Raw genomic sequence first — 68051 nt, 5'->3', positions numbered from 1 at the left:
AATGTCAAAATTCTATTGGTTCTTACCATTCCTAGGAAACAACTTTTTTTTTTATTTGAACTATTTTATATATATATATATATATATATATATATATATATAATATATATATATATATATATATATGTAAGATGAGTATCATTACAGAACTGTAAAAATTATTTAAGAACTTGAAGTAACACTTGAAAACTAACGTTTTTTATAAAAGTTTTTGTATTTTAATGTTCTTTGAGATTAGTTTTATCATTTTTTATATCTATATCTACAATTACAATTTTGAAAATTAGTTTTTATACATATCAATTTTTTGTTCGACACCTATGTAAATTTGTTAGTACATAAATTTACATATATGTAAACTTGTAATTAATATATGTAATCAAAAAATTTGTTTGGTTGCTAAGTGCTCTTAAGAGTTCTTAACTTTTTTAGAGTTTTTAAATGATACCAACACGGGAAACCAACTCATGGTGTGGGTCTGACTTTAATCCCAGGAGTTTGATATCCGATTATGTAAGGCCCTGTTACCGGTGCCTCACGTTGGACGTTGGATTTACTCATAAACACAGTTCTAAATATCAGAGTTAATTAAAACTTTACGCGGAATATAAAACTTTCAATAAACATTACATATCAAATCATAAACATGTCTTAAAACATTCTTCTTGTTTTTCAAATTCAAAACATAACTTATAAAACATAGCAGATCTTCAGATGCCAGGCTTTTATTCTTCTGCCATATGTCCCGCTCACGCCAGCTGTCGCATTCTACTCACCTGCGTGCATACTAAAAGTCAGCTACGCTGAGTGAGTTCTAGTTAATCATACACCATACAATACATTCAATTACCTTCAATCATGCATCCGAAGATACATAATAATTACTTTACTAATTTACTTTTATTTCATACTTCCATACATACGTACATACTTTATTACTTTCATACTTTATATTTACTATCCATTCTATCTTAGATATTATTAGGGTCCGATCCCTTCCTTTTCTATCTCAGATATTATTAGGATCTGATCCCTCTTTCCTTTGTCTATCTCAGATATTATTAGGGTCTGATCCCTTTTTACTTCTCTATCTAAGATATTATTAGGGTCTGATCCCTTTCTTCTCTATCTCATATATTATTAGAGTCTGATCCCTTACTTCTTCTCCTTCGTACATACTGTCTTTTCATACCCGTAACATACATATACTTTCTTTAATTATTACATACTAATATGTTGTACAATATACATATTTATATCGTACACTTCATCTTTCATATTCATACCTCCCTTGTCAATACGTGCAATATCCGAAGATCGTTCACCGTACCGACAAGCTTTCCTTCACATACATAGCATAATATCTATCGCATAAATCATACATGGCATACACTTACCATTTAAGGTAAGTGTATTAACTATCACATCGAGTATGCACACAACCCCGAAAACATAACAAGGAAATGGGGCTAGAAACTCACCTGGATTCTGTTGCGCTCGCCGTTTATTGTAATTCCCTTTCTTAACTGGGCTCGGCTAACTGTTAAATATATATATGTTAATTAACCGTCTAACTGATTAAGTTGGTATTCTAGTTAGCCATCATATTTCTAAGTTGGGCTTGTTATACTGGATATTGGGCTCGCATGAGGTGGGCTTAGTTGTTTTATGTCCAATGGGTCACCATCTGGGCCCAACTGTTTAGGCCCAACCAAGCTCTAGACTGGTCAGCGAGAACTCTGGCAGAAAACCCATGGTTTACCGAGAACCTTGGTTTGACCGAAAACCCATATTTTCGGCCGAGAACTCTCCTTGGCCGAGATCTCAGGTTGACCGAGAACCATGTGGTTGACCACAGGATTCTCAGTTTGGCCGAGAACCCTCAGGTCCCAATATTTCCAGTTCATTTTCCTATCCTAATCATCTTTACTCATCACTGTTAACCATTTTATGGTTTTATAACCAGAATTTCAACTACCCTTCAACTGTTTTGCATCCGCCATTATGACAATATCTAGATCTAATTCGTTTTAGGCATAAAGTTTGGACCTTTATAAGTTTAAAACGTTCTAGGCTAGATCTAGGGTTCACTTGATGAACCGTTCATAACCTTAAGCTTGCAAACGTCCATTTTAGTCATCAACTTTGCAACTTTATGAAATATCTAGACCCGATCTACTCTAGGGTTAAGCTTCATGGCAAAACGTTCATAAAAATGTAACCTTTAAGCGTAAAGTACATACCTTTATATGGTTAGTAGGTTACGGCTAGCTTGTTATGAAGTATTGACCTTGTATCTAGCTTGTATCCCGAAGAACTATCAATAAAGGTTTGATTTTTGATCTCGGTTCCTTGTTCTTGCTTGCGGCTGAAAAGGAAGGGTTGTGTGTCTGTTTTGGAGGTGTAAAATGGATAAGATGGATGGAAATGGAAAGATTTAGGGTTTAAGGGGTATTTATACTCCCTTAAGCCCATGGACATAAGGCCCATCTTTCCTTTTTAGTCCATGATTAATTATCTTTAATTAACCTCCTTATCTTTCCCTTTTTACCATTTTACTATTCATCTATCTACTCAAGTAACTTTTTCCATTATAAGAAATAATATGTAAAATAATCTTATTTGAAAATTTGGGATGTTACAAGTCTTCCCTTCTTAAAGTGGTTTCGTCCCCAAAATCTAACTATTACATAAACAGATTAGGGTAAAACTTGCGCATCTCTTCCTCGACTTCCCAAGTGGCATCCGATCCCATGCGTTGATTCCATATCACTTTTACCAAAGGTATAACCTTATGACGAAGTTGTGTTGGGTCCATATTTGGTGGTTTGTACTTAGTTATGTGTTTATTGGGTTTAGTGTTGGGCTATGTATGTTAACCGAGATCACTAAGGGATCTCGGTGGGCTTTGGGCTTTACTTTGGGCCTGATTGTTAGCTTCCCTATATATAAAGAATACATATATAGGGTTTAGGGTTGCCAGTTGAGTTCATAGAAGTATTGAATCAGTTGTAGCCACCATCTAGAGAGCATAAGATTCTGTGTGAATCGGTTTATGTATATGACGATTGATAATATAATCGTATGCATTGAAACCATATTACGTGTTTGTCATATTCATATTGTTCATCATTGTTCTTGAATCACCACGTTAACTAGATTCCGCATATTTGATGTGTGTTGGTTGATATCATATTGTAGTGATCCAGATTCGGGACTTACAATTGGTATCAGAGCCTTTGACGAATTCAGGCTCGTTATTGTGATATCAACGGATTCAAGAATAGTTTTTCCGGTGGTATTTGCATTTTTCCGGCGAGTGTATGATCGGAGAAGAAGACTGCTACTGGTTTAGTCATATATTACGTTATCTTTGGAAACAATTTAAATCCCACCAAAATAGGGATTTAGTTGTTACCAAATAAGCTGGACAAACAAGAGTTTTCTGCCAAAAATCAGGGATTTCGGCCAAAACTCAAGAAACTGATTAAATAATCATAGTTCTCGGTCAACCTTAGTGGATTTCGGTCAACATTTGTGGTTCTCGGTCAACTTTTGAGGTTCTCGGTCAGTGTTCTCGGTGAAAGGAGTTCTCAGTTGACTTTTGAGGTTCTCGTTCAGTGTTCTCGGTCAAAGGAGTTTTCGGTTGACCTTTGTTGTTCTCGGCCAAAGTGGGTTTTCTGTCTACCTTAGTTCTCGGTCAAGGAGTAAAAAAACAAAAAAGAAAAATTTCTTGAACGAAATTTTTCCAGAATAATCCTTATTAGTAAAAATCCATCCTTGAAAATTTTGGCAAAAACATTTTTTTTCGGGTGATTTTCGGTGAAATTTTTGCGGGAAATTCGGAAAAATTTGTCTTGAACAAAATTTTTCCTAGACACTTCTCTTGACTGGGACATTCTTCTTGAGAATTTTGGTGATCATATTTTTTCGAGCAATTTTGGCGGGAAAATCAGTTTAATCTGATTAATTACTCAATGGATTATTCACAACTCGTTTTTAAACCATGTTCCTTAAATTGTGGTAAGAAAATAGAAATGTATAAACTTCATAATGACAGTCTAAGTAGAGATACGGAAAGAATAAAATCAGAGAGTTTCAAACTTAAGAAAAATGAAAAGGGATTTTTAGACAAAATTGAATCTCTTAACAAGGACATTAAGAAACTTAAGTCTGATTTTAGCATAAAGAGCTGTCACCATCTAGATGCCAAACAAGAAATTGCTGAGTTAACTGCAAAACTGGAAGCCTCCAAGTTAGAGATCTTGAATCTAACTAGTAAGTTTGAAAAGGCTGAACTTGATTTTAAAAAATTCGATGGTTCCAGTAAAGTAGTTAACTCGATGATTGAAAACCAATTGTGGTGGAAGGAAAATGAAGGTGAGGGAATAGGATACAGTCAAGTTTCCCCACCTTACAACCACAATTATGTCCCTACCCCTGTCACCAAAGATCAGGAGAAAAAGATAAAGAACATGAAGTATGGTAAACAGTTTCAATCTGAAACTGTTGGATCAGGATCACTAGAGGAAATCAAGCCTATTTTTAAATGCGTGAACAATTTTGATGCTTCTACTTCATGTGCAGATATAGTAAATGATGTTGTTTCTGATAGTAAAGGGGTTCAGGCTAGTGGCAATGAACCTCATTCTAACGTGCCATCAAACTCAGATGACACCACAACTCAAAATTGTACTAATAATAATACATAGAGTTGTGGCAACAAAGGGACGACACGTAAGAAATCAGCACAACAAGGACAGTCTCGTCCTCATAGATCCTACGGATCTCCATGTGTTGATAAATCATCGGGTTCTACTTATATCAAGAGGCAAACATGTTACCACTGTGGCACGCCAGGACATATAGCCAGAAATTGTGTCCATCGTCTACATGTTTCTTACTACAAGCAAAATCAGATAGCTGTGCCAAGGGGCAAGAAGAATGGAAAAACCTTTCATAAAAAGAAATCCCAACATGAGGCTAGTGCTTACGTTGGCATTAGATGAAGGATGAAAGCGTGTTTCGTCTGCGGGAACGACGGGCATTTGGCAAAGGAGTGTCACTACCAGCCTGTTAATAGACAAGCTCTTCAGGTGAAAGGTAATAGGTTTCAACCAAATCCAGTGGTTAAACAAAATGCTTATTTTAGAAAACCACGAGTATCTGTACAACGGGTCACAGATACTTAAGGATTCAAAGCTAATATGACAGGTTCGCATTCAAATGATTTATAAACTGTTAAAAGAAAAATAAATTTTTAGAAATCAAATAGTGTTGAGAGTTCAAAGAGTTCGAATTCGAATTGCTCCACTCTGTTCCATCAAGTTTCACTAAACCTAGACAGACTTGGAAACTTAAAACTCAGCAACTAAAATCTGTCATAACAAACGATTCTGTTAAAGATGGGAATGATATGAGTTGGAAAGAGGTCACATATGTTGATGCTCAAGGAAACTCCAAGACATTTATGACTTGGGTTCCTATGTCCAACTAATCCCGCTATGCGTGTAGGAACAACCACAAACTCTTTGTTTTTTATATGGGTTGTTCCAAGCACATGATAGGGCAAATATCCATTGTTTTTAAATCTTTAAACCTTAAAATGGATTATTTGTTGCCTGGACGGGAATTTTATGGTGATAGAACGTTTTTGATCTGCTCTCTAAGTGTGTAGGAACAAATCAGGGAATACATTGCATATTAAAAGGTTTGTTCCAGACATTCAACTCGCAAGGATGCAGAATCTCAACACAAGCTTATTCCTAGGGGGAGATTCTCTAAGTGTGTAGGAAAAATGATGTCTTGAATATAAAAGGTAATCGTATCACTTTGGTATGAAAGATTGATCAATCAAAAAGATTTTAAAATTTTAAATTTTTATAAAAAATACAGATATATGTTCACGTATAGTTTTTCAAGTATAGTTTTTATTTTGTTTTATTTAAAAAGGAGAAAATGACTTGAACATACATGAGAAATGATAGCACATCAGTTAGCTGACTGTCACACTTCACTTTTTTATTAAATACTTCGTTTCGACGATTGAGTCTTTTTTAGGTTAAATTTGTACATAAAAGTTTTCCTTTCAGTCAAAGTTTTTGCACAAATTTAGGGGGAGAAAATTAAAAAAAATTCAAAAAAAGTGTGTGTGCGTTTTATAAAATAAAAAAAATTTATCTATGTCTTTCAAACTTCACTCTCGCTTAAAATTATGTCGGCTGCTCAAGTTTGAAGAACATATACTTGTATATGTTTGGTCCGGTGATCTACTCGTAGATTCATAGGATAGCCATTTATCTAAAGACTGAAAGCATCTGGGCCGATTGTGATGTGTTTTCGTGTTTTAAATTCTTTCACTTAAAATTATGTCGGTAATTTCAAGTTGGAGGGACCCGTATTTTCATATGTGTTTGGTCCTGTTAACCACTAGTGGTCATACGGGATAGCCATTATCTGAAAACTGAAGAGTGACCGGGGTGACTGAGTTCTTAACATGTGTGTCTTCTGTAACTTTCTGGGAAGTGATATTATTATTTAGTTAACAGCTTTTTGGAAGCTTCAAAATATTTTCAAATGAGAATTGATCCAACCTTTGGAAAATGATAGATAAATCGTTTTTGTGTGCCTAACGAATGAAGTTATTAAGCTTAAGAGGCTCTAGAACAGTCATTGATATTGTATGGTAGCTTTCCATGATGCGTAAAAGTTGAAGTGATATAAACTAAATTTGCTAAACTTAATGTGAAGAGTCATTTTGAAGACATGTGCATGTCTCCAGATACATCTCTCCGAATGATAGGCAGAAAAGCAATTACCCAGTCATACACGAGCCCGTTAGTGTCTTGATCACCAAAAATATTGTGTTATTATGTTTATTATTATAAAAAAAGGGAAAAGATGAAAAAAAATGAGAAAAAAAGGGGAAAAGATAAAAAAAAAAGGAAAGATGAATATATATATATATATATATATATATATATATAATATAATATAAAAATTTAATTGATTGAGTTTACTTCATTCTTTTAAAGCTATTAAAGCTATTAATTTTATTTTAAAGACAAGGCTTAAAGGGTCAAACTAGAACTGCAGAGATGGGGGCACACAAGTAAGTCCTGTCATGTCTCGAATGAAAGGCTTGTCAGTTTACTGGCACTAAGTCCAACGTTCAACCTTAAAGCCTAAATTTGCTTTCGTATAAAATCTTTTGATCAAACACTAGGGGGTTGGAGTCAAATTGGGGTGATCTTGGGAAAGCCAAATACGCTTTGAGAAGAGATAGGAGGCATCACAGGTCCATGGGTGATGTCTATCTAAGCTTTATGCCGAACTGAACCCTAATCATATCACTGATGCAATGAAAATCATGCTAAGTATGTTATACCTGCTATCAACCTGTCTCTTTATGTTATAATAACGCTGAACATGAATCTTTGTGACAGCCTCTTAAACGATATGATTCCATGTTCGGATCTTTTCATAAATGGCGGGATTTTTTGCTTAAAAAACTGAAATTTGATCCCAATTTTTGCTAAATTACAAGAAGACCGGATGATTAAATTTGTTTTATTTGTTGTTTTTGGTCTTATCTTTCATTTATTTTATTTTTACTTCTTGATTACTCTTGTCGAAACAAATGTGTTAAGAAATCGTTTTAAAAATTGCATTCAGCTAATGAAATCTGATATTGGTTATTGTGTTATAGTTGGTTTAGCTGGTATGATCTCATTTCAAGTTTTTTCAAGAAAATTAAAAAAAAAACAGAAAAACATAAAAATTACAAAAATATGTCTGTCTTATTTTGTTTTATTTAAATTGTTTTCAAAAATATTTTGGTTGATCTTTCTATCAAAGTTGATTGTTCCTTCAAGACTGATTTCTTGCAACGGAAGCATATGAAGTATCTGAGATTCAAATTGGATGATGCTATCAAAAAGGGGGAGATGGTAGAATATTGGATGCAGATGCTGAAGTTGCTGATCATGTTCAAGGGGAGATGGTAGAGTATTGGATGCAGATGCTGAAGTTGCTGATCATTGAAGTTGCTGATTATGTTCTAGTAAAGATTCTGAAGATCTTGAAAGCATTAGTCTAAGGGCAAGATTTTTGGGTCATAATTTGGTTCGACTGACGCATATCAAAAGGCCACGACATGATCAAGACTAAAGTGATGTAAACGAAGACGAGTTAAAGAATTGCATTGGCGGAATACCGAAATCCTTATGGATTTCGGTTAGGCTAGTCTGAAGTGAAATAAACAAGAACGAAGCTACAAACCAAGGGGGGGATTGTTGGGTCCATATTTGGTGGTTTGTACTTAGTTATGTGTTTATTGGGTTTAGTATTGGGCTATGTATGTAAACCGAGATCACTAAGGGATCTCGGTGGGCTTTACTTTGGGCCTGATTGTTAGCTTCCCTATATATAAAGAATACATGTATATGGTTTAGGGTTGCCAGTTGAGTTCATAGAAGTATTGAATCAGTTGTAGCCACTATCTAGAGAGCATAAGATTCTGTGTGAATCGGTTTATGTATTTGACGATTGATAATATAATCGTATGCATTGAAACCATATTACGTGTTTGTCATATTCATACTGTTCATCGTTGTTCTTGAATCACCACGTTAACTAGATTCCGCATATTTGATGTGTGTTGGTTGATATCATATTGTGGTGATCCAGATTCGGGACTTAAAAGTTGCTTTTCCTTGCGATCAACAATCTCTATGGGCTGCTCAATGTAGTTCAGTTGCTCATCAACCTCGATTTCCATCAATGGCACGTGAGACGTGTCATCAGCTAGACATTTCCTCAAGTGAGAAACATGGAAGGTTGAATGAATTCCCTCAAACTCATTAGGTAAATCCAGCTTGTAGGCCACCTCACCAACGCGGTCTATAATCTTAAACGGTCCAATATACCTCGGACTCAACTTTCCCCTCTTTCTAAAGCGAATGATCCCCTTCAAAGGCTAGACCTTGAGCATCACATTTTCACCAACGTTTAACTCGATCGGTCGTCACCGCTTATCAGCATACGACTTCTGCCTGTCTTGAGCAGCTTTCATTCTGGCCTTAACTGATCAAACTTTGAAGATGTCTCTTGAACCACTTCTAGACTTCCCATTTCTTTCTGGCCAATCTCTCCCCAACACACGGGAGTCCTACATTGTCTTCCATAAAGCATCTCAAATGGTGGCATACCAATACTTGAATGGTAACTGTTGTTGAGAACTCTGCCAGATGCAGGTGATCATCCCAACTTCCACCAAAGTCTAGAACACAAGCACGTAGCATATCCTCAAGGGTTTGGATTGTCCTTTCAGACTGCCCATCGGTTTGAGGATGATACGCCGTACTGATGTTTAATCTTGTTCCCATAGCTTCATGGAACTTCTTCCAGAACCTCGAAGTAAACCGTGTATCTCTATTAGACACGATCAATAATGGTACACCGTGCTTAGACACAACCTCTTTTATGAACAAGCTTGCTAACGTTTCTGACGAGATAGCCTCTCGTTTAGGCAGAAAGTGAGCACTCTTGGTTAAACGGTCCACAATCACCCAAACGGTATCATGATGCTTAGCTGTACGAGGTAGCTTAGTTATGAAATCCATGGTGATGTGTTCCCATTTCCATTCAGGTATCTCTAGCGGTTGCATCTTCCCATAAGGCTTTTGATGTTCGGCTTTGACTTGTAAGCAAGTTAAGCACTTACTAACATAATCCACTACATCGTTTTTCATTCCTGGCCACCAGTAGTCTCTTTTCAAATCTTGGTACATTTTCGTAGCTCCTGGATGAATCGAATATCTTGACTTATGAGCTTCATCTAAGACTCGACCTCTGAGATCTCCATGGTGTGGGATCCACATACGGTCAAACCTGGTCTTAACACCATGAGTGTTTTCCATTAGCTCATCTTGTTGGCCCTAAACTCTTTCTTTCTTTACTAACTTCTCGTCCACTAACACCTCTAACTGCACTTTGATGATTTCTTCAAAAAGACTTGAATTCATAATAAGCTGGTATGACTTCACTGTTGCAAGGACTTCCTCATTCTTACGGCTTAGCGCGTCAGCGACCACATTAGCTTTGCCAGGGTAGTACTTAATATCGCAGTCGTAATCCTTTATCAATCCTAACCACCTTCTCTGCCTCATGTTCAATTCTTTCTGCTTGAAGAAGTACTTTAAACTCTTATGATCTGTGTAGATGGTACACTTAGTACCATACAGGTAATGTCTCCAAATCTTAAGAGCGTATACTACTGCTGCTAGCTCCAAATCATGCGTCAGGTAAGTACTCTCATGGACTTTCAACTGTCTAGATGCGTAAGCTATCACCTTTCCTCGTTGCATCAACACGCAACCTAACCCACGATGCGAAGCATCAGTACAAACAACCAAATCCTCGTCACCATCGGGTAAAGCAAGGATTGGAGCTTGTGTGAGTCTCTTCTTTAATTCTTGAAAAGCTTCTTCTTGGAACTTTCTCCAACTGAATACTATCGTCTTTCGGGTCATACCGGTCAACAGTGCGGCTATCTTGGAGAAACCTTCGATGAATCTCCTATAGTAGCCAGCTAACCCTAGGAAGCTTCGTATGTCAGTCGGATTCTGTGGAGTCTTCCAATTTGTTATCGCTTCAATCTTTGCGGAGTCCACCATAATCCCTTCCGGATTAATCACGTGTCCTGGGAATTGCACTTCTCGCAACCAGAACGCGCACTTCGAAAATTTAGCATACAATTTCTCCTTCTTCATAGTCTCCAATACCTCCCTCAAATGATCGGCATGATCAGTCTCATTCCTTGAATAAATCAATATGTCATCAATAAAGACGATTACCGATTTATCCAACATAGGTAGACATACCCTATTCATCATGTCCATAAATGTTGCGGGAGCATTCTTTAGACCGAATGACATCACGAGGAACTCGTAGTGTCCATACCGAGTCCGAAACGCTGTTTTAGGGATGTCTGCCTCTTTCACTTTCAGCTGATGATAGCCTGATCTGAGATCTATCCGTGAGAACCAACTTGAACCTTGCAGTTGGTCAAGCAGATCATCAATCATTGGCAAAGGATATCTATTCTTTACCGTAAGCTTATTCAACTCACGATAGTCTATGCACATTCTCATACTTCCATCCTTCTTCTTCACAAATAACACTGGTGCGCCCCACGGGGAAAAACTTGGTCTAATGAAACCTTTGTCGAGGAGTTCTTGCAGTTGAGACATCAATTCTTTCATCTCAGACGGCGCTAAACGGTAAGGTGCTTTCGCGACGGGTTGGGCTCCTGGTACTAAATCTGTTTGGAATTCTATCTCTCGCTCCGGTGGCAACCCTGGAAGATACTCTGGGAAAACTTCTGGGTAGTCATACACGATAGGAACGTCTTTCATTTCTTTCGTCTCGGCCATAGCGTTGACAACATACGCCAGGTAGGCACCGCACCCTCGCCTTAACAGTCCCTCGGCTTTTATCATCGAAATGTCGTTAAGCCCAGAACTTTCCTTATCACCATAAACCGTCACCGCTCTACCATCCAAGGACTTTAACCTTATTATCCTACTCTTATACACTATCTGAGCATCGTACTCAGATAACCAATCCATTCCCAAAACCACATCGAACCCTCCTAAGGTCATTACGTATAAGGTAACAGGGAACTCATGTTCCTTTAATTCTATCTTACAGTCCTTAACCATTTTCATTATTTTAACCGAAGTGTCACTAGCGGTTTCTACTATAAAAGTTTCAGACACTCGGCAACATTTCATTTTTGATAATTTACTAAATGGTGTAGCTACGAAACTTTTGTTCGCACCCGAATCAAATAATACAGAAACGGATATACCGTTTACTAGAAACGTACATGTGACAACATCTGGAATCTGCTTGGCTTGTTCCTGGGTTAACATGTATGCTCTGGTCCTTGGCCTAGTCTGATCACCATCATTCTTCCCACTCCCTCCGGCACCACCATCAGTGCATTCCTTAGCAAAATGTCCTGGCTTACCGCACTTGTAACATGCGGATTTTGCAGTACAATCGGGAGCATAATGCCCCACCTTTCCACACTTATAACAGGCATTCGATCCCAGCCTGCATTCACCACCATGAGCCTTACCACACTTATAACAAACATCTGATCCTTTACTCCACTTACACTCTCCCCCATGCATCTTTCCGCACGTCTTGCATGATCTTTTCTCCCACACTTTTTGTTTCTTATCATTTGAGTTACACAACTGAGTACCGGGTCATTTAACAGGATCAACCCAATTCTTATCCTTCTTTTCTTCTCCCACCACAACGTCATCTGCAACCAGGTCCTCATAAACCATCTCTGTGAGTTCGACCGCAGAGTCAAAGGTAGCAGGTTTACTCGTCCTGACTAGCATGCGGATTTTTTGTGGCAATCCTCTCACATAACACTTGATTCTCTTTGCCTCAGTGTTGACCATATCAGGTACCAACCTAGACATTCGGTTGAACTCGGTGGTATACTCACGATGTGTCATCGTTCCAGCTTTCAAGTTCAGGAATTTCATCTCCGCCCTCTCAACCTCGGCGTTAGCACAAAACTTCTTCATCACTAACTCATTTAGATCCTCCCACTTCATAGCCTTGATCTCCTCTTGACTCTTCCTTTGCTCAACTGATTCCCACCAGTACATCGCCTCATCACCAAAGGATTGGGTGGCGTAACCGACAGCTTGGTTAGGGCGACACTCGCTGATTTGGATAATTTTATCCATAGCGGTTATCGCTGATTCGGATAATATGTTGTACAATATACATATTTATATCGTACACATTCATCTTTCTTATTCATACCTCCCTTGTCAATACTTTCAATATCTGAAGATCCTTCACGTACCGACAAGCTATCCTTCACATACATAACATAATATCTATCGCACAAATCATACATGGCATACACTTACCATTTAAGGTAAGTGTATTAACTATCACATCGAGTATGCACACAGCCCCGAAAACATAACAAGGAAATGGGGCTAGAAACTCACTTGGATTCTGTTGCGCTCGCCGTTTATTTTAATTCCTTTCTTTAACTGGGCTCGGCTAACTGTTAAATATATATATGTTAATTAACCGTCTAACTGATTAAGTTGGTATTCTAGTTAGCCATCATATTTCTAAGTTGGGCTTGTTATACTGGATATTGGGCTCGCATGAGGTGGGCTTAGTTGTTTTATGTCCAATGGTCACCATCTGGGCTGTTTATGCCCAACCAAGCTCAGACTGATCAGCCGAGAACTCTGGCAGAAAACCCATGGTTGACCGAGAACCTTGGTTTGATCGAAAACCCATATTTTTGGCCGAGATCTCAGGTTGACGGAGAACCATGTGGTTGACCACGGATTCTCAGTTTGGCCGAGAACCCTCAGGTCCAATATTTCCAGTTCATTTTCCTATCCTAATCATCTTTACTCATCACTGTTAACCATTTTATGGTTTATAACCAGAATTTCAACTACCCTTCAACTGTTTTGCATCCGCCATTATGACAATATCTAGATCTAATTCGTTTTAGGCATAAAGTTTGGACCTTTATAAGTTTAAAACGTTCTAGGCTAGATCTAGGGTTCACTTGATGAACCGTTCATAACCTTAAGCTTGCAAACGTCCATTTTAGTCATCAAGTTTGCAACTTTATGAAACATCTAGACCCGATCTACTCTAGGGTTAAGCTTCATGGCAAACGTTCATAAAAATGTAACCTTTAAGCGTAAAGTACATACCTTTATATGGTTAGTAGGTTACGACTAGCTTATTCTGAAGTATTGACCTTGTATCTAGCTTGTATCCCGAAGAACTATCAATAAAGTTTTGATTTTTGATCTCGGTTCCTTGTTCTTGCTTGTGGCCGAAAAGGAAGGGTTGTGTGTGTTTTTTGGAGGTGTAAAATGGATAAGATGGATGGAAATGAAAAGATTTAGGGTTTAACGGGTATTTATACTCCCTTAATGTCACACCCCCATCTTAGGCCTAGGAGTATGACCAATAGTTGGTACCACAATTGTAAATAAATCAGAGTTACGTTTGTAAGCGGAAGTCTTATAAAACTTTAAGGATCAAAATGTAATATTCATATATATATATATGTCAAAAGACGAGATTATAAATATACCCGTTTAAGTTGTTAACAAAACATTACTTGTTATATTTACAAACCACCTATTAAGTGTTTTACAAAAACAAATCTGAGCCATCGGATTAAAGTGTAGCACTTCGATATTCCAAGTGCTAATCTTGTTCACCTGCAAAATGTAAGAAAATAGGTCAGCAACGAATGCTGGTGAACACGCTGACGCAAAATATTTTCTTTTACTTTATTACCCCTCGAGACTACGCCTGCCTCGGCCAACATGGCTAGGGAATAACAAAGTTAAATAACACATTATAAACATGAGCCTCTACTCTAGGTCACCTCAGCAAACACCACAGCGTTCGACTTAGTTAAGTACCCATAAATATACACAACGGCCTTACTCCCTGCAGGAGAGCGTCCTACGACCAAGGGTGGTGCGATGTGCCCATTCTTCGCGTAGTACCACCTATGTAAGGATCCAAACACACGTATACCACAGCCTGAGGGCTAGGTTCATACCCATATTTATAATGGTTTTATGAACACATAGTTCCTTGTAAACAAATTTCATATAACAAGTTGACTCATTTTAAAACAAGTTTAAAAGTTTGGGGGCGTATTCACCTTATCTCTTTAGGATCGGCTTCACTCACCGTCCAAGGGTCTTTCCCTTCTTTATCTCGCACCTATAGTACGAGTATAAATATTTGTTAGTCGGATACACGATCCGGCTTAAGACCTTTAGTCTTATTTTATATCTCAACCTCGATGAACCTTTAGTTCAGTTTCTTTTACTTGAAAACATTTAGTTTAAAAGTAAATTATAAACCTTTAGTTTATATTAAAAACCCGACGTTTCTTATTCTCCAAGAAACGTATTCTTTTATTACTTAAGAATACTCATTATTCATTAAATAATATTTTTCATAACAAAGAACATACATATATACTTACACACATATATACGTATTTATATTCAATATCTTATCTTTCATTCATTTCTTTGTTATGTTTATTTCTCTTTTATCGAGGTATCGAGTATAACCTCGAATTAAGGCTTAATCATTTAATATAATATTATATTGAATTGTCGTTACGCCTAACCTTTATTGGCGTAATGGAAACCCTACGAAATCGAGCAGCACTCCGATGCCGCTTCGCCTCTTGATCAATTCTTTTCTCGACACGAAAATCGATGAACGCCAATCTTCAACACATGATGGCATGTACTTCGAGAACAAACACCATTCTAGGTATGTATGTGGGTGGAGGGTTGCACGCACTTCGAGGAAACGTTGATACACAAACGAAGGAATCAGGGTACGCAAATCGAGGTGGATTGAGGGTCGGGTTTATAATACTTAGAGAGATGTTAGAGAGAGAAAGCAAAGCTAAGTTTTGGTGTGTGAAATGGAGAACCCAAACCTTGCTATTTATAGACATCAAATTGGGTCCCATCGCGGTACGCGACTGTCACACCCCAACCTACGGCGGAAATGCCGGGGCGAATTGATTGCTCACAGCTTTTCAAAGGTTACTATCATGCACAATATAAGTCTGAATATCTATTTATTAATTTCAAACAAGTATTCATGTACATCAAAGTTATAAATAAACAATTACATTAAACATCCAAAATTAAGTTCTTGTATCTTTTCTCTAACATGCATCCTAAGTTGCTTCAAACAATCTTAATAATCACATCACACGATAACCTGCATATGCGTTGATAATAATATAGTTTGTCAACACAAGGTTGAGAGAGCAACACGCCAGTTTAAATGTACATACAATATATAACAAAAATATGTAGTTGCAACAAGTCATATGAGAATAACAAATTAACCAAATGAGCAAGTATAACTGAGATGTCGAGAAGCACAAAGGCTAACGACTGGCGTATGATCATACTAGACTGAGATTATGTTGGAACTCTCCAAATGCGGAAGCATACAAAGAAAATAAGCACATAAACAAGTAAGGTGTAAGTTGTTAACACATAAGACAGTAGTTGCAGTTTTGAGTATAAGTATAAATGAGAAATATTTTACGCATATGTCCCCAAAATGTGAAAAAAGAAGTAAAATAGGGGAATGTGGTACTCACCTCAAAGACGAACATGAGTGATTAAGAGAATAAGAATGCGGGAAAAGTCATACGCGAACGTTAAAGCCTATGAGAAAACAAGAGTAACGAATACACTTAAGTAAAGATTTGTTATTGACAGTAATTAAACAATATAATAATTTAGTATTATATATCAAGATTTATTATTTAAAACAATTATTTTCACTTGTAAAAACATAATTTAAAAATATTAATTTACTTGATTTATATATTCATTAAAACATTAGTTTTAAGTTACAATATTCTTTACGTGTATAATATATATATATATATATATATATATATATATAAGTGAACGAAAACAAGAGTTAAACGAGTACTTACAAAGTCGGTTTTAATTAAAATAAACTATATTAATTATTGTCATTATTAATATAAGTGTTAAATAATTAAAAAAAGTAAAACAAATAATTTTCCTAAAAAAACGGAGTGCAGGGGATCGAACCCGCGACCTCTGCCCCCATAGTCATGCGTGTTAACCAGCTGGGCTATCCAGCCAAGCGAGAATAAGTTCCAGCTTGGTTTTTATATAGACAGTCAGTTATGAACGAATTATGATTAACAACCCTAACTTCCTGATTTGATTAATCCGTGTGTAATAATCAACAAGATCTTAGGGATTTTTATCAGTACAACATCGCGATCAAAACCATGTATTCAATTACCTCATATGATGATCGGAAGATGGTTAATTGATTCAAACAGTTGTCGGCGCCGGAGAACATGAACGATGATATAAACAGTTATTATAACCCAATTGGATAAGAGTTTAACGTCGGCTAGGGTCTGCGTATCATATATGCCAAGTTAATTGCGTTTATAACAAGGTTTGCTTGAAGAACAAGTCCAAATTAGGGCCGGCGAGTTATTATACGAAATACGAATCATGATTGATTGATTAACCATAATTATGGTGTCGGTTGGCCGTAAATAAGATTTATAATACGTTTGTATATTCAATTTCCAAAGTAGTTGCGAGAATTGAGGTTCAAGAAAACCCAATTGAATCGGGTAAGGAATTAGGGTTTGGATTTGGGGCTGGATCTTGGGTTACCCAGATCATGTAAACGGGTTATAACAAAATTGCAGTTTAGTCCCTTGGGGTTTAAGGTGGAAACAAACTTGGGTAAGAGTTTAAGTTTGGGTTGATTTGCATATAAATCAAAGTAGTTATATTGATATTAATTAAATATGACAAATAATATTAATAAAATAATATTAACTTGAATAACGCGATACGTTTATCGCTACGACGTGTCGGGACACGTGGCGACCGGTGTGCCACGTGTGGACACGTGGCATACCAGGTGTCTCGCTGTCAGAAACCCCATCGCGGTACGCGAGGGGTCTATATGTTGAGCCATCGCGTAGCGCGATAGGTCATAAAATCAGAATTTTCATTTTTAAACCCTCAACTTTGGTATTTGACCATTTTAGTCCCTATACTTTGGAAAGTTTACATTTTGAACTCGAAATTTCACGATGTTACATCCTCCCCACCTTGAAACAAATCTCGTCCTCGAGATTGCTTTACAAGAACAAGTGGGTGGTATTTCTTTCTCATTTCTGATTCAAGTTCCCATGTATATTCGGGCCCTCTACGCGAGTCCCATTTTACTTTAACAATTTTCAACGTTCTTTTCTTTAATTTATTTGTTTTCGAATCTTCAATTTGAATTGGACGTTCTACAAATTTTAAGTTCTCATTTATTTCAACGTATTTTAATGGCATAGCTAACGATTCATCGGTCAAACACTTACACAAATTCGAAACATGGAATACATCATGTATCCCTTGCATTTCCTCAGGTAGTCGCGATCGATATGCAACAGTGCCGATTCGTTCAAGTACCTCAAAAGGTCAAATGAATCGAAGACTTAGTTTTCCTTTCTTACTGAAGCGAACTACGCCTTTCCAAGGCGAGACTTTCAACAAGACTTTGTCACCAACATTAAATCCTAACGGCTTACGACGGACATCGGCGTAACTCTTTTGGCGATCACGTGCCGTCTTAAGTCGTTCTCGGATTTGAAGAATCTTATCGGTGGTTTCTTGGACTATCTCGGGTCCAGATAATTGATTGTCTCCGGTTTCAGACCAACACACGGGCGTTCTACACTTTCTTCCACATAACGCCTCAAATGGTGCGGTTTAAATACTTGCGTGATAGCTATTATTGTACGAAAATTCCATTAGGGGTAAGTGGTCATCCCAACTTCCACCTAAGTCGATCACACAAGCTCGGAGCATGTCTTCCAATGTTTGTATCTTTCTTTCGCTCTGCCGATCGGTTTGTGGATGATAGGCGGTGCTAAGGTTAAGCTTTGTACCGAGAGCTTGTTGGAAGCTTTTCCAGAAGTGAGACGTAAAACGACTGTCTCGATCAGAAATTATGGACAGCGGTACTCCATGTAAAGCAACGATGGTGTTTACATAGATACGCGCTAATCTATCCATAGAGTACGACTCACTAATGGGTATGAAGTGTGCGGATTTCGTGAGACGATCCACAATTACCCATATTGCATTGTGTTGTCGAGTCGTTTTCGGGAGTTTGGTAATGAAATCCATAGTAATTAACTTCCACTTCCATACGGGAAGCTCGGGTTGCTGGAGTAATCTCGAAGGCTTTGGTTTTCAGCCTTGACTTTCAAACAAGTTAAACATTTCGCAACATGCGAAGCGACATCCCTTTTCATTCCATTCCACCAATAGTTGGCTTTAAGATTGTGGTACATTTTATCGCTCCCGGGATGCATCATGTATTTCGACTTATGAGATTCGTTCAAAATTTTCTCACGCAAACCCCCAATGATTGGTACCCAAATCCTATTGCCAAGTCTAAGGATACCATCGTCACCTTTGACTAGCGAGTCAATGGTGCCATTACGTTTTTCATCAGAGATATGGTTTTCGTTAATCGCTTGTGTTTGCGCGGATTTGATTTGTTCAAAGAGATCGATTTGGAGTTCTAGACGCAATGCTCGAACCCTTTTGGGCTTCTCATGTTCTTTGCGACTTAAGGCATCGGCCACAACGTTGGCTTTGCCTTCGTGGTAAACAATTTCACAATCGTAGTCATTGAGCATTTCCATCCATCGCCGTTGGCGCATGTTAAGCTCTTTTTGATCAAAAATGTGTTTCAAGCTTTTGTGATCAGCGTACACGGTAAATCTTACTCCATAGAGATAGTGCCTCCATATCTTAAGTGCAAAGATATGGCGCCTAACTCTAGATCGTGAGTTGTATAATTCTTTTCGTGTACTTTGATTTGGCGAGAGGCGTAAGAGATTACCTTTTTGCGTTGCATTAGGACACATCCCAAACCAGAATTGGACGCGTCACTAAAGACCACAAAATCCTCAACACCTTCTGGCAAAGCCAAGATAGGTGTTTGGGTGAGCTTTTGTTTAAGTATATCAAACGCCTCTTGTTGCTTCGTTCCCCATTCATACTTGATGTTCTTTCGAGTTAAAGAGGTTAGGGGAACAGCGATTCGGGAAAAGTTTTCGATGAATCTACGGTAATAACCAGCCAAACCTAAGAAACTTCGGATCTCGGTTGGCAATTTTGGAATCTCCCACTTAGAGATAGCTTCAATCTTAGCGGGATCGACTTGAATACCGTTGACGTTGATGATGTGACCAAGAAATTGCACTTCGTGCAACCAGAACTCGCATTTCGAGAGCTTGGCGTACAACTTCTCGGTTCTAAGAATTTTAAGCAGAGTTCGGAGGTGGACTTCATGATCAGCCTTTGACTTAGAATAAATAAGTATGTCGTCGATAAATACGATAACAAATTTATCCAAGTAAGGCTTGCAAATGCATTCATCATGTCCATGAACGCGGCCGGAGTATTAGTGAGTCCAAACAACGTAACCGTGAACTCATAATGTCCATACCTTGTTCGAAACGCGGTCTTTGGAATATCCTCAGATTGAACTTTAAGTTGGTGATAGCCGGAACGAAGATCGATTTTAGAAAAGAAGCTAGCACCTTGAAGTTGGTCGAAAAGATCATCGATACGAGGGAGTGGATAACGGTTCTTGATTGTGACTTTGTTTAAAGCACGATAATCGATGCACATCCTCATGGAACCATCCTTCTTCTTGACAAACAAAATTGGCGCTCCCCAAGGCGACGAACTCGGTTGAATGAAACCTTTCTCCAGTAGCTCATCAAGTTGTTTCTTTAACTCCTTCATTTCGGTTGGCGCTAAGCGATATGGAGCTTTGGCGATCAGAGCGGTACCGGGAATAAGATCGATCCTAAACTCTACTTCACGATCAGGAGGGATTCCGGGAAGTTCGTCAAGAAAGACATCAGAAAATTCAGAGACTATAGGCACGTCCTTTATCTCATTAGACTTTGACTCTTCAATGATGTAGGCCATGAATGCTAAGCATCCTTGATTTAAACACTTGTTAGCCCTAATCATGGAAATTATGCTAACTTGGCCCGCGTCTTTGTCCCCTTCAATTCGAATCGTTCGTTTATTGGGGGCTTGAAGTTCAATGGTTTGGCTATTGTAGATAATACGGGCATGGTTATCGGATAACCAATCCATACCAAGTACAATATCAAAACCAGCCAGACTCATAGGCAACAAACAAATCGGTAGAATATAACCAGCTAAAAGAATTTTTCCGTTTTCAAGGGCTTCGGAGATCTTAACGATTTCACCGCTATCAATCTCGACGCTTAGAGTTTTATCTAATTTTGTTAATGGTTCGTTTAATAGACTACAAAAACTATAATCTATAAAACTTAGATTGGCACCCGAATCAAATAAAACTCTAGCATAGGTGTCGTTGACTAGAAACGTACCGGTGATGGTTCCCGACAAGTCAGCGGCCTTCTTTGTGTCGAGTACGAAGACTCGAGCGTTTCCTTTCTTATCCTTGCCACTTCCACCCGCACCACCAGCAGCGGGTTTGTTCTTTGGGCACTCGAAACTCAAATGGCCCATCTCCTTGCAATTATAGCAAGTCATCTTCTTCTTCCAGCAATCAGCGGCCACATGACCCGTATGGTTGCATGACTCACACACTTTGGGAGGAGGAGCAAAGTTGCATCGGCCTTTGTGGTATCTTCTACAAGTCTTGCAAAGCGTTGCATTTGAATTGAAGCGACTTTGGTTTGTGCCCTTGCCTTTGTAGTTGGTGCTTCCTCCAATTCTCCCTTGAGTTGTTGTCGTTGAAACCTTCTTGTCCTCCTCCTTATTGCGGACCATGCCGCCCATCAAATAACCAGCCAACTCCGTTGCAGAGTCAGCGGTTTGAGGTAAATGAGACCTTACCATGTCGCGGATTTCTCGTGGCAATCCCTAAATATTTTGAATGACTTTGCTGGACTCAGGGTTAACCAGCTGGGGAACAAGGCGGCAGTACTCATGGAACTTGGTATTGTACTCTCGGAGATTTGTCCCTACGACCTTAAGATTAAGAAATTTTGTTTGGATCTGGTCGGTTTCATGCATAGGACAAAATTTTGCCATCAACAAGGCTTTGAATTCACTCCAACTTAAGCCATACATCACATCTCTCCCTTTGCTCATCAACAGAGCATTCCACCACTCATGCGCCTCACTTTTAAACATTAAGGCGGAGTACTGTATCTTCTCTTCATCAGAACACTTACTTGTAATCATGATTGTCTACATTTCTTCAAGCCATCTCACAGTCGTGATGGCTCCTTTATCACCATGGAACTCTTTCGGTGCATAGTACTTGAAGTCCTTAAACGAACACCCACTAATTTTGAGTTTCTTGAACTCACGTCAAACTTCACCATCGGCGTTAGACTCATGCACACTTTCCTCGACTCGAGATGGTTTAGGACGGGATTTTTCAGATTTTCGAGAGGGATGAACGGATTGAGAATTTCTAGATTGTCTAGAGTGAGTTCTATTCATGGACTCTTCCCTAACCGCATCTTTTATCATATTTTGAATTTTATTTATATATTTATCGGGAATTTCTTCCTCTCTCTCATTCTCGGGTTTTTCCCTTTGTCTTTCATATCTTTCTCTTTTCGTGCGTTTTCAATATTATTACTTTGTTCAGACATTTTTTATATATCTTTTTATATCTGAAATTTTAACAACATTTCGTTTATTAAACACACACTTTGTTATACATATATATATATATATATATATCACAATATATATATATATATATATTATAATACAAATATATATATCGTTCCAACGATATATATATATATATATTATCCTATCATTACATGAGAACATTTTAGACGTTCTTTATTATACAACATATAACACATAGGATTATTATACACATATCTTCACATTTCACTTCTCCTCACCATCTTCAGTCTTTCAAGAACTTTTTCACTACCCTTGTTAACTTGTTGCATTTGTGGAGAAGTTTCTCTCCCATTTTCTTCTTCTTCTTTCCTTCCTCATCAACCTTCTTTCTCCAGTCGTCGGTTTCGTGTAAAGCACGATCCATATGCTCTTCATATGACTGCGGAACTACGTTGGGGTGGCATATTATGGAGGTGGGTCGCGGTAGCCCAGTGTCACCATCTTGTAGTGATTCCCCGGTTCAGGATACAAAACGTAGGTCTGGTCAGATGTAAGGTAGAGGTATGTCTTGGCAGCCATGTTTTGCTCACGAATTTCATCACCTTGCTCTTGAATTGAAGGAATCCTTCCTTGAAATAGCGGGAAACTTGACGAAGCTTGGTTCCTTAGTTGTTCCGGATATTGAACATACGGATCGACGGAACCGTAGCTTGGGTTTTGGGAAGTGAGTGATCCATCTATTGAGCTTGATATCTCGTTGGGGTTTCCAGGATGCTCTTCTTCCAGTTCTTCCTCATTTTCTTCCTCAAGGTCCTCCTCTTCATCGGGGTCCTCTTCTTCTTTGGGATCCTCCTCTTCTTCGGGGTCCTCTTCTTCTTCCGGTTCATCTTCCTCCATAGGTTGTGTAGTTTCGTTCTCCATTGGGGCATCTTGAAACTTTCGTAGGGCATTATCACCCTCATCTTGGGCTTGCGGGACGGCCCTTCGCCATTGTTAGGTTGTGAGTTAACTTCATTCATGGTGGAACTTCCAGTAAACCACCTTCGTGGGTCAGAGTGGCATTGCATCCTGTCGGAGGATGGGGTTTGTGGTTCTTTCTTTATGGGTTGGTTTGAAAGGAAGGCATAGGATGGGTGTGCATTTGGAAAATATCCTGTGGGGTAGTACTGCGGCTCTTGTGATAGTTGATAAGTAGGAATCTCCGGAGGGATGGTACGTCGGTATTTCATAGGGTTGATACATAGGTATGGTTGATGGATGGTAGCTTGAGTGTCTTGGTGGTTCGACTCTTGGTTTTGGTGGACTTTCGGGAACATCTATCGGGTAGTGTCTACTTCTGGGGTAGTACACAGGTTTTGACAAGTCATGTTCCACATCTTGGTCAAAATATGCCTCGTAGTATCCATCACTCATGTTATCCTCGGGATAAGGTTCAACAATTCCAGCCTAAATAGCTTTGCGTATAAAGTTTGCAATATGCGCCTTGAATGACATCTACATTTTAGGTGTTTTAAAATGTGGAGGGAAAGAAAAGGTTACCAGCTTATCTTATCCTTAATACACATAAACAATTATTTCCTATACTTGGATCGAAGCTTGGGTATTGTTTTATGATACTCAATTCGCTAAGATCGATGGCTCTAATACCAACCTGTCACACCCCCATCTTAGGCCTAGGAGTATGACCAATAGTTGGTACCACAATTGTAAATAAATCAGAGTTACGTTTGTAAACGGAAGTCTTATAGAACTTTAAGGATCAAAATGTAATATTCGTATATATATGTCAAAAGACGAGATTATAAATATACCTGTTTAAGTTGTTAACAAAACATTACTTGTTATATTTACAAACCACCTATTAAGTGTTTTACAAAAACAAATCCGAGCCATCGGATTAAAGTGTAGCACTTCGATATTCCAAGTGCTAATCTTGTTCACCTGCAAAATGTAAGAAAATAGGTCAGCAACGAATGCTGGTGAACACGCTGACGTAAAATATTTTCTTTTACTTTATTACCCCTCGAGACTACGCCTGCCTCGGCCAACATGGCTAGTGAATAACAAAGTTAAATAACACATTATAAACATGAGCCTCTACTCTAGGTCACCTCAGCAAACACCGCAGTGTTCGACTTAGTTAAGTACCCGTAAATATACATAACGGTCGTACTCTTTGCAGGAGAGCGTCCTACGACCAAGGGTGGTGCGATGTGCTCATTCATCGCGTAGTATCACATATGTAAGGATCCAAACACACGTATACCACAGCCTGAGGGCTAGGTTCATACCCTTATTTATAATGGTTTTAGGAACACATAGTTCCTTGTAAACAAATTTCATATAACAAGTTGACTCATTTTAAAACAAGTTAAAAGTTTGGGAGTGTATTCACCTTATCTCTTTAGGATCGGCTTCACTCACCGTCCAAGGGTCTTTCCCTTCTTTATCTCGCACCTATAGTACGAGTATAAATATTTGTTAGTCGGATACACGATCCGGCTTAAGACCTTTAGTCTTATTTTATATCTCAACCTCGATGAACCTTTAGTTCATTTTCTTTTACTTGAAAACCTTTAGTTTAAAAGTAAATTATAAACCTGTAGTTTATATTAAAAACCCGACGTTTCTTCTTCTCCAATAAACGCATTCTTTTATTACTTAAGAATACTCATTATTCATTAAATAATATTTTTCATAACAAAGAACATACATGTATACTTACACACATATATACGTATTTATATTCAATATCTTATCTTTCATTCATTTTTTTGTTATGTTTATTTCTCTTTTATCGAGGTATCGAGTATAACCTCGACTTAAGGCTTAAGCCTTTAATATAATATTATATTGAATTTGTCGTTACGCCTAACCTTTATTGGCGTAATGGACACCCTACGAAATCGAGCAGCACTCCGATGCCGCTTCGCCTCTTGATCAATTCTTTTCTCGACACGCAAATCGATGAACGCCAATCTTCAACACATGACGGCATGTACTTCGAGAACAAACACCATTCTTGGTATGTATGTGCTTGAAGGGTGGCACGCACTTCAAGGAAACGTTGATACACAAACGAAGGAATCGGGGTACGCAAATCGAGGTGGATCTAGGGTCGGGTTTATAATACTTAGAGAGATGTTAGAGAGAGAAAGCAAAGCTGAGTTTTGGTGTGTGAAATGGAGAACCCGGACCTTGCTATTTATAGACATCAAATTGGGTCCCATCGCGGTACGCGACGGGGTCTTTGGTACCCGTCGCGTAGCGCGACGTAGCTTAGATGACGCAGACTGTAGGTCTGCCACGTGTTGACACGTGGCGGACGTCGTGCCACGTGTGGCCACGTGTCAGGACACGTGGCGACTGGTGTGCCACGTGTGGACACGTGGCACACCACGTGTCTCGCTGTCAGACACCACATCGCGGTACGCGATGGGTCTCTCTGTTGAGCCATCGCGTAGCGCGATAGGTCATAAAATCAGAATTTTCATTTTTAAACCCTCAACTTTGGAATTTGGCCATTTTAGTCCCTATACTTTGGAAAGTTTACATTTTGAACTCGAAATTTTCACGATGTTACACTTAAGCCCATGGACCTAAGACACATCTTTCCTTTTTAGTCCATGATTAATTATCTTTAATTAACCTCCTTATCTTTCCCTTTTTACCATTTTACTATTCATCTATCTACTCAAGTAACTTTTTCCATTATAAGAAATAATATGTAAAATATTCTTATTTGAAAATTTGGGATGTTACAGATTAACTATATTCTGACGGGTATTTAAATTTCAAGAACTTCATTTAGAGCTAAGACGATGCAAGTGACTATGACGGGTATTTAATTTCAAGACTATGAATTCCAATAAACCCGCCAATATCGAATTAAATTTTTTTTTAACAACAAAGAAGTTTGCATAACATAACAAATAAACTCCGGTAGGAAGCTGGAGATGAACACAACATAATACAAAGAAAATATAAAAGTTGGCTAGAGCCTCACATACCAGCACACCTAAAAGTCATCAAAATAAAATAACTACAGCCCTTAGAGAACCTTAAGCTAAAATACAAGATAAAGGTGAACTAATCCAATCCTGCCAAACAATCTCTATATGAAGAGACCTGAATTTGATCCATCCAAAAAGATTTGTCATAATTTTCTCCACAACGAACTGGGTGGACTTGCAGCTATTGTTGAAAATTCGAGAATTTCGCCATTTCCAAATGAACCAAATAGTTGAGAATATAATCGAGCCCAAGATTCTTTTGCCCAAACTGTAGCCCGGTTCTTTCGCCACCTCTAAAAGATTATCAAAAGAATCCAAACCCGTCAAATCCCAATGACACCAAATCGATATCGCTCTCCAAATCTCTTTAGTTAACGAACACTCGAAAAAGACATGTATTGAAGTTTCAGCCGATGACTGACACAACGAGCAAGCCGACTAAACCGAGTACAACCCTCTAGCTACCAAATTAACAGCAACTGGAATCCTGTTTTGCAAAAGTCTCCAAATAAAGCAATTTATCTTTATGGGGATCCAAGACTCCCAATTGCAAATAATCAAACCATCACCATAAATATGATCAGCCGAGAACCTTCTCAAGCTTTGAACCGAAAATATGCCACGAGAATCACCAATCCATCTCCAGCCATCTTCTTTACCATAATGAAAAGAAAACAAAACCACCATCTCCTTCAAGTCTTCAACATCAACCAAATTTTCAGGTGAAAGGTTCACTTTGGACCAAGCCCAAACAACATCAGTCGCTCCTGGTTCGATAAAAACCACCCTATCACTAATAAGGCAACCTTTATTCGCCTCTAATTTATACAGTTCAGGGAACACATCTTTCAACGAGAATCTGCATAACCAAACATCAAGCCAGAATCTTGTGTAATTCCCTTTCCCCACTTCCTTAACAAATAACTATTTTAAATTGATACCTAAATCAGAAAAATGTGTATCAATTTTGGATATGTTCTTTCAGGGCCCTTTGATTGATTGTTTAGCCATCTTGCCATCTGCATGCAATCGTTTTCTCTAAATTAATTATTCATATATACCCCACACAACTATTGATCCCACAAGGGTACGTTGTGATCAAAAGGACCCCATCTCGACAAAAGACCAACTTTTGGACGAGAACTGTAACAAGAATTCTATACTCAAATTAATAAAACGAATAGTTAATTTTTCTCTATATTGTTTTGTCTTTACTCCCTCTATATCATCTGTTCTGTACTTCTATATCGACTTCATAATCTTTTTACAAAAACAAGCGGTGGATACGTTTTCTTAACTCACCAGACTCCCAGGCTACAAATGAAACACGTATCAACTTGTTGGTGTATAAAAACTCCCACGTACATATGTTACAATTACAAAACATATATCCTTAAACCCTTGACACCTCAAAAATGGCAATTATCATCATCTTCAACATATGTATTACACTCCTACTAACTCTTCGCATCAAGAGTGAATTAATCACTCTCCTAAAATATTATTCGTCCCGGTATGATCAATTTCAAGAAGATAATATGTTTTTGGTTGATCTTCCGATCATTCGGTTCCACGATCTTCAAAACCATCGGCAGAGATCTGCGGACCGGATGTGTTTCATATGTTCCAAAGACTATAATAGTGATGACGTGGTCTGTCAGCTGAGTCGGTGTGGTGATGTGTTTCACTCCGCCTGTGTGGGAAAACTGCTTCATCATAAACAGACTTCGTGTCCGTATTGTCGAACTCCGGTGTTTTCGGGCCTTTTGCAGGCGCCTATTAAGAGTTTTTGATAGGTTTAGAGTACGTAGTATGTTATTGTTGGAGACACTGATCGATATAACTCCACTTTTATTAACGGAGTTGTATTTGTATCTCAAATGTTGCAAACAAATAACTAATCAAAAAATGTTTTGAGAAGCAATAGATAGTCTATGCATGCATCATGTCAAGAACAAAATGCTGTTTACCAGTTAAGTATTATTAACTGTGAGTAGTGGTTTATATACACGACAGACTGATTTCAGTCACACACACACTTATAAAGGAATTTTAGAAATATGAAACTTACATATAGATGGGATATATAGTAGATAAAGATTAACATTCACAAAGCCTAAGTGCACTAGAGAAGATCAAGCAAATATTGCTCTTTGTTTTTTATTATATAAGAATCATTAAATAATTTGGGAGAAAAAAGTACGAACTTTTAAGTAAACGGACTTTTATTGTGTTTACAATTAAATTTTTAAATGAGTTTATTGAGTAAGGGACTTATGATTTGGATTGTGTAAATTTCTTTGTTAATAAAAATTGGTTTGTATGAATTGGATTTAAACATTAAGAATATATATAACTTTTGTATAAAAATTTCCCATCCATAAATTTTCTTAATTACCTGGGTAATCGGATTGGGAGCATTCCCCATCGTCGCTCAAAGCCGTCTCTGTATCCGATAAAGAGGGGTTGTATATACGTATTTAGAAGCTTGCTTGGGTTAACAAATGCCTTTAGTTAGGAAACACATGTCATAAAAACGGGTTAACATATATAGCCATATACGATTGAATCGTACATGATTTCAATAAGCCATGACACATGTTATAACCGCATTAACATATATAACCATACGATTCAACCACATACATAATCTCATATATATAAGTTAACCGTATGCTTTAACCATCCTATAGACTGCAATCTATATATAGAACATCTACATTGGTAGTGTGTAGGGGATATGTTGTGTGTATACGAATGTATGATATATTTGTATAGATGTTAACTTTTTTTATATTAATTATGAAGAAGGTATAATACAGTTATATTTTCTTCAAAAATACCAATATAAAATATTTTTTTAATCTTAATATAATTGGATTTTCTCCAATTCTATCAGCCATTCATTTTGGGACCCTTAAATAGAATGTCTATATATATAAATTCCATGATAATCATACACGTCATTTGATTAGTGTTTGTATCTTTGAAGATCTTTGACTACTACACGGTGAAACCTCCGCCTCTCATACAAAAAGTAACACACTACCACTAGTACATTCCGATATAAAACAAAATTGCATTATTATGTCCGTTATATCGATAAGTAGACCACCCAAAAAAAATAAAAAATTGTGTAGAGTTTGTGACAAGATGGAACCAAAATATGGGAATGTAGCCCATATAGAAACTTGTGAAGAAGACAAACATAATTTAATGGGATATTTTGGGTCAACAAATCCTCGAGGTTGTCTAAGATATATTATTTCTGTGAGATCACCGTGTGTATTCTGAAAATCAAGTTGGCGAATCAGCCATTGGTGTTTGATAGTCAAATATAAGACCACCTGAATTGCTGTTGATTTAATCACCCCAAAACCAATCAGGCCGCCTAGCTAGTTATTCTACCCCAATGATCGAGCGTCACATGTCAAGAATGTTTATGACGTGTGTATATTATCTTCAAGTAGTCAAAATTTTTCTTTATTTTTCCAGTTCTATCAGCCATTCATTTGGAAACCCTTACTAGAAGGTTGAGAAATTTATGTTCCATGCTAATCACACACGTGTCGTGAACTTGATTAATGTTTGTATAGTAAATATAACTGAATGATCTTTGACTAGTATACCGGAAGCAGACCTACGCCTCACATACAAAATACATACAGTACATACAAATAATTACAAGAAATCAAAATATTATTAACTACTAGATGTTGACTAAATTGCCAAACTGTATTGATCGACTGGGAAAAAAAACAAAGAATGGAGATGCGGGGTATCAATCCCCGTACCTCTCGCATGCTAAGCGAACGCTCTACCATCTGAGCTACATCCCGGTTTGTTTAGTTGCTTTGGTAACCCTTAATATGTCTAATAGTTGCTAAAATGTGGAGATTAAAATGAGTAGCAACTACATTGACTGATTGACACAAATTAATAAATTATTTTATATGTATGATAAAATAAATTTGTGTTCATGTGAGTCGGTTTTGAGCTCAAATCGAAACAAAACCGAACTTCCAGTTTTTCGGTTTTTTATTTTACTTATGGTCGGTTTTTGTTTTTGCATTTGAGCCCGAATAAAAATTGGTGAGGAATAGTGAAATAGGCTTGAAACTATTAGGAAAAAATGTATTTGCTAACTGCTTGTTAATAAACTAGAGCTTAAAACTTATGGCCTGAAATACAAGTTGAGCATAAATCCCATAACCAATATTTACACAAGTTCAGGATGGTATTAAAATGTTATTTTCGGATTTAGGAAATAAGAAAAAAACGAACCATTGGTTACTAGTTTGGATCAATTTGTTCGGTTTGTTTTGTCACGTATATCGGTTTCGGTTAATTGGTTTGCTCCTCGCAATTATATATTACATTCCTACATTAAATAACACATGTTAGCTCATAATTCCAAGTTCCAACATTTCTAAAATCACACTAAAACCTTCTTGCAGATAATTAAAGTTAATGACTTGATAAATATAAAATATAATCGGTTTGCATACAACTCATAACATATTAAGTTGATACTAAACAATTAATTAACATATTACATTCTGGCTCATGTTCCTGACTCAGCTTCCAAATTATGCAATAATCACTTTAATCCTCTTCTTCCATAAGTGATTGAAGAAGCGTGGTGCAACCCGACAAGATCTCATCCTTCATGAACCCCATAGCATTGGCAAAACGTGTGTCTGATGCAATGCCATTGTAGCTTGTGAGCACCACACGGGCCCTATCACGACCAGGGTCAGCCGTCATGCAGTCACCCATCGGGCTGCTGACTAGGATGACATCACACGTTTCATCCCCGTGATCCTCGTTGACTAGAATGTGGTATGTTCCTGTCGAGTCGGTTGTTCCCTCCATGGAGTAAAGTACCTTTTGTTCTTTGTCCTTGCATTCAACCCTAACCTTAGCACCTACAATGCAGCAATCAGCGGGAGTTAATTATCGCATTTTTATAACACGCGGTTTGGAATGAACAACTGAATAAGCAACCTTAAAATGCTTTGTTTGAACAATTTGAATAAATTCTTACGTGCCATCTACAAGATGTTTCAATCACTGAATTGTCTTGAAAGATGGTACACCATTCATAAGCCCGGCTAGGATATCCTATGGTACAAAAGGATGTAACCGAGAAAAACACTCAAGAGTTCCTAGCCACCAACATCATTCGCAAAAGCCTCAATTTTTCCGTTGTCGTAGGTTTTGTAGAGAATAATAAAGACTGGCAATACATTGTTATGGAGTGTATGGACTACCATCGATTGAAAGAAACCATGAGGAAAACAAGTTTCTACTTCCTTTGATCAAAGAATTATTGGATGAGTTAAGTAAAGGCTACGGTATTCTCCGATCTCAACCTAAGTTCCGACTATCACTAGGTTCGGATGTGCCCCCAAAAACATTCAAAAAACGGTCTTCCAGGACCTAATGATAGCTGGAGCAAAAGTTGAGTTCGGGGAGCACCTTTGTCCCCTCAACTCGTCCAACAATTCTTCAACTAAAGAAAAAGAAAACCAGTTTTTCACCGTTGCTTGGTTCAGTCTATGGCAATCCATATACACTCGTCGCTGACCGTCTTTTCTTATTCACCAAAATTATAACAACGTATACCGCTAAAACTGTTACTAATGATGGTGGTTGCGAAGACCTCCTGGGTGGTGTTGCCATTTACGTCCTTTTGCACCCTAGCATACTGGTTTTTGAGTGGCGTACCATAGTCAGGGGCGGACCCACATAGTGTGGATCGGGGTCCCGGGACACCAATGTTTTTTAAAAATTTATTAGAAGCGGTATATTAAATTTTTTGAGGACCCCATAAGATTTAATACTTGGAACCCATACTATTAATGTTGATGTGGTCTGGTGGAAAGTCCCTTGTTTTATCTTTGAAAGGTCATGGGTTCAAGTCTTACAAGGCTTAGTTTTTGATTTTTTGTGTTAATTTTTAGTGTTAATCAATCATTTGATTGCTAATGTTGCAATGATAACTTTGGAAACATTCAAACACCTCTAAAATACATATCATTGTTTTCAACTTTATGCATGGTTTTCTTTAGAAACATTCAAACACTTTAAAATATCAGTTTTATTTTTCACTAGTTTAAGTTAACGGTTTTCAACACATGCTTATGAAAGGGTGGATCTAGGTTCTATCTCAAAAATGTTTAAGAAAGGGAAAACAAAGTGTTTATGTGTCAACCCGACCCATTTTGACCCGTTCAGGTAGTGATGATTGAAAAGAAAGTTTTATTATGATATTGTTTTTTATTATGTTCTCCTCGACCCGACCTGAACGACCGACCCGGAAAATTTGAACACCGAAAATATGGGACCCCATTGGCAAAAAATCCTGGGTCCGCCACTGACCATAGTGGTTATTATTATTATTATTATCAAGTTTAACGAGGCCTAAGCAGGATCTAGATCTTAAAATCCATAATATTATCCAACAATTTGGTAACACTCTTACTCAAAGTTTCAGATCTACAAAGAACTAAACATAATACAGCTTCATTCACACAGATCTACTAATTTTGTTAACAAAACTACCAAAAAAACATATATAAAAATGTATATATATATATATATATATAAGTGTGTGGCAAAAGTAGAAGAAAGATTGAAGGTTACGTTGAATGTAAGTGGTGGCGGAGGTTTCGAAACCGGCACGGCAAGTATCGCAGTACACTTTGCCTTGTAAACGGAACGGACGGGACATCGGACGGCCGGCGATAATCAACGCCGGAAGTAGCACGCATAGTGCTAACATAAATATTATTCTGGCCATTGTTGTGTGTTTTGCGTGTGAGTGAGACAGAGAGAAAACCCAAGTGAGAGGTGATGAAGAAAAGGATATGTGTGATAAAAGATTTGAATAAAGTAATGGGTTTTGAAGATTGGTCCTTACACTTTTTGTAAGTTTACAATTTAGCAAACATTCGATTTTACTAAACCGGGCTATCAACGACTCGCTGCATGATTTAGGGGGTGATTCCCTCAATCTATTCTTTTTTTTCTGGTTGTGGTTTCCATTTGTTCATTTATGCTTTCATTTGCTCGTTTGAAAAGTAGCGTGTGTGTTTTTACTAACCAGGCTAGCAGCGGTTGGTGAGATTTAATTTTCACTAAACGGGGGCTATCAGAGACTCGTGGGATGATTAAGGAAGCGACTTCTTCATTCTGGTCTTCTTTTACTCGTAGTTGTGGTCTCCATTCGTTCGTTTGAGCTTCCATTTGTTCGTTTTAAAAGAGTCGCTTCTGTTTTCACTTAATGCGACTAACAGAGACTGGTGGGCTTTTTTTTTTCACTGAACAAGGTTATCAAAGACTCATGAGATGATTAAGGAGGAGAGTCCATCATTCAAGTATTCTTTTACTCATTATGGTATTGGTAACCATTTGTTCGTTTGGGCTTATATTTATTCGTTTGAAAAGTGTCGCTTCTGTTTTTCACTGAATGAGGCTAGTGGTGACTCGTGGTCTTTTGTTTTCACAAAAACGAGCTATCAGTGACTCGTTGAATGATTAAAGGGGTGATTGTATCAATATATTCTTCTTTTTCCACTTATGGTTTCATATGTTTGTTTGTTCTTGATTTCATTATCCAGGGTTAGCATCGGCTGGTGGGATTTAATTTTCACTAAGGGGCCTATCAAAGACTCGTGGGATGATTAAGGAGACGATTCACTCATTCTATTCTTCTTTTACTCTTTGTGGTCTCCATTCGTCGTTTAAGTTTCCATTTGTTCGTTTAAAAAGAGTCGCCCATGTTTTCATTGAACGTTTCTAACAGCGACTTGTGGGATTTTGTTTTCACTAACCGACCAAAAAGGATTCGTGGGATGATTAAGGAGGCAAGTCCATCATTCTAGTATTCTTTTACTCATTTTGGTAACCATTTGTTCGCTTGAAAAGTGTTGTTTCTGTTTTCACATAATGGGGCTAGCTATGACTCATGGGCTTTTGTTTTCATTAAACCGGGCTATAAGTGACTCGTGATATGATTAAGGAGGCGAGTCCTACATTCTGTGTTGTGGTCTCAATTCGTTCGTTTGAGCTTCCATTTGTTAGTTTATAAAGAGCCGCTTATATTTTTACTGAACGCGACTAACTAGGGATGGGCAAATTCGGGACTGGTAGCGGTTGGTACCGGTACCGGTCCCGAAATCGATACCGATTTGGTACCGTCGGTACCGAATCGGTACCAACGTTTTGAGTTTCGGTACCGGTACGGTACGGGACCGGTATTTCCCGAAATTTTACCTTAAATACCGGTACCGAACCGAATATTTCGTTACCGGTACCGGTACCAAGAATCCGCAATTTTCGGGACCGGGACCGGTCGGTACCGGTACGGTCCCGATCTCATCCCTACGACTAACAGCGACTGGTGGGCTTTTGTTTTCACTGAGCGGGGCTAAAAAGGACTCGTGGGATGCTTAAGGAGGCGAGTGCGTCATTCTAGTATTCTTTTACTCATTTTGGTAACCATTTGTTCGTTTGGTTTTACATTTGTTCGTTTGAAAAGTGTCGCTTTTGTTTTCACATAATGGGGTTAGCAACGGCTCATGTGCTTTTGTTTTCACTAAACCGGGCTATCAGGTAGCATTTGGTATGCATGAATGAATGACAGAATGGAATGACCCATTGTGAGGGAATGAAAAATAGTGTGTTTGGTTGACCAAAGGAATGGAATGGCCTATTACCTAGTCCATTCCATTCCCTCTAAAATACCCCAATTTCATTCCATCCATACCCCATGTTTTTTTTCATTCCATTCCCTCATTCACCTTGCATAATCTCCACCACCCTCCCAACAACACCACCACCCAACATCAACACCCACCGCCGCCACTGGCACCAACCACCACCATCGCCGTCCACCTCCGCCACCAACCATCGCCATCGGTGGCAGCCACTCAGCACCGCCACCACCATCGCCATCCACCGCCGCCACCAACCATCGCCATCGGTGGCAGCCACTCAGCACCGCCAGCCGCCCGCCGTATATATCAACCATCACCCCACCATCACACATGCCGCCCACCGTCACCGTTGCCCACCACCGCCGCCACTGCCACCAATCACCACCATCGGCGTCCTCCGCCACCACCACCCACCTCCACAAACCATTGCCATCAGTGCCAGCCACCCACCACCTCCAGCCACCCGCCGCATCCATCAATCCTCGCCCCACCGTCATCGCTGCCCACCACCACCTCCACTGTTACCCGCCACCACCACCTCCACCGTTACCGCCACCGCTCCCACCACCACCACCACTCACTACCATTTTAATTTTATTTATTAATTTTTATTTTTTTCTTACCTACCAACAAATACAAAGTAATGATTCTTTTCATTCCCATGTGGTAACCAAACAGTTCATTGGAATGGCAATAACCCATTCCATTCCTTTGTACATTCCATTACCACGTCCATTCCATTACCCCATAACAAACAGACTCTCAGTGATTCGTGGGATGATTAAAGAGGCGAGTCCTTCATCCTAGTCTTCATTTACTCGAAGTGGTCTCTATTCGTTCGTTTGAGCTTTCATTTGTTCGTTTAAAAAAGTCGCTTATGTTTTCACTGAACACAGCTAACAACGACTGGTGGACTTTTCTTTTTCATTGAACAGGGCTAATAAGGATCTGCGGGATAATTAAGGAGACGAGTCCATCATTCTAGTATTCTTTTATTCATTGTGGTAACCCTTTGTTCGTTTGGGCTTACATTTGTTCGTTTGAAAAGTGTCAATTTTGTTTTCATTGAATGGGGCTAGCAGCGACCCGTGGGCCTTTGTTTTCACTAAACCGGCCTATCAATGACTCAAGGGATGATTAAGGAGGCGAGTCTTTCATTTTACTCTTCTTTTACTCATTGTGGTAACCATCTGTTCGTTTAGGCTTACATTTATTCGTTTGAAAAGTGTCGCTTATGTTTTCACTGAATGCGGATACCTGCGACTGGTGGTTTTTTTTCATTGAATGGGGCTATCAAGGACCCAAGAGATGATTAAGGAGACGAGTTCATAATTCTGGTCTTGTTTTACTCTTTTACTCATTGTAGTAACCATTTGTTCGTTTAGGCTTACATTTGTTTGTTTGAAAAGAGTTTTTTCTGTTTTCTCTAAACGGGGCTAGCGGCGACTGGTGGACCTCTCTTTTCACTAAGCGGGGCTGTAAGTTTGTCTAGATGCACTAAACCATCAAAACAAATTTGTCAAACAATTAAACTGATAAGTTAAATTTGTGTTTATAAAAGCTTCGTTGGCAGTTCAACCTAAAACTTTCTTACAGTAAATACAAGATCAGAAAAGTGTTATATGATATACTATATAAATTTTGTTAGTAATCATGACTTGGTAACGAATTAACAAAGAAAAATTAACAAATACATATGTCTAGAGGGAACATGGGCCTTTTTATTAGATGTTTAAAAGTATTTTTATTAGATGATATATGTAATATGTCTATAATTTCACTGGTCAAATGCTTAAATATTAGTATACTATTAATATTTTTTTCAAACATAATACGTTTATTATAACTTTTTCTTCCTTGTATAGTATTCAACTAAAAGTTGAAGTTGTTCTTAGGTAACCTGAACATATAGAAATTGGAATTGGAATTGGAATTGGAATTGGAATTGGAATTGGAATTGGAATTGGAATTGGAATTGGAATTGGAATTGGAATTGGAATTGGAATTGGAATGATTAACTGTGATATTGTAGTTAAAGAGGGTTACTTTAGTACATAGTGGAAAATAGGAGATCCAAATGTGAAATCTGTCAAGCCACTGTCGTCAAAGGGAAATGAACATGCTATTGTCAGTGTCGGTGAACAAAATACAAAAACACATATTGGGCCCTTCAATCATGCATCTGATTCTAAATAAATAGAAATATACCACGAAAATAATTAGTTTTAAGAAAAAAAATATGTTCATATTTAGGTCTTCGAGAATCTTAAAACTGAAGCCCGGACCGGTATAAAAGGTAGAGGGTGCAAATGAGCCGGGCTGGCTGTTCGTGAGCTATTTGAGATTGACTCATTAAAAAACTCGATCAAGTCGAGATTAATCGAGTTCGAGCCCGAGCTCGAGCCTAAAGATAAGCTCGTTTAATAAACGAGCTCAAACTTCACTTATCGAGCTCGAGCCGGCCCGCGAGTCTAAACGAGCCTATTGTTTATATAACTTTTTAAAAACTTATATTTAATAATTATTAAACAATATATATATATATATATATATAATGTTAGGAAAAACATAAATAAAAATAACTAAATAATATATATAGAGTTAAGCTCTTGTGGTGTGGTGTCACAACGATTGTCAAGTGACAGTCGACGGTATAGTTTTTCCGGGGGAACACCCAAGCCAAACTCTGAAGCCAATGTGTGCCCGGTTAAGACAACATAGTCTGACCATAGTAAGGTATCGAGGCTCCCCAAATTTGAAGAGTGTTGTAACCTAAATATAAGAAAGTCGTTGTTCTAAAAAATAATAATAATATATATTATTTTATACATAAAATCATAATAAAAATATATAGAAACAATTATAATTATATAAAAATAATTGCTAAATAGTAAACGAGCCGAGCCCGAGTTCAAAATCCACTTACGAGCCAAGCTCAAGCTTTGAAAATAGAGTTTGAATTAAGCCCAGCTTGAGCTCTGTGTAATTTAAACAAACTTAGCTCGGGTTTAACTCCGCTTGTTTGCACCTCTAATAAAAAGTGGCCCGCAAAAGGGGTTCACACAAAACAGGGAGTTTTTTCTTGTTAAAAAAAACAATGCCACTCGGCCGGTCCTAGCAATTGAACTTGGACATTTGGTTTCATAGTCAAACATTCTTTTTTTCCATTGTAGCATATGGCTATTTTGTATGCTTTTATTTTAAAATAATTCTATATATCATTATATATTTTTTTTAGCAAATATGGCTCTCCGGGAGAACTGGACCTTGTGCAGTTGCTCGCCCCGCATATGGTCCGGGCTGGCCTTGCTTGTACGGATTTAATTTCATCCATTAAGTTTTTTTTTATTTACATTCATCTTAGCTAAAATCATATGTGAAATACTATTTATGTATCATTTTTTTGATCATGTGTCATCATTAAACATATCTTCAAACAAAAAAATGTAAAACATACTCGGTAGTATCCGTTTCATTCGTGATTCACTGAAAAACATATAGAGAGACTGTTATGCATACGTGGTAACAGGTAAATAATATTGAAGTTTACCAAAAGTAAACGCTTATAAGCATGTGTATTGCACTCAGTACAAGATAATATCCATCCTTAATCTTCAATAAGGTTTGCACTGTAAAAGATAGTCATGGTATCTTATATCTAATTTGATTACAACTACATGGAAACACTTTAATTTTGTTACTTATGAAAATTGATCATCTAAATTATATAACCCAATCCATGATGTCAATTCTTGAAGTGTCCATTATTGATCTTGAAAATTACATGCAATGGTTCCTTCTTGTACATTGCAATATCCATCTCCTCATCCATGTTAATCTCCATGGGGTTTATGTTACCTGGAATGTACCAATCAAAGTTGAAGATCAAAGAAGCAACCGTCAGAAGAATCAACTTAGAAGCCATTGTTTCTCCAGGACACATTCTTCTTCCTGACCCAAATGGTAGGTACCCAAAGTCATTCCCTTTGTAACTCACATTTGATCCGATAAATCTTTCGGGTTTGAATTTCAAAGGATCGTCCCAGATCTTAGGATCACGATTGATCGCCCAAACATTAACTAATATTTGAATATCTTTTGGAATGGTGTATCCCATTACCTCACATGTTTCAATAGCTTTACGTGGTATTAGAAGCGGTCCTGCAGGGTGTAGTCTCAGTGTTTCCTTAAAGCAAGCTTCTAAGTAAGGAAGACGAACAAGATCCGACTCTTTTACTACATTCCCGCTTATTTGTTTCATGACTTCGTCCCTAACCTTTTGCATGGCTGCTTTGTTTTTGAGAAGCTCAGCAACGAACCATTCTATTGTTAAACTTGTAGTTTCAGTTCCCGCTGCAAATAACTCCTGAAATTAAACAAATGGAAAGATTTTGATACAAAGTTAATCTAAGAGTTAGCAAACTTCTACTTAGACTAATTGAATAGAGGAAAACATAGTAGAAAAGGCCAATCATAAAAATAGCACTAATTGGGCTACGAGTGGAGTTATGGGGCCTATAAGCAGTGCACGAAGGGCCAAGATAAGCCAGATCATGTTTCAAATGGCCATAAGCGGTTTGTACTGGCTGTCAGACCTGAATTTTATCAAATAAAGACTCTGATTAAAACACGAGAGTTTTCCACCAAATTTAGCATTTTCAAAATCTATTATCTAGTGTACAACACATAAATCTCTGATCAACTTAATTTAGGCGTGTATTTATGTCCACAATTTGATTATTATAAGTTATTATCAATTTCAAAGATTTATCAACACATATCAAATTTATAAATCCTACATTAGAGACTAATTTAATATTTAGGCATTCTTTATAAATCTTTTATAATTTCATGCTTCCACTCTCTAATCTGAAAAGGATACAAACTTATAAACCTAAACAACTACAAATTAAAAGGTTTAGAGAAGAAAGAGTGAAACCTCCATTAAAGCATTGATCTGTTGATTCGAAAACCCTTTTTCGATCAAGATATCAACGAAATCTTTTGAACTAGAACCGAAATCGCCCCGGCTTCGTTTCTTTTGGATACTATCTTCCCAAACAGATCCTAGGTCATGTTCTATAATATGCATAACCTGTTTATACCAATCCTGTAAATCCCATGGACCCAATATTGGAAACATGTCTGGTAACTGCGGCTGTGCAATCATCATAACAAGTCTTCTTACAGCATCCATGACTCCGCTACCTATACCATTTCCTTCATAGTCTACTAAATCGATTGATAACGATGCATTACCTAAAATGTTCATTGCGGTTACAAACATAACGTCTTTTATGACTATATCTTCACCTTCTTTTGAAGCTAAATACTTAACCATCTCTATCACCTTTTCCTCTCTCATTGTTGCATTAGATTCCAATGCTTTGCCTGAAAGGGGTGAATAAAAAACTGATTAACCAAATCAAAACCAAGAAAACCAAAAGGACCAAACCCAATAACTAACCAATTCAAATTAAAAACTGACAGTTCGATTTTTCTCTTTGAAAACCGAAAATTACAATTTGGTTTCAGTTTATTCCCGTTCCAAAACCAAACCATACCGCACCAAACAAACACAAATTATAAAACCGAACATGCTTGAATGTTTGTTAATGGATTTATGATCCAAACTCATTATTTTGGGTCAAAAGTTTTATGCTCAAATTCATTATTAGATGGATTAAAACTTTAGACCAAATAAGGTTTTAGACACAAATTCATTATTTTGTATCTGTTTTTTCTAGGTCCAAATATTGTAAGCCCGAAGTTAAAACCGAAAATCATCCCATAACGGTGACCTTAGTTTAATCCCAAAACCGACTCAAACAGACCTATGCATACCCCTACCTGATAGAAGTTCCGTCTTATAGATATTACGTAAAAACCTCCAGTTATCATCGCATTCTGACGTGAAAACCAGATTCATATTGTGAACAGTTGGTTTCTTGTCTTGAAGTAGTCGTGACACATCTCGACCCGAAAGAACATCATCATGAGTTCTAAGAATCTCTGAAGCTGCAGCTGATGATGACGCCACAACAAGGACTCGTTGACCAATTCGAAGTGAAATGAGTGGTCCGTACAGTTCGGACATCTTGCAAAGATGAACATGAGTATTCTTTCTTCCGATTTGGAAAATGTTTCCGATGATTGGCCATGGATATGGACCTGGTGGAAGAGGAGGATAATATTTTGAAGAAATGCGATTAATAATCATTCGGATAAAGATGAACATTAGAGGCCATGGAATTAAGAGAATGATAATCTCTCTAGTTGTAATTGTTTCCAGATTCATTGTAAGTTAGCAACAATGAGATCGAAAATGGTACTTGTTTATATATTATTATTATTGTATGTTTGTTTGTTGTGGATCGTGATGAATATAAAATGGAAGCTTGAACCATAAATTGAGGAAGAGTATCATGCAACCTTTTTACTATATTGTTTTTGAACTTCAATACTGATTTAACGTATAATATAATATCAATATCCTATCATCGGATTGGTGACTATTATCGAATCTGTATAATTTTTATCTAGCAACACAACTAGCATATCGAGTAAAAACCACAAATAACTAGCTATTAGTGAGAAAAATTTTATCTAGCATGAACGTATAAAATAAGCATCCAAAAAATAACAAGTTGATTTCAACCCGATATTGACCAGGTTTAAGTTTCTATCAAGGTTTTCTAAAGGTCAAACTTAACGTACATTTTTCCAATGTTTTAAAAACCGATATTATATTTGTACCGGATTAGGCTTAAAATGGTACAACCAGGTAAACCGGGTTATACCAGGATGTTCAACCGGTTGAATAGTTTACCTTATAATTTCCTAAAGATGTAACTTCAATCCAAAAATAACTCAAATCTAAATGATTCCTATAACAAAAAAATAATCCAAAAGTTAATGCATATTAAAAATAATGCAAAAGCACTCAATTTTTAAAAAATAGTTCTAAAGTTTACACGTTTGAATGTTAATTGCTGGGTTAAAAGTAATTTTGAAAAAATAGGGGCCGCAGATATCAAAAACATTTTGGGCTTAAAACCGCTTTGTCGGTAAAAACCGGTATTTTAGACAAAAAAACGCCGTTACGATGTTCTAGTAAACCGGTCAAAAATACTGGACTCAAAATACCGACATACTGTACGAAATCTGGTTTAACCGACCGGTTTAAACCAGTTTTTAAAACACTACATTTTTCTACTTGTCATACCCTGCCATGCCTCCTATAAATCAAATCTTGTCATTTTTTATCATTTGAAGTTTTTTTAAACAGTTTTCTTTTTTTGAAAAAAAAAAGATTTAAAAATACTTTATTTAAACTAAATAAATGTTTTTATTAAAACTAAATAAAAATGTTACAAATTATGTAATTAGTTAATAAATTCTTTATTTGTAAGAAAATGATATTAAAAAGAAAGGTTGTGAGACCAAACCATTCTTATAAAATCATATTCTTGCGAATAAAGAATTTAATTACTTAATTTGTGAGGAATTCATAAACCGGTTTCCTTGGTAAGTTTCCTTGGTAATTCATAGAACGTGGTATTTATGAAAGTAGCTTACTAAAGAAACATGTTACGAAGTTATTGAATATTATTTTGGTATATTATGAAAGTAGCTTATTGAATAGTCTTTTGGTATATTTATTCTTGAGATCGTCTAATATTTATTAATTCATTGCACAATCAAAGGTGGTCAAAGGTTCGATCTAGAAGTTGACCAATTCTCGTGAGGATTGCTGTCGACTTTAATAGGATATAATATACAGGTTTATGCCAGAATTTAACATATATTTTATTAACATTTTAGAATCATAATTTGGATCGAGTGCTTATATAGTGCTAGGATGAGTCAGAAAATTGAACATTTAAATTATCTTCAAATATTACAATTTAACAAATATAATTGATTATGAACCAACGACCAAAATATCTTTTCATAAATTATACGGTTTTAAACTATTTAATTTTAACTCAAGTTACTATTTAATTTTAACTCAAGTTTATCACTTTTTACAACATTTCGGTATAAGTGTTTCCTTTTTTTAACGAAACAAAGTCTTACAAATGTTAACCCCAATTTTTTATTTCGTTTACTACAAAATTCTCGTTGGGTTTTCTAACGTGAAGTGAAGCGATAATCAAATCTCCTAGTATAAAACCAATTATGTCTTTTTCAAAATAATATTCTTACGAAATCCTTAATATTAATACAATATTGACATTCAAAGTCCATGGTCATTGTTGTATTTTATCAATAGGATATAGCATCATTTTTCTTATTTATAATTGCAAACATTTATTTTTACATGTGGGGTCATGATCGACTTGTGAACACAAATGTACCTTCAACCAACCATGTTCCTATAAATACACCATTTCGGTTGTGAGCACAAGTGTACCTTCAAACTCATTAACTATTGTTGACTAAATAAGAAAAGTTAATGAAAACATCAAATTCAAAAAGTCAGCTATTGGGGATTGTTTCTCTGTTTGTGTTGTTCATAATATCCAATGGAAGAACGTTAAACAACCAGAAGATCAGAGCCGTTAATCTTGGAGGCTGGCTAGTTACTGAAGGCTGGATGAAACCTTCTCTCTTCGATTCCATCCCAAACAAAGATTTCTTGGTTTGTTTTCAATTTACCTTATTTACGAAGCATCCGTTTAACATGTTTTTGCATGCATGTTACAACATGTTAAGCGGGTTTTTTTATGCGTCAGTTTAACTTGTTTTTATGTGAAAACAAGTTAAACTGACGCAAAAACTTTTTTATTGCTGCTTGATTAATAATAAATCATAGTTATAAACTTATGAATTGATCATCAATAGGATGGGGCTGCACTTCAGTTTAAATCGAAAACGATAGGGAAGTACCTTGCGGCAGAGCTAGGTGGAGGTACAATCATCGTTGCAAACCGTTCATCTGCCTCCGGCTGGGAAACTTTTCGGGTAATTTCATTCGGTGCTTTAGTGACTCAAATGTGGTTGCAAAAGTTTAAGAATGCAACTTATATAATTGATTTAATTTGTTTGGTACAGTTGTGGAGGATCAATGAGACCAGTTTTCACATGCGGGTGTTTAACAAACAGTTTCTAGGACTTGACTCGACAGGGATCAATTTGGTCGCTGTTTCAAATGATTATCAAACGTCGGGTGTGTTCCAGATTATTAGAAAATCTCATGATCAGAATCGTGTTCGGATTAAAGCCCCAAATGGGTTTTACTTACAGGTTCTTTTGTCACAAATTTGCGTTTCTTTAATTATTAAAAGCACGTTAAGTTTTACCGACTCAGTTTCGTGTGGTTTGTATGAATGATTATATAGGCGAAAACAGAAGATCTGGTGACGGCTGATTCGAAAGGAGACGGGTCATGGGGAGATGATGATCCTTCGGTGTTTGAGCTGACAATAGCACAAAGATTGCAAGGAGAGTACCAAGTGACTAGTGGTTATGGTCCATTAAAAGCACCACAAATCATGAAAGTATGATGTTACTTATTCACTTATTTTATTAAATATGTGGGTTACATTTATTTTAATAGGGTCACCAGTCAATTACGATGCACGAAAAATGAAGTAGATTATTACAAGAAAGTAATCATGCATTCATTGATGCCTTCCAAGTCAGATATATAAATTAATGCCACCTTAACTTTTTGGTAATCTAAAAGTCAAAGGCTTTGACCGTTGACTGTAATTTTAGTTCAATCAAAGTTTTTTGGTTGACAAAACATCTTTTACCTGTTAGGTTACTCTTGGGTTATAAACCCCTCTATCCCATATCATAGGTTGAATAAAAAAATAAAAAATCAGTAGTGATAAATTATAAGACAGCATTTTCAAATAATTTACATATTTCACATAATATACTATATTTATATATTATGTTATATATACGATAGGTTGAAATAAGAGAAATTGAAACTACTTTCAACGGGTTTTAGGTCTAATGCACCGTGTATGCTTTGTAAATTGCAGTTTACACAGATTAAACGACAGTTTATCTTGTATTTTTTTTACAGTTGGTTTATGAAAATCAAATCCCTTTTATACTTTTAGTACATTCTAAAAGTTTAATGTTTTGGCCTTTTTTACTTTGTCATACTTAAAAACAAAATTTCCTAAATGTTAAACCATGAGTTTAATTTGTGGTTTCATTCAGAATCACTGGAGCACATTCATAGTTGAAAATGATTTCAAGTTTATCGCAACAAGTGGATTAAACGCCGTAAGAATCCCAGTTGGATGGTGGACCGCTAGTGATCCAACACCCCCGAAGCCTTATGTAGGAGGATCGTTGCAATACCTTGATAGGGCCTTCTTATGGGCAAAGTATGCATATATTCTTTTGCTTCAAGCATATATTTATATTTATGAAAGCAATATAATAAGTAATACAATTTTGCATTTGAACATTTATGTATATAGGAAATATAACTTGAAGGTGATATTGGATCTACATGCTGCTCCAGGCTCCCAAAATGGTTTCGAGCATAGCTCTTCTCGTGATGGTTTTATTGAATGGGGCCAAACGGAAGAAACTATACAAGAAACGGTTCGTGTCATTGAGTTCTTTACTTCTAGGTACGTGAACAGTCCAAGCTTATATGCAGTTGAGCTCATAAATGAGCCTAATGCAAATGGGGTGTCACTAAGCGTACTAACGAAGTATTATGAAGCTGGCTATAAAGTCGTGCGAAAGCATGCTCCCAATGCTTTTGTGATTTTATCAAATCGACTAAGTGGTGATTCTAAAGAACTCTTTCCTGTTGCGAGTGGAATGACGAATGTTGTTATTGATGTTCATTACTACAATTTGTTTTCAAGCATTTTCGATGATATGACCGTTGAACAAAACATTGATTTCGTCCAAACGAATCGTTCGAATGAGCTACAAGCCATCACGACATCAAATGGACCGCTAACTTTTGTAGGAGAGTGGGTGGCCGAGTGGCAAGTTAGAGGAGCTACTAAAGAAGAATTTCAGAGGTTTTCAAAGGCTCAACTAGATGTGTATGGACGTGCAAGCTTCGGATGGGCTTATTGGTCACTAAAAAATGTGAATAACCATTGGAGTATGGATTGGATGATAAAAAATGGTTATATTAACCTTTAGAAACGTACCAGAATATCATTTGAACATTTAAAATTTATGCCCACTTTAAATCCAAGTCATTTCTAACCCTCTTTTTCTCGTCAGGTTGGTCTGAATATAGTCTCTTAAATATTAATCAACTGCATCACAAAAAATGTACGTATTGGTTGTCGAATTAATTGACAACGGTGTATCAATAATATGCTGTAAGAAGATTGAATCATTATTTGGTATTTCTATAATATCTCTTCCCTAAGTTATGATTGTCCTCATTCAATAAATATTGTAATCAATTCTATGCTTTACAATGTCATTTCCGAATCTTGTATAAGCTTTTGAGTCCCTTAATCGGTCCTAGATTCCAATCCATCATGTGAGAGGTAAATTATACTTACCAAACAATCCTATGCGCAACATGTCCGTCTTTCCGTAACAACGGATTTTTCTCACTATGTGGTGTTCTTTCTTATTGCACTCATTATCCAAATCCCTAGTTATAAAATAAACTCGACTAAACACCCTAAGATATTCATTTCTGTATATATTTCAATCTTATGCATAAATAAATAAATAAAAAGTTTAGCTGTACAAAAGTGTAGGAGAAAAATGCACTAAAATGAAAATATTGTAGTGGGGAGGAACCTAACAAAAGATGATTCATAAATTGTAAAATGCAAGTTGGGAGACCAGTGGGCACACGGTTGGACCATTTTGACAATAATGACACCCTAAAAAAAAGTTGACACCCTTGAGTTTATTAGAGCATCTATAACAATAAACACTTACAAACCGTCACATCAGCTCCACATCAGATTCCAAACTTTTTACAAAAACCTTTCATTTATTCCACAACAACAAACATTTACAAACCGTCACATCATCACCTAACTCTCCAATTAATTTATATAAAACAAATTACCTTTTATAATATTATATATATTACAAAGTAATTATTTATGTTTAATGAAAATGGCTTTATTTTTTGATTCAATGAAGTTTAACTTAAAGAAAAAAATAAATAAATAAATAAATGGAAATGGCTTTATTTTTACTTGGCCGACAATGAAGAGGTATAATATAATATAATAAACTTAAAAAGAAAATTAGATAAAGGGCATATGTTTATCCATTTTGTTTATCATCTCTTCAATCAAATCTCCTCCATTCTTTGCAGCTCACCAACACCATCTTTGAATTCTTGCAACAAATGTCCTTAATTGAATCCCTTCAAATTTCATTCTCCAATTTTCCCCAAAAGATTTTGTTCTTTCCGGTAGAAAATATAGGGTTCGTAATTGGGTTATACCGGTGAACACCTCATGCTGCTGCCATGTTCGATTCATCCTTCCTCTTTTTCTTTTTCTGTTGTTTTATAGGATATAGCATGGGCCCCATATATTCGTCTGCAGAGCCGTTTGCTGTTCCGGACTACTTCACCGGACTTGATGGCCACAACGGTGAAGTTCGTGCTTCCCATGTCCGCTGCTTGGCCACATCATCCGGACCTCGGGATGAGTTGCCATGCTCTTAGTCCCCACTCAACAAAATTGTATAACTTTTTATTACCATTAAAACAAAAGTTTGCCTTCCTAAGAATTTACTTAGAAGGTAATAAACCTCAACATGTACACTGCATTCGGTCAAAACCTGTCTACTTATCTAAATTAAACCCGATCAGATGTAATTCCATCATAAAAACACATAAATATTCGTCCACCTCTAGAGCGTTTCTAAAAGGAGCTAGGTAATTTTATATATTACCCACTAAATGCGTATAATAATCAGGGGCGAAACATACTTAGGGCCGGGATGCCCCCCCCCCCCCCCGTTTTTTGTGCGATAGTGTAAATTTACCTGTTTTCGTCCGAAATTTTTTACACATAGTGTAAATTTAGCCGTTTTTGATAGAAAATTTTAGCTCCCCCACCCATTTGTGAATTTTTTAATACATTTTGAGTCCCCCTCCCTCCGGGCGTCTTCGTCCAAGCTTCGCCACTAATAATAATATATATTTTTTAAAATCATAATGTACTTTATGCATTATAAACTAATATTATAGATGAATAGTATACTTAATAGAGAAGCATATATGAAATTCCATGTTTTGGAATGAATATACATACATGTAGTTTAGCTATATATGTCTTGAGATAAGAAATAACTTCCAAAACAAATTAAAGATTGGAAGTAGAAAATCCCTGATCAGAGTGTCATGATCATTTGGCTCATTATCAAGACACCAATTTATATAAATATCTAAAAGGGTAATATTGACACACATAATGGACTATTCTAAGAGAAAAACATTAACTATAACAAGAGTGAAATATGTATGAAGTTATTGAAAAATTACTTTATTTTAATAAAATTTGGCTGGAAGCCAATAATGGACAACAAAGTTAAGCATTATGTTATATAAGGAAAAGTCATCAAATGTTAAATGTTTGAAAATGCTACTATTTAATTTGTGCTCATCCTTATGGGTCTCAATGATTAACTAAAGATGTACATTGAAAATGCATCCACTTTCAATATCAGTGCGTAGCAGGACGAAACTAGTTACCTATATGTCATGAGGAAAAAGGAAGAAAAACAAGGGACTATTAAATCATCATCATCATCATCATAAGTAAATCTCACAAATGGCAAAACTATAGTATGATCTGAGTAGAAAAAAAATATAGACAATCTTATCTCTACGCCGTAGGAAAAGACATGTTGCTTCCGGTTAGACCACCGGCTTGATAGTAGTTTTGCATCAAGCCTTGGACATAAGACACATAACACTCAACCATTGGGACACTGCCTGATTGGTGTATGTGCCCTTATCTTTCGGCCATCGCGCCACCACATGATGTTTGATTAACCTTTCGCCGCTCTTAACACTATTTTCACAAAATTAGTAAATAACGTCAAAATTAGTGCAATTTCTCTTTTTCCCACCCGAAGGCCCACATATATATAGATTATATGCACGCATCACAAGTAAGGCGTAGACGAGGGACTACCAGATGAAAAGTAGTAATACATTAAGATTAGTGGAATGCACTTCTAAAAAAAAAAGTGGACATAATCTATCTGATCTTTTTCTACCGTGAATAAGCCCCCAAAATCTTTTACTAACGCATTAATTAATAAGTTTTTATAATAGTAGAATAAGGGAGGCTTTGAGGGTAGGCAATGTGGGCATCCTTCTGAGGCATGTGTTTTTTAGGTGCAAAAAAAATTTAAATTTTTTTCAATATTATGTATATATTTTGAGTATCCAAACTTTTATAAGCTCGCTATTTTATAATACTCAAACACTTTATAGTCTATTTGAGTCATATCCTCATTCTAATATCTTGATTTTGCTATTGTTATGTTTATTGCTATAATTGTAATCATCGTTTAAAATGATCATTTACATTATTTAGTTCGTTAAGGCTTAAAAGGGCACATTTTTCCAGCTCGGTCGGGGTGCTTGAATTATCAGGGCCGACCCTAGTGTTATATATAAACTAATATACAAATTACATTATTAAATATTTTCAGACTTATAAATCTTTGAGTAAATTGAAATTCAAAATATATTTGACTTGTAAGGTGGATTGATGAGTTTTTCTTAACATAACTTAATGCTAAAGTTTGTTATTCATAAGTGGTTGCTGGCCAATTTAGTTTTAAGAAGATATTTGTTCTTTGGAATCATCCATGAGGTGTGAATCGAACATTTTACCCCATTTAAGTATTTCTAACTAGTGTTGTGAATCACTACACGCCACACCCATTAGAGCTAGTTGGATGTGGGAAAAGCAAGCACTTTCATTTTACATATTTAATAATTTGTTGTTGAGGTCCTACTGAAAGAATAGGTAGTAGGTTAGTTACACATGTCGTTACATACAAATTGAATAGACGCCTTTTTCAACCATTTAACTCCCCCGGCCATTTTCCTTATCAATTTACCATAACTTAAGGTTTCAACTTTAAAACCTGACTTATAAGGATTTCTTACGGTGATATGTTTTTTAATAGTGTTATTGGGTAAATCAGATGATATGAGGTATCAAAATTAGTATGAACGGTTGAGATCTCATCTCCGAAATGCTCACTCGAGTATTGTGGGTAGTTCCAAACGTTGTTTAAAAAATTTTATCGTAACCTAATGCTTAATTATAACTTGTTTGATCCTATATGTGACGGATTTCATCATCCTATTTTCTTGGAGAATGGTTTGGTTGAGGTTAAGAATCTTTTATTTCACAGAGGATGTGAAATGGATAGCCTCTACACCAACCTCTACGCTTGAGCGAGGTTAGAAATCTTTTGTTTCCCATCCTCTATAAAACAAAATATTCTTAACTATATCAAACCACTCCGAATAAAAGGATGATGGAGTCTACCACGTATATTACCGAGCATGTTATCGCTATTTACACATGATAGCTTGTAAAAACCAACTGTGGCACACTCTTCACTGTTGTCTGGTTAGATTTGTTCCACACGTCATTCATATGTAATATCTCACATGAGTTAGGGAGGAGCATGAAACCTTTTATATAAGGAGATGGATACCTTCCCTATTATTACACATCACTTAATGGTAGTGTATGAGAAGATAACTCCACAATTAAGCGTGTTCACATGAGAATGGGATCGGGATGGGGACCTCGTAGTAAGTCTCCACATGGACAATCAAAAGCAAATACGTGAGGCGATTGTGGTTTGTCATCGATAAAGCGGACAATATTATGATGCGATGGTAGGTGGCCTGTTACAACTTACAAATGGTACCAGAGACAAGGCCGGGCTGGTGGTATCACCCCCCCCCCCCCCGGGGGGGGGGGGGGGGTTTGACTGTAATGTACTAAATCGGTTCTGTTAGGGAGGAGAGCGAAACCTTCTATATAAGGAGGTGAATACCTTTTCTATAATAACATGCTTTGAGCCCTTAATAGTAGCGGATGAGAGAATAACTCCACAACTAAGTGTGCTCATATGGGAGTAGTATCAGGATGTGCGACCTCCTGGAAAGTCTCCACATGTACAACAAAAAAACAAATATTTGAGGCGATGATGGTTCTTTCCAACCAAAGCGAACAATACTTTGATTCGGCGGTAGGTGGACTGTTACACCATATAGTTAGGTAATAACAATATGACGTGGTCGAAGAACACCGCCACCTATGAGCTTATTATCGTTTTTACCATATGGTCTTGATCACACTTATATTTTTGCCGTCATTGCTCGATGAGGAATATTAGGTTGCATTTTGATCATGTTTATGGCATATGTGTTTTATTCTCATAACTTTCTCAATGTGCATCGATCCTATTACATCTCATGTTTCGATAGCTTTACGTGGTATATATAGAAACTATCCTACACGGTGTGATCGTAATTTTATTAAAACACACTTCTAAGTAAGGAAGGAGAGTAAGATTAATATTCATGTATACTTCTATTGATATCAATCATATCATTCAAGAAGTTATGATACGTTGGAGGTTTTTACCGCAAGGAATCAATTTCAAGAAGTTATAGACCAAATGATTTAAGTTTGTTTTCTTGTGAAAAAAAGATTCAAATGCAAGTACAAATAGATACGGAATCAAGTTTTCATGCATGTCTTCATGCATCGTACAATCACATGATATATTCTCCTAGACATGAATATAGAAGAAAATAGATTATACAACTCGGATTTATGATTTAATCTAAAATAAAAACAGCGTTTTTGAATATATATATATATATATATATATATATATATATATATAGAGTAAGGATTCTAAGAGAACTCTTTCCAAATTGAGAACTTTGAGAACCATTTTGAACAATTAAAAACACCTTTAAAAAAATATTTTAAAAAATCATAAACAAAAAATAACAAAAAATATAAAAAAGTAAAAAAACCAAAATTCTTATATTTCATTCCGGTTTCATTAAAAAAAATAAAAAAATAAAAAAAAACGTTGTATTATACACATATGTATAATTTTATATAATCTTTAGTTACATAATACACACATATATACAATATCATTTATCTTAATTTATACACATGTGTAAAAAAAATGTAAATATACATATATGTATATATTATACATATGTGTATATAATTTAGCTAAACCGAGTTTTTTTTTATGAAACCGGGATGATAAAATAAGAATTTTGGTTTTTATACTTTTTTGATTTTTGTGTTTTTTTTATTTTATGATTTTTTTTATTTTTGGGTTTTTTGTAGTTCAAAATGGTTCTCATAGTTCTCAATTTCAAAAAGGTTATCTCATGATATATATATATATATATGATTGATTTCTTTTGAGAACCACTTTGAGTTTTAAGAACTCAAAGTAACAATTTTTTTTTGATTTTTTTTACACATGTGTAATACGTAAGTGTAAGTGATGTACAAAAAATTACAGTATTTTTTTACACACCGAATCGACTTTTTACACATGTGTAACTAACGTTTAAACTTGTGTAATTATCAAAAATACTTATTCTCTCTCATGCTTCATTTTTAATTAAATTTAATCTCAGCCACATATTTCAAATCATTTAATTAAATGTGTGATTAAAAATTGAGTTCTTAAAGTTCTTAAAACTCACCATGGTTCTCAAAATAACCCTCCCATATATATATATATATAGGTTTAAGTTCAAGAAAAAAATCAAATTATTGCAAGAAATGAGATAAATGAATATGAGCCACTAGTTTTATTTTAGGTTTTAAATATTTAAAAATAAATAAAAAAGATGTAAATGCAACAATAAATGCACACTCTTTCTCAAATTAATACAACTAATATAACCATAATAAATATCTCTAATTAATATATATCTAACTAATTTAACTATAATAATTAAAAAGATAAAAACACTACTTTAGTTTTATTTTTTATTTACACATTCTTCATTTTATTCAACATAAATATAATTTATTCATATAATATCATTTCTTTATATTAAAAAAATAATTTTCACTCAATATATTAGCATATTTTAACGTATTTAAGTTCAATAAATATACAACCTATACAAAGTTATATAACCTACACTTGCTTTGAACAATAAAAACGTACAACATACAAAAAGCATATAACTTACATATGTAATTCGACATCAGCAATTATATAAACTACACAAAGATACACATACCATACACATGCGTAGGTCATATGTTTTTCATATGTAAACTATATGTTTTCTTATTTTTAGAATAATTGTAGGTTATATGTTTTTGTGTAGGTTGTATATTTTTATTGACATTTAATGCAACCATGTGTAAGATAGTTTTTTGTATTATTCATCACAATGTAACTACGTGTTGATGGATATTGATATGTTGAATTTGAAGAAATTGGTTTTGAAAAGAAATTAATGTATGAATAAATTGTATTTGTGTAAGATAAAATTTTCGTGTGTAGGTTATATGTTTTTTGTGTGTAGGTTATATGTTTTCGTGTGCGTGTGTATTTTATTGATGATGAATTTTGTGTGTAGGTTAAATGTTTTTCGTGTGTCGCTTATATGTTGTCTTAATTTTAGAATAAGTGTAGATTATACGCTTTTGTGTAGGTTGTATGTTTTTTGTTGATATCTAATGCAAACACATGTAAAATTGTTTTTTGGTATTATTCATCATAATGTAAGTATATGTTGATGGATATTAATATATTGAGTTGGAAGAAATTAGTTTTGGATGGAAAGAAATTTTAATGTATGAATAAATTATACTTGTGTAGGATAAAAATTTAAGAAACAAAAAGTAAGTTATAAAAATAAATGAGTTCTTAATATTTTCTAATTATAATAATTTAATTAGTTGACCTAATTAAATAAATAAGTATTATGGTTTATTAGTTATATTAATTGAAGAAAAAAAATAATTAATAGTTTCTTTATTTAGCTTTAAGCATTTAAAACTTAAAACAAAACTAGTGGTTCATATTCATTTCTTACATTTCTTACAATAATATCATTTCTCTCTTAAACCATCCCCTATATATATATATATATATCCTTTTGGTAAATTAATGGTTACGTGCAAGATAAGGTCAACATTTTATACTTCATTGCACAATTAAAGGTTGTAAAGGCTCCATCTAGAAGTTGACTGCTTCTCATTATTTCAGGAAGTTTTCACCAATATTAAGATTGGTGGTCCTTAGCAAAGAATTACAAGTGACCCTTTTCAGAATAATTAATAAACGTACATATATAATTAACGTTTAAAAAATTGTATGACGTATATATGTCTTAGGTACAAGGTATATCTGGCATGATGCGCATATTACGGTGTAGTACTTGGTCCGGACTAGTCGAACCAATGTCTCGAACCGTGACTGGCCCCAAATGCTCTTCAATCGGCTTGTCACACGTCTCTGATTTAGCAATGTATTATAGAAGGTAAACGATGATATGAATTATATTTACAAGTTCTAGAAAATAAAAAATATTATGCCTTTTTCCTGAATAAAGAGACTATTCTGACATAATATCAAATATCAATAAAATATTAGCTTTCGAATTTAGGTCATTGTTACATTCTATCAATAGGATATAAGATTATATTACATCATTTTTCTTATTTAAATTGTAAACGTTCATTTATGTGGGGTGATGACTAGTGAACACGATTACACAAATCACAAATGTACCTTCAAAATGGACCACCAACAATGTTCCTATATATACACACCTTCGATTGTGAACACAAGTGTACCTTCAAACTCTAACCATTGTTGACTAAACAAGACAATTCAATGAAAACACTAAATTCAAAACTCTAACCATTCTGTGTTTGCTTTGTTCATAATATCCAATGGACAAACGTTGAACACAAATAATCAGATGATCCGAGCCGTTAATCTTGGAGGCTGGCTAGTTGTCGAAGGATGGATGAAACCTTCTCTCTTTGATTCCATCCCGAACAAAGATTTCTTGGTTTGTTTTCAATTTAATTTATGTATAATTTATGGCTTGTTTAACTCGTTTTCATGTGCATGCAGTATGAAAACACTTTAAATGGTTTTTGCAAGAGCGGACCCAGTAAATTTTTTCATGGGGCGCAAAATTTTAGGGGTCCTCTGTCTATCACTATGTAGTAATTGTTTTCGGTAACTGAAAGTACGTTAAACGTCGTTACAAATGTATAATGAAAAGTAAATTAAGTCATTAAAATCTTACTAATTTACCATGATTCTCTTTCAAGACAATAACATATCACATTATTACATATTCGAATTCACAAATTAGCATGGACTTCACATAATCACATTCGACTTAATCATAAGAACTCAGTGTTCTAATCCACATTAACTACTCAGTCACCTACGTACAAATAATTTTTAAAGTTCATAACTTGTAATTTTTCAAACTCTAGTCCATAATCAAATAAATTAAAACTAATTGATCAGATGACAAATCAGTGATTCAGTGTAAGTATGTCATAACTAACGTCCCAACTAGTGGTCATTGTCCGGAATTATGGGCGTTTGCCTTCTGTCTCGATGTAAACACTACTTTTCAATGAAATTATTGGTTAATTTATTGTAAAATTTATGGGGACGGTCGTGTATAAGACTAATAATATTTTAAGGTCAACCCCCCCCCCTCCCCCTCTTATTTACACCATACGTTCGGCGCAGTGGCGGATCCAGGAATTTTTTTTAGGTGGTTCCCTCTTAATTTATAAGGTGGTTCCTACGCGTCTTCTATATATCCGTACACTATTATTTCGAAACTCGGGTGGTTCCGGGGAACCACCCGTTTGTATGCTGGATCCGCCAATGGTTCGGCGCTGGATTTTTTACGTCCGTTTGGCAGTTTAAACAGACGAACGTATCCACGACCTAATTTCTGTACGGATTAATTCTGCTTGATTACAAATCAAGCTTAAAAAATTACTTATGAATTGATCATCACTAGGATGGAACTGCCCTTCAATTAAAATCGAAAACGATAAGGAAATACCTTGTTGCTGAGCTCGGCGGAGGTTCAATCATCGCGGCAAACCGTACATCGGCTTCTAACTGGGAAACTTTTCGGGTAATTTCATTCAATGCCTTGGCCACTAAAATGTTGTTGCAAAAGTTTAAGAATGCTTTTTAAGTTGTAACAATGGTTTTTTTTTCTTGGTTAAATGGTTGCTTTAATTTATTTGGTACAGCTGTGGAGGATCAATGAGACCAGCTTTAACATACGGGTGTTTAACCAACAGTTTCTAGGACTTGACTCAACAGGGATCAAGGTGGTCGCCGTATCAAACGATTCTCAAAAGTCGGGTGTGTTTCAGATTATTAGAAAATCTGATGATCCAACTCGTGTTAGGATAAAAGCCCCAAATGGGTATTTCTTACAGGTTCGTTTGTCATAAATTTGGGTTTCTTTAGTAGGTCTTGATGAATGATTAGTGACTATTACAAGAAAACAAGTTTTACTTTCTCATTTTCGTGTGGTTTATATGATTAATGTTTCTAGGCAAAAACACAAGATCTCGTGACGGCTGATTCGAAAGGAGACGGACAATGGGGAGATGGTGATCCTTCGGTTTTTGAGATGACAATTGCCCGAAGATTGCAAGGAGAGTACCAAGTGACTAATGGCTACGGTCCTTTAAAAGCACCCCAAATCATGACAGTATGATTTTATTTATATCTGTTTAATTTGCGGGTTACACTTATCATTTTTTTCCATTAGCAAAATATCCTAAATGTTAAACCTTATGTTTAATTTATGGTTTCTTTCAGGATCATTGGAGCACATTCATAGTAGAAAATGATTTCAATTTTACCGCAACAAGCGGTTTAAGCGCCGTTAGAATTCCAGTAGGATGGTGGACTGCCTATGATGCAACACCTCCTAAGCCTTTTGTAGGAGGATCTTTGCAATACCTTGATAAGGCCTTCTTATGGGCAAAGTATGCATATCTTGCTTTGTTTTAACTTTTAAGCTTATATTTCTTGATGAAAGCGATATAATACGTAATATAGCTTTGTTATCAGACCATTATTGTGCGTAGGAAATATAACATAAAGGTAATACTAGATCTACATGCTGTTCCGGGCTCACAAAATGGTTATGAGCATAGCGGTACTAGGGACGGTTCTATTGAGTGGGGCCAGACAAACGAAACTTTACAAGAAACGGTTCGTGTCATTGAGTTCTTTACTGCTAGGTATGTCAACACTTCAAGCTTATACGCGGTTGAGCTCATAAATGAGCCTCTTGCATCAGGGTGCCACTAAACATACTTACCAAATATTATGAAGCTAGCTATAATGCTGTACGAAAGTATGCTCCCAATGTCTTTGTGGTTCTATCAAATCGAATTGGCGCCAATGATTCAAAAGAACTCTTTCCTGTTGCGAGTGGAGGGACTAATGTTGTTATTGATGTTCATTACTACAATCTATTTTCCGACATTTTCAATAATATGACCGTTGAACAAAACATTAATTTCATCCAAACGAACCGTTCTAGTGAACTACAAGCCATCACAACATCAAATGGACCGCTAACTTTTGTAGGTGAGTGGGTGGCTGAGTGGCTAGTAAGCGGAGCTACTAAAGAAGACTACCAAAGGTTTTCGAAGGCTCAACAAGATGTCTATGGACGTGCAAGCTTCGGGTGGGCTTATTGGTCGCTAAAAAATGTGAATAACCATTGGAGTATGGATTGGATGATAAAAAATGGTTACATTATCCTTTGATCGTTTATGCCTACCTTAAATGGAAGTCATTTAAAATAAGTGTTTAATTCTTAGTCAACTACATCACAAAAAAATGTATTGGTTGTCGAATTCACAATGGAATATCAATAAGATGTTGGCAGAAGATTGAACCCTTATGTGTTGTTTCTTGTATTTCTTAGAAATATGATAAATTCTAAAATTATCATCTAATTAACCTTGTTTCGCATCTCGCTTTGTGCTAGTTTTTATGCAACTAATGGTCAAAAAACTTATTATTGTCTTCGCTTAAGAAACATAATGTATTCAACGCTTTACAAGGCACATAAAACTCAATTTTGTAAATTATGTATAAGCTTTTGCAATCCAACATTCTGTACTCTTGACAAACTAAAAAATGTCGCACTTTAGAGACATGTGTCTATTAGATGGAAAATCCCGATTACAAACATGAGCAAATAAGTATATTTATTGGTCTAGAAAAGCGTGTTAGTAAAATTTGCCGTTAAAAAGTACGATAAACTCAATCATACTCGTTGCATATTACTATTAATCTGTCACTAAAGATGTCTTATAAACTATGCCCAATTAAGGCTCCATAAACCCAACAAATCTGCCAGTTTAATTTTAAATATAAAGCGTTTGTACAAAAGCTGCAACAAAAACCAGCATAAACCGCTCCAAATAATACGTGCCATGTGCCAATCAATCTGAACTTCTATAAATGATACTCCTTTTAAATGGTTGACTTAAGCTGAACTATTATAAATAATAATCGACAAAGCAATTTGAATAAAACTATGTATATTTTACAGCGTTTCTAAACACATCTTTGATGAGATTACTAACTTATTTAATAATTTAGAAACAAAATAGACTGGAAAAAATGTAAAATTTCTATTTGTTTTCTTTTCAATTTGTTTATTTTTGTATATATATTTTACTGTGAATAAACCCCAAAACCTTTTGCTAATGCATAAATAAGTTAACTTACAACACTAGTTATATATGTTGTATATTTTGAAACTTAGAAACCTTTTGAGTCAACTGAAAGTGAACTATTAAAACCGATTGATGAGCTTTTCCTATCATAACTTAATGTTTAATTAATCTTGTTGTTCATAATTGGTTGCCGGCCTAATTAGTTTTAAGAAGATATCTATTGAAGTGTGAACATTTCACCCATGTAGGTATTTTTAGTTAGTGTTGTAAATCTTTACAAGCCACACCCATTAGAGCTAGTTGGATGTGGGAAAGGCAAGCACTTTCATGTCACATCACAAATTATAAATAAGATTATTATTAACTTTGGTGTTGCGGAGACCTTATTGGTCTATGTGCACCATTTGGTTGGTATATTTAACATTTGTTTTACCTTTTATTTTTGTTATAAAATAATTTTCTTAGTGAAAATATTTTGTTTTTATTTAGTGTTGACGTGCATTGTCGATTTCTGGTCAAATATTTGTTAGTTCGCTTTCGTAACGTACAATATTTTTTCTTTTATGGTTTACTTTCAGTGTCATACGCTGATATCAAAAGAACTCGCGTTGGTTTGTCACTATAACGTACGGTTTTGTATGTTTTTAAAATAAGTTAAATTTATGTATTTGGTCGTTAACGAATTTGGTTTTTTGGGTTTTGTTCCAGTACCATAACTTAATTCCGATCGAATTCACGTTGACTTGCACCCACATTCCGCATGTTTTGCCAACTGACTAGGCGAATTTCTTTATCATAAGTGGTACGAGTATTAATACTATCAGCCTGACGTAACGATCCATGTATGCTACCTAGTTTAATTAGTTGTTGAGCTCCTACTGAAGAATATTTAGTAGGTTAGTTATACATGTAGTTAAGCACAATAGACACATTTTTCACAAATTTAACTCTCCCATTTTTCACATGTTCATAATTGGTTGCCAGCCTAATTAGTTTTTTCTTTTTTTAATAAATATTTGTTCTTTTGAATCTCCATGAGGTGTGAACTCTAATCCTTTTAAATATTTCTAATTAGTGTTGTGAACCACTACAACATTACATTTTAGTTTTTTTTTCCTACACTTTAGATTGCCTAACTTTTTATTATTTTTTTATTTTTAAGTTTAATACTTTGAATGTATTTAAAAATGGATATCTTCGGATGTTTACGTAAGCGAGTTAAATTTTAAACATGGAATTTTAAGTATGAAACTAGGTACCATACCTTGGTTAGAATATGGAAATTGACAAAGAAGCTAAGGATATTACATAATGAGGAGAATCTCCTATTAGTGCTTGAGGGATACTTGGCCCAATGAGAACTGATCAAGGACGATGCCCTCTCTCGTAGTGAATTTGAAGGGAACCCGTTAGGTCAATAGTATCAGACAGTCGTACCACTCAATTACAGTCTCATTTTGATTGAATATGGTTTAATACCAAAGACGAAGGAATTCCCCACTTTCTAATGCAATACGGCAAAGCTTAGGGAGTCAGCTAGTCCAACATCAGTCATTCTAATGGAATATCTGGAATATCGAACTAGGAAATGAAAGACTTTCTTTCTTTATATACGAGTCAATTACATACCGGAAATATCGAACAGTAAATGATATACCGGAAATGCGATATCTAAAGTCAATCTCAGTGAATTCCGTACCATCAAGGGGGAATTTCTTAGTATTTGGGTGATTTTTAGGTATTTCAATAAAAAAAATAATTGGGTTGCGCCATATATATGAAAGAGTATACAATAATGATGTATTTGTCGAATCAAATACCATGGTCTAATAATTAAACATTTTGACTAGTTGATAATTTTACTATTAGTTGGGAATTTTGTGAAAGGTTCCTGTAAAATGTTTCATTAACGCCTAATTCATGTCGAGTAGACCTTATAGTTGTGAGAATTATTAATTAATGAGTTCTTTCCCTTAATAAGTCATCAAATTTGGTGCTTTTTGATCCCCAGTTGATATGGGGAACAAAGGACAAAATACAATCGAATCCTCCATTTAAGTGGTTCTCGCTTCTCCTTGTTCCTGTTCCTAACTCCTCCCCGGGTAGTTCCCAAAAGGAGTCTTTGCGAATTTAGTAGTTATGCTATTTAATACACACCTGACTTCTACCTTCGTGTGTCAATGGATCTTTCACATACTCCCTATTTATTATGTTTCCCTATTGGTCTCACTACCATACCAAACCCTCCCTCCGGTCGCCTCGTTCCCTTGCTTTGATCCTCTGTCTCTGAAACCTTCCTTAATGAAGTGGAGAATTCCTTCGTACTTGAGTGTCCCAATGAGCCCGTAGGCAAGGTCCTTACTATTTTCACGCATGACATGAGGTATTCTACCTCACTAGTATTTGAACTGGAATGCCAGGCGGAGGAGTGTAACTGCCTTATCGCGTTATCCGACTTGTATGTGAAAAGCATTTAGATCCTTTAGATTCAACGTCAACTATGCTACAACCCCGGATCGTCGGTGAAGAACATTATGAAACTGCACAACAGGTTAAGCAAACTTTACAACGTTACAAAGAACTTCAAGATATTATAGCTATTCTTGGATTAGACAAATTATCCGAAGAAGATCGTTTAACCGTAGCAAGAGCGCGAAAAATTGAGCATTTCTTATCACAACCTAAGCGATACGCTACCTAAATGTCAACCATTATTTAGGATATCTCGTTTTAATAGCTCAACTATAGAGAGAGGAACTAATGGTAACAAGCCAGACCAGATGATCTTCAAAGACATCCTTCACCGATTGATTAGATGAGAGAGGTCATTCAGTGTAAGACCTGAGGTAGACGAACGGTTCACTGTCAGTGGTTCCATACGTCAATCCCATCCTGAAGGAGCTAATGAAAGCCTGAATTCAATATTCAAGTGGGCTCTTCCTCTTCAAAGTAATGATAAAGAAATAGTGGATTCCATTGTTTCTATGGTTACTTCTTAAACGGTGAGGTATTCTCTATACACCGGAGCCTTTACTTCATTTAATCAATGTTATTTCTAACTTGTATAGTTCACATTCTTCGGCTCTACCCATGAATTATCAGCTTGAGCATGGCTAACCGGGGTGCTGGTGCTTTTTCTGTGCAGAATGTGGATCTTAATACTCCTTTTAGAGAAGTTATTCAATCTGCTGATTTTTCTACCTTAGTTCTGCCTAGCTTATCCACAGAGGCTCAATCTATTTTGTAAGATATCTCTCTAGATTCTGACATCCCAGATAGACTAGTTTGGCATCATTCCCTATTCCCTGAAGGGGAATGATGGCAATATGCTTAACACACCTTCAGATCGAAAAAGTATTTTTGGAAAGGATTCAGCGGGGTGGAGGAATGGTCAACTCGTCAGACTCATGATCTGAAGACTACAGGTTCGAATCTTGTCCCCGCCTAATTGAGATATTTTTTTGGGTGGTAAAAGTTGTGTTGCCAGCTAGCTAATGTTCGGATGGTGAACTGTTCAGTATCTTCCGCGAAATCTATTTCAGTAGAGCGTATGATGTCGATGGCCCGAGGTAGAGCACTCAATGGGCTAGGGTGGCCCCATTTCACCTTACCAACCCCAAGGAAACTCCGAATACAGGCCTAGATCGTTTGTACAGACAGACATTTTGGGTGCTAAGATCCAAAGTCGATAGGGAAACAGCCCAGATCGTATGCTAAGGTCCCTAAGCAATCACTTAGTGGAAAAGGAAGTGATCGAGCCATCGAACTGCACTTTAATTAGAAGGTTCACTTCACTGCTTGTATGCTTTAGGACTCTTCACTGAATGACGACTGACTAGCGGATTCAGGGAACGAAGATGGCCCTCTACCTACATCTATACTGGATTCCTGACTGTTAAGAAACTTTTGCTTTTTGCCGAGGGAGAAAGGCTTCACTCAAGGTGATAAGTGGAAATGCTAACCGAACACGTCCAAAAAGTCTCGTAACGAGGCTAAAAGGGCTTGATTCAAGTCCTCTGGGTCGTCCACTAAGTGAGGTATCATTGGGAGATTTGGGAAGAGAGAAGGTCAGCCTCCCACTATGTGAAAGAAGAGCTTTTCTCTCATATTCACTTCTATAGAATAGATAGAATAGCCGCAGCTGAAGTCAGAGATCTTGCCCCCAACGGGACATTTTCTTCAACAACTGAACTAGCATCACCGTTCTTAAGCCTAGACTTGTTTTGGGGCTCCTCCTATTTGTCTTTACCCAGCGGCAAGACGCTTAGTTTTGTCGGAAAGGGAATGCCATGGGCCAGAGCTACTTGGGTTTAGCCCGCTGAACATCATCTGTATCTAGTAAAAGATTGAAAAACAGGGGTCTACCCTTCTCCCCTACGTACTGATTGAAGAGGAGGGGTTTGAGTGGACTATCTTACAGTAATGGGTTAAGCTGGTTACGGCAGTACTATGGAACAAAACCGTCGAAAACAGTCTTTCTAAAATAGACCAGATATGCCGAATCTGAGCTGAGAGATGCTAGGTCTCGCTATCGTGCCTCATATAGCATTGAAATGGAAAGAGTAGAGTGAAAGTAGGACGAGGTCTGCCCTTACACTTCCTGTTAGTAGGAGTGGATTAGTTAGAGTCGGTCCGTTCTCTTGTTTCAGAAGCTAGGGACAAGCCTTCCTCCATCCTATTCAATAGCCTATCGAGCCAAGCTAGATCTGCAGCCAGTGACGATAACTAAGTAGTTAGTAGAATTAGTATAAGTAGTAGTTGACTGGGACGATCCACTAGATCCATAAGCCCGTAAGGGAAGATGAATAGCCTTTCTTTTTAAGAACCTCGTTCGATCCCGAACTGCATTCAAAAAAGTAAATAAAGCGAGGGATTACCAAGCTAGAAAGAAGAGTTGGTTTTGAGGTAACTTCCATAAAGGGAAGGAGTGAACTCGAGAGAAGAGAAAGCTATATGCTTAACACACGCAAGTCGGACTCTCTTTTCTAGATTCACTCTCTTCCTCTTTGACTTAGGAGTTCCAGCGGCCAATTATGCGACAATATAGGCTGAGCGAGAATAGGATAAGTGTGTTATTAGATTTTGAATAACAAGGTTCGGCAAGTAAATAAGGAATTTCTTATAGTAAGATAGAAAGCAGGCTAGAAGGAAGTACATCAACAAAAATAAGTAAAGATGGAAAACAAAGAGAACGAGATAGGATACAAGATCATTCACATTCAAGCCAATTCATAACCTAACTCTCTCTCTCCAAGATTATAAATTTATAATCTATGTTTAGCTTATTGGGCCCTTACTATTCTTGAACTGGGCTGTTTGCTTGGGCCCATTGTGAATGTATAGATGTCAACTAGATTTGGACCATAGTGTTCATATCAGAATTTGGGGGCTATCAAGCTTGAAGCCTTGAACCGATTTAAGGGTTTTGGAACAAAATCTTTCTGACAATATTCAGAAATGGGTTTATGTGACTTAGCATTGAATTGATCGATTTCTTCAGGCCATCGTAAAGTAGATATGGCGCCTTTATCGCCATAAAATTCTTTTGGTCGATAGGCTTTAAAGTTCTTGAAACTACAACCTTGGATTACTAATTGTTTCTTGAAATCACGATTGAATTTGTTATCAGCATTGTAGCTATGAACACTCTCACTACGATGAGAGGGATTTCGAGTTTTCCAAAATTTGAACAATAATAAAAGCTCAAACTTTTGTCAACATATTATTACTACATCATTAATGCAAGTCCATTTTGACACAAGACATATTTGTATATGGATCAATTAAAAAATGTAAGACGGCTAGAAAGTGTTCCAAATTAAAACGGACATAACTTTCGCTATCCTTGAAGTTATAGACCCCATAGGATTAGGATACAAACATTACAACCGAACCGACGCTTGACAAATGACAATAGTACCGTAAACTTCATCTTATGAAAAGAAAACTATAAACAATCAAATGACAATATTGATACATCTCTAAAGTATAATATAACCATTCTTTATCATCCATTCCATACTCCAATTGCCGTTCACATTTTTAAGCGACCAATAAGCCCATCCAAAACTTGTACGTCCAAACACTTCTAGTTGAGCCTTCGAAAACCTTTGGTATTCTTCTTTAGTTGCTCCTCTTACTTGCCACTCAGTCACCCATTCGCCTACACAAATAAAACTTTAGGATATCATTTCATCATGACATGAAACATATAATGCATCATAAGGAAGTTGGAGATACGTACCCACAAATGTTAGTGGTCCGTCTGATGTTGTAATAGCTTGTAGCTCATTAGAACGGGTCGTTTTAAGGAATTCAATGTTTTGTTCCACATTCATAGTATCGAAAATGTCGGAAAATAGATTGTAGTAATGAACATCAATAACAACATTGGTCATTCCACTTGCAACAGGAAAAAGTTCTTGTGAATCACCGCCAAGTCGGTTTGATAGAACCACAAAGCATTGGGAGAATGTCTTCGTACAGCTTTATAACCATCCTCATAGTACTTGGTTAGTATGTTTAGCGAGACTCCTGATGCATGAGGCTCATTTATAAGCTCAACCGCAAATAAGCTTGGATTGTCCGCATACCTAGCAGTAAAGAATTCAATGACACGAACTGTTTGTTGTAATGTTTCTTCTGTTTGGCCCCACTCAATAGAACCGTCCCTAGTAGAGCTATGCTCGAAACCATTTTGGGAGCCAGGAGCAGCATGCAGATCCAATATCACCTTCAGGTTATATTTTCTATGCACATATTTGATGAAATACTAAATTAACTTACTATACAGGTTTCATCAAGAATATATATATTGATTATTTCAAACAAAAGAACATATGCATACTCTGCCCATAAGAATGCCTTATCAAGGTATTGCAATGATCCTCCCACATAAGGCTCTGGTGGTGTTGGATCACTTGTGGTCCACCATCCGACTGGAATTCTGACGGCGTTTAATCCTCTCGTTGCGATGAAGTTGAAATCATTTTCTACTATGAATGTGTCCCAATGATCCTGAATGAAAATGCAAAGTGAACTCACGCCTTAACATAGGAGTGTCAAGCGGGTCGTGTTCGTGGGTGTAACCCGACATGAACTCACGAGATGACTTGGAAATCGTGTTTGATATATGAACCGGAACACAACACAAATATTCACGTTGACAAGAATCCGACCCTTTTAACCCAAATTTTTTTAATTAGCTTTTGTCATATTAGGCATTAGAACCATTATATTACAGTTTTATAACTATGTATATATATAATTACGTGTTAATTGTGACAAAACGGTTTTTAATTACAAAATAAATGGGTTAAACAGATAAATCCAGCCAGACTGACATTAATTTGCATCGTAACTTGACACCGACCGTTAGGAACCCACAAAATTGGTTGGTGACCCTATTGAAATAAAAGTATAACCCACAAAACTATAACAAAGAATGGAAAAGAAAACTATACTTTCATAATTTGTGGTGCTTGTAAAGGACCATAACCGTTAGTCACTTGGTACTCTCCTTGCAATCTTCAGACGATCGTCATCTCAAAAACCGAAGGATCATTGTCACCCCATTGCCCGTCTCCTTTCGAATCGGCAGTCACGAGATCTTCAGTCTTCGCCTGAAATCATTCAAATAATCGGCACGAAAACGAGTCAGTAAAACTTACTTTATAACAATCAATCCTGAATACAAAGAATCAAAGAAATACAAATTGGTGGGAAAGGAACCTGCAAGAAAGACCCATTTGGTGCTTTAATCCGAACAAGATTTGGATCATCGGATTTTCTAATAATCTCAAAAATACCAGATGTTCGATAATCATTTGAGGTAGCGACCAGATTGATCCCTGTTTTGTCAAGTCCTAGAAACTGTTTGTTGAACACCCGTAAGTGAAACCCGGTTTCACTGATCCTCCTCAACTGTACCAAATAAATTAAACCAACTAATTAACTGAGAAATAACCATCTTTATAATTTATAAATGCTCCTTAAACTTTTGGCAACATCATTTGGTGACAAAACTGTTGCCATTCGGTTAGCACCGAATGAAATTGAAAAACTTAGCTAGAGTTAGCATAGTGTTTGTTACATGGACTAACTAGAGAGCGAAACAACGAAAAAAAGCCACCCCCCCCCCCTCCCCCCCCCCCCAAAAAAAAAAAAAGCATAATTGGTCTACAAGTGCAGTTACAAAGCCAGAAGCAGTGGCCAGATGGTCTGGATGAGCATATCATGTGGCAAACAAACAAAGGCGGTGTGACTCAACTATCACGCCCGAATTCCATCAACTAAGATTCTGGGTTCCGATTTTCTACTTAAAATGATTTCCCTAATATTATGGATATCCAAATGTGTCTTGTTCAATCTTGAACACATTAACGTGAATGATCACAATAATTTACGTGTTTATTTATGTCTTTAGTTTAAGCATGTTTTTTAAGCTAGATTGCAACTTCAAAAATTTGACAATACCTTCAATCATATTTATGATTCCCTATAAAATCAACTTATTACATTACACATTTACATGTATGCATCATTTAGTAATTTATCAGTTTTCTTTAAGAATTTTCTGTGCTTGTTGAGTTATTAATTTCTTTGCTCCTTTGAGTCGGAAATTACCCGAAATGTTTCCCAGGTGGAAGCAGATGAACGGTTTGCAACGATGTTTGTGCCTCCACCGAGCTCTGCAGCAAGGAACTTTCTGGTTGTTATCGATTTAAACTGAAGTTCGGTTCCGTCCTGGTGATGATCAATCACATATTAAAAAACAAATTGATCAAACGTTTACAAATAAAAAAAGCACACAAATTGAATCGAAAACATACCAAGAACTCTTTGTTCGGGATGGAATCAAAGAGAGAAGGTTTCATCCATCCTTCAGCAACTAGCCAGCCTCCAAGATTAACAGCTTTTATCATCTGGTTGATTGTGTTTAACGTAGAAGATTATGAACATGAACAAAGAAATTACTACAGTTTTAAGTTTGAATACATTTAAACCAAACCAAAGGTGTGAAATATATATGTACATCTATTTGCAATTTTAAACAACCAAAATGATAATGGTTAATTTAAAAATCTTTCCACGAATCGTCGAATCCTATGCAATTAATTATTTAAAAATATACACTTGTCTAAATATTTTAGACAATAGGAAAGTGGCATGTATTTTACATCGTACGTACCCTACCATATATTCCATGTATCATATATACATTTTTCAAAACTATATTTTATATTATTATTATCGATC

The 68051-nt window shown here is 36.3% G+C and overlaps 3 protein-coding genes, 1 non-coding gene and 2 pseudogenes across 6 annotated transcripts; 3 read left to right on the top strand and 3 right to left on the bottom strand.

The window, feature by feature from the left end:
- Nucleotides 1–30790: 30790 nt before the first annotated feature.
- Nucleotides 30791–33186, bottom strand: LOC143609560 (protein DOWNSTREAM OF FLC-like). Its single transcript, XM_077084283.1, has 2 exons — nucleotides 32981–33186; nucleotides 30791–31260 (listed from the first exon to the last, which is right to left on the bottom strand). Exons 1-2 carry the CDS (start codon nucleotides 33135–33137, stop codon nucleotides 30938–30940), a joined length of 480 nt encoding a protein of 159 aa, XP_076940398.1. The 5' UTR covers nucleotides 33138–33186; the 3' UTR covers nucleotides 30791–30937.
- A 5583-nt stretch (nucleotides 33187–38769) lies between these two features.
- LOC143609563 (putative (S)-N-methylcoclaurine 3'-hydroxylase isozyme 2) lies at nucleotides 38770–41580 on the bottom strand. The gene is made up of 3 exons (XM_077084284.1): nucleotides 40906–41580; nucleotides 39995–40446; nucleotides 38770–39421 (listed from the first exon to the last, which is right to left on the bottom strand). The coding sequence occupies exons 1-3, from the start codon at nucleotides 41351–41353 to the stop codon at nucleotides 38801–38803; spliced, it is 1521 nt and encodes a 506-aa protein (XP_076940399.1). The 5' UTR covers nucleotides 41354–41580; the 3' UTR covers nucleotides 38770–38800.
- Nucleotides 41581–43411: 1831 nt separating this feature from the next.
- LOC143609558 (putative glucan 1,3-beta-glucosidase A) lies at nucleotides 43412–46335 on the top strand. Its single transcript, XM_077084282.1, has 6 exons — nucleotides 43412–43699; nucleotides 43903–44022; nucleotides 44113–44304; nucleotides 44400–44558; nucleotides 45238–45407; nucleotides 45504–46335. Exons 1-6 carry the CDS (start codon nucleotides 43514–43516, stop codon nucleotides 46189–46191), a joined length of 1515 nt encoding a protein of 504 aa, XP_076940397.1. The 5' UTR covers nucleotides 43412–43513; the 3' UTR covers nucleotides 46192–46335.
- Nucleotides 46336–54960: 8625 nt separating this feature from the next.
- On the top strand, nucleotides 54961–57872 carry LOC143609559 (putative glucan 1,3-beta-glucosidase A; annotated as a pseudogene). The gene is made up of 6 exons (XR_013149441.1): nucleotides 54961–55105; nucleotides 56090–56209; nucleotides 56331–56522; nucleotides 56642–56800; nucleotides 56911–57080; nucleotides 57183–57872. The product of XR_013149441.1 is annotated as a putative glucan 1,3-beta-glucosidase A (transcript).
- Nucleotides 57873–62166: 4294 nt separating this feature from the next.
- TRNAM-CAU (transfer RNA methionine (anticodon CAU)) lies at nucleotides 62167–62239 on the top strand. The gene has a single exon. It is a non-coding gene; the product is annotated as a tRNA-Met (tRNA).
- Nucleotides 62240–64771: 2532 nt separating this feature from the next.
- On the bottom strand, nucleotides 64772–67717 carry LOC143609561 (putative glucan 1,3-beta-glucosidase A; annotated as a pseudogene). Its single transcript, XR_013149442.1, has 7 exons — nucleotides 67625–67717; nucleotides 67419–67538; nucleotides 66525–66716; nucleotides 66257–66415; nucleotides 65641–65810; nucleotides 65038–65542; nucleotides 64772–64956 (listed from the first exon to the last, which is right to left on the bottom strand). The product of XR_013149442.1 is annotated as a putative glucan 1,3-beta-glucosidase A (transcript).
- Between the last annotated feature and the right edge of the window lie 334 nt (nucleotides 67718–68051).

This window comes from Bidens hawaiensis, unplaced genomic scaffold, assembly GCF_021521415.1.
Source record: "Bidens hawaiensis isolate Kalapana, Puna unplaced genomic scaffold, B.hawaiensis_p1.1 tig00004769_1, whole genome shotgun sequence".
Taxonomy (NCBI): Eukaryota; Viridiplantae; Streptophyta; class Magnoliopsida; order Asterales; family Asteraceae; genus Bidens; species Bidens hawaiensis.
Note: the sequence above shows the minus strand (reverse complement) of the source record. Positions and strands in the feature narration are given on the sequence as shown.

What these genes read in the sequence shown, in the direction of transcription:
- LOC143609560 (XM_077084283.1), bottom strand. Translation starts at nt 33,137, where the DNA reads ATGGCCAGAATAATATTTATGTTAGCACTATGCGTGCTACTTCCGGCG. An exon ending in CGCCACCACTTACATTCAAC is followed by an intron (nt 31,261 to 32,980) that starts GTAACCTTCAAT and finishes GCTGCATTGTAG; the next exon opens with GTGCTAAGGTTAGGGTTGAA.
- LOC143609563 (XM_077084284.1), bottom strand. Translation starts at nt 41,353, where the DNA reads ATGAATCTGGAAACAATTACAACTAGAGAGATTATCATTCTCTTAATT. An exon ending in TAAGACGGAACTTCTATCAG is followed by an intron (nt 40,447 to 40,905) that starts GTAGGGGTATGC and finishes CACCCCTTTCAG; the next exon opens with GCAAAGCATTGGAATCTAAT. An exon ending in AGATCAATGCTTTAATGGAG is followed by an intron (nt 39,422 to 39,994) that starts GTTTCACTCTTT and finishes GTTTAATTTCAG; the next exon opens with GAGTTATTTGCAGCGGGAAC.
- LOC143609558 (XM_077084282.1), top strand. Translation starts at nt 43,514, where the DNA reads ATGAAAACATCAAATTCAAAAAGTCAGCTATTGGGGATTGTTTCTCTG. An exon ending in TCCCAAACAAAGATTTCTTG is followed by an intron (nt 43,700 to 43,902) that starts GTTTGTTTTCAA and finishes GATCATCAATAG; the next exon opens with GATGGGGCTGCACTTCAGTT. An exon ending in CCGGCTGGGAAACTTTTCGG is followed by an intron (nt 44,023 to 44,112) that starts GTAATTTCATTC and finishes TGTTTGGTACAG; the next exon opens with TTGTGGAGGATCAATGAGAC.